The sequence below is a fragment of the Pecten maximus genome, chromosome 19 (genome assembly GCF_902652985.1).
Source record: "Pecten maximus chromosome 19, xPecMax1.1, whole genome shotgun sequence".
Lineage (NCBI taxonomy): Eukaryota > Metazoa > Mollusca > Bivalvia > Pectinida > Pectinidae > Pecten > Pecten maximus.
Genome location: NC_047033.1, coordinates 2,450,797 through 2,522,885, shown reverse-complemented (window position 1 = coordinate 2,522,885; position 72,089 = coordinate 2,450,797). Strand labels below are relative to the sequence as shown.

At 35.7% G+C, this 72,089-nt stretch overlaps 1 protein-coding gene, 2 long non-coding RNA genes and 1 other non-coding gene across 6 annotated transcripts; 3 read left to right on the top strand and 1 right to left on the bottom strand.

Moving 5' to 3' along the window:
- The first annotated feature begins 19,540 nt into the window (after window positions 1–19,540).
- LOC117318044 (deoxynucleoside triphosphate triphosphohydrolase SAMHD1-like) lies at window positions 19,541–36,593 on the top strand. Its single transcript, XM_033873046.1, has 10 exons — window positions 19,541–19,683; window positions 20,480–20,591; window positions 21,202–21,255; window positions 22,371–22,538; window positions 23,862–23,953; window positions 30,750–30,803; window positions 31,880–32,048; window positions 33,302–33,388; window positions 33,973–34,068; window positions 34,696–36,593. Exons 1-10 carry the CDS (start codon window positions 19,541–19,543, stop codon window positions 34,885–34,887), a joined length of 1,167 nt encoding a protein of 388 aa, XP_033728937.1. The 3' UTR covers window positions 34,888–36,593.
- Window positions 36,594–37,159: 566 nt separating this feature from the next.
- On the bottom strand, window positions 37,160–37,247 carry Trnam-cau. The gene is given in 2 exon segments: window positions 37,160–37,195; window positions 37,211–37,247. It is a non-coding gene; the product is annotated as a tRNA-Met (tRNA).
- A 1,244-nt stretch (window positions 37,248–38,491) lies between these two features.
- On the top strand, window positions 38,492–40,917 carry LOC117317669. 3 transcript variants are annotated; one of them, XR_004530224.1, is made up of 3 exons: window positions 38,492–38,729; window positions 40,337–40,452; window positions 40,755–40,917. It is a non-coding gene; the product is annotated as an uncharacterized LOC117317669 (long non-coding RNA). The 3 variants fall into 3 exon arrangements; XR_004530223.1 differs by having other exon boundaries at window positions 38,492–38,733; XR_004530222.1 differs by having other exon boundaries at window positions 38,492–38,738.
- An 18,729-nt stretch (window positions 40,918–59,646) lies between these two features.
- LOC117317671 lies at window positions 59,647–71,568 on the top strand. The gene is made up of 3 exons (XR_004530225.1): window positions 59,647–59,747; window positions 66,345–66,446; window positions 71,114–71,568. It is a non-coding gene; the product is annotated as an uncharacterized LOC117317671 (long non-coding RNA).
- The last annotated feature ends 521 nt before the right edge of the window (window positions 71,569–72,089 follow it).

Genomic DNA, 72,089 nt, shown 5'->3' with positions numbered 1-72,089 from the left:
TGACCGTGCCGTTTTCCCTAAATGTTCATATATGTTAACATGCTGTTAAACAATACAAACCAATCCTGTGAATAGACAAATAAAGTGCATGTCTAATATTATTTAGATATACATTAAATGTTAACTTTATTTATTCTACAACAATTGCGAAATAAGTTATATCAACTTGTATTAATCACGCTTGTTGGCCGGGATGGAAGCGCACGAGGGGTCTCAGTGTGGGAAGAAACCGGATTACCCGGGGAAAACCCACGTGGTCTGGCAGGTGACCCCATATATATTCACGTCCGATCGGGAATATACATACCATTGATATTTTAATCAATCACCATAAGTTCTAAATTAATCAGAGTTTTGCCAGTGTATTTTTGTTTTAATTTCCCTCCATAAGAATGGCTGCCGCTTCTGTCTTGAATTTATAATAAACACCGTAAACAATAGTTCGAGTTACATCCCTTCCACCTTAATTACAACGCTAACATGAATTGATTAAAGATAAGTTTTTTCCCCATATTATTTTGTATTGTACTTATTATATTTCTATTAAGTTGAGATAACATTGCTTATAAATACGTTAGTATAGACACCCTTGTATATTCACGTTATTACCCTGTAAGCTTTGTACATCGTTTTGTCATATTGACCTCTTGTTACACATTTATAGTGTGTCCTGAGTGAATAAAAACTTGAAATCTTGACTCGTGCACGGTGAGAACATAAAATATGAGTGTAATGCCTGGACATATCAATATTATATATGTAGAAATGAGAGACTCGCAGTCTATACCAACTTGTCTTCTATTGCATCTTGGGTCTTCTAAGGACAACACAACATGTATCACAACAAGATATCTGGCCATTGGCGTTATGTCCAGTCTCATTTGGCTACAATTGCGCTTTCCTTCAACAAAGTCTTGACCCTGTAAACACACGAGACCTATACCACCTCCCTGGGTATTTAGTTGGGCAGAACCTATAAGAGGAGATATTAATTCAGCGACCACACCGAGACTCGAACCAGAGGCCTCTGAACACTTCAGCGACCACACTGAGACTCAAACCATGGATATTTGAACACTACACCACACGCATGCATCTCGTATCTACAGGAGGGGAATATAATCATAGTTTCCACGGTAGAGCAGTCGGCAGTTTATTGAGAAATGACCTAAAAGGAGGATCAGGGTGATTGTTCGATTTCTGCTCGGGGTTATTTATTTCCTCTGCAGTTATGGTGGTCGCTTTCTCTTGAAGGAAGGGCAGCTCGCAAGCGGTGCTTCGTAAGAGGCGACTAACTCCAGGATATTCTCTTCTCTTCTTTCTTAAATTCCTTTATAAAACACTGCCTCACGTTTGTCCTTAAGTTTAACATTCGCCCCTATGCTGAAGGCGTTTGGTTCTTTCCCCTTGCCGAGACAAACTACTCCTGCTTATCGCTCAACATTGTTTTCTGAGACGACTTATTCTTTCGTTCTCAGTATAATATACAAGGTTATGGTGTCCTGCTTGGTGTCGTCGGCAGTATGTTTCAGTGAGGTAGCACTATAAAGGCATCAGTTGCGCGCTATCGGAAGGAAACAACCATTAACAAGTATACTGCAGCCTCCCAAAACAAACACGCATATACATTACACGCATACATCTCGCACGCAGGCCAATTCTTGTTCATCGTGTCAGTATCGATCACCCGGATATTCCAGTAAGCATTCATCGTCATACATCTTAGTTAAAAGGCTCCCTGACGTTTCTTAAGTACATACGGTAGGTTATATTTTAATATGTTTCTCGTTTTCCGATCTGCGTAAGTGGTTTACTATATAAAAAATTAAAGCGATGTGGATTAATTACCTATTCATAAAAGTTTGTGTCATTGTGGCAAGGAAATTCATTTATGTGAATTTTGGTCTATTCTGGGAACGAATGATTTGCCATTGTCAACCAACTAATTATAACCAATAGTGTATTTTTGAGTGTAAAAATACATTTTTCAAAGTTTTACTGAAAACATCACAGAATAGAATGAGTAAATATACCAGTTAAGATTGTAAACTGACGCCCTATTCATCATACCGATCAAAATTCACTTTTTTTAATCACTTCCTCGTTCAAATAATCATTACTTTAAGTTATGCAGTATCAATTAAATATGATAGAGAAGGATTTATTTCATCAAGTAGTCAGAAGCGACGGAAATTACTCTAATGATGACTTTAAAAATGTCAAAATGCTAATCTGGATATTGAGGTCATTGCATGTGGCCTCTTCATTAAACAAACTTTTATAATATCCATAAGTTGAACATTTCTTTCTGACACTGTTAATCGATACAACATTTTGAACTTTCTAAAAACTGTCAGTGTGTACCACAGGATATCAGAAACATGTCCAGCATTAACAATTTAAATTACATAAGTGAATGTACCAATACACTTTTTGTTTGTTTTTTGTTTTTGTTCGTTTTTTTTTTTTTTATTGTTTTTTGTCTGTTTTTAAATATTTTGTTTGTTTTGATGTTTTCTCCTTTTATTGATAACGGAACATCATATAATGATGTATTACCGCCCATTAATGAAGGGGTCTGCTTTCTTCAATATGACACTTCAGTGACAAAATTGCACTTACATGGCCTTAGGCTGTTAATGCCCCAGTGAGGTAGCACCATGATGTCGACATTAGTTTTGTGTAATTACAAGGTCACAAACACGAACAAAACTCAGCCTCCCAAAACAGGCTCACGTGCACTACACGCATTGATGTTGCACATAGATAAGACTGTCCTTTAGTGACTGTTCCCAAGATTTTAACAATCCAAATCTAACCAAACCAAGTTAGCCTGCCATTATTAGCTTTATTATGTTGATACTTGATAATGATATTTCAATTTGACATGTAGAAGATCATGCCCTCTACCTTACCTTTGCACACATTGTCTACTCTGTCTCTCTTTCTGTCTTGCAGAATCTTAGCCACAAAAACCTGGAGAGTATCTCTATACGAAAAATACTAATATCACTACATAATCTTACCTCAAACTGTAATGTTTTATTTTGCTGGGATCCTGAACAAAAAGAAATAACTGGAAATGAAAAAAACTAACAAAAACAAAAAACAAAAAAAACCAGATCGCGCCACAATAGCGGCATATCACTTCCGCAACCGATTTGGAGCCACCTCTTTTCCAAGAGTAAAATTACCCCACCATTTTACCCTTCAGCTAAAACAGAAGCCAGAAAATTCAGCTTTTCAGATAGTTTCTAAGTCCAACTACACCGAACTTGATGAAGAAATGAAAAATTATTTCCACCTGATGCAACAATATCTCTCCTTCCTCTTCATATATACCGATAACTCAGAGGAGAAATTAGCCTAAGCATATGTTGCTGTTGATTCATCCTCTTAGTGCCGTCTTCCTTATAATGTCCCAATTTTCACAGCTGAAAACGTTGCAATTAATTTGGCTTCATGTGAAATATAAAGACACCAATATTACTAAAGCAACGATCTGCACGGACTCTTTGTCGGTACTCCTCAGTATCAAAAAATCGACATTTTGAAGAATAATGCAAAATGCAGTTTTATATCATCTAACTTGTTTTAGATTCCAGATCATGTCGCCTAAACTGGAAACGTGAAAGCTGATATGGCTTCTAGGGCAGCACTTAACCTACATCAAAACAACATTATACAACATTAGACCGACATATTCCAATTTTAAACTATCCACAGCAAGCCTAACTTAGCTGAACTAGTAAGACTACTTTTCACAAACGAGAAAAAAACTGCGCGATGTTCAAAGTAAGTCGTGGAGATGGAATTATTCTCTCGCGTTTACACACTGACCATCGCCCGGTTACATTTAACGAGATGAAGACACCCCCCCCCCCCCCCCCCCCTCTACGGTCAGTACCAGGCCCCACGTGAGTTTCGAACTCCCAACCCTGAGGTGGAGGGCTAGTGATTAAGTGCCGTCAGCTTTTGGGGAAGAGGGACAAATACATGGAACCTACTTGGGGCCAGAATGGCAGGTCGAATAGGGAAATAGAGGCTTGTCCTTTGCATCACTACTTGTCATGAACGAGGGAATGGATCTTGACCAAATTAGGTCAGAAGCACCTATAGGTTAAAAAGGTAAAACAGTGGAACAAATTTTGCAGGGCGGAGTCCAATAGGGCAAAAGAGATAAGATCTTTAAATCGTGACTATTCATAAGTCATTAAATTTAATTAAATGGATTTGACCAGATTTAATCAAAAGCATCCTTTGGATGAAGGAGAACCATTATGCGTAACTATTCCTATCGTCCGTATTACGCAAAACTGGTTGTTCAGTCATCATCCTTAACACATTTCTACAAAACTCTTTTTTTTATCCGATACTACCATTCGTATGATATACTGATAAACACCGAATATCACTAGGTTTACTGATAGGATGGCGAAGGTTTACAAGAGGAAACGTGTTATCCATGATCCTGTGAGTAGTTTATTTCATTCAGGTATTGATGTGTCACTGCAATGATGTAATTTGATGAGGTAAATGTGTAGATTTATATTAGCAACGAATAATAAAACACCATTAAAGTACAAAAGTCGTCTGTGTAAGTATAGTAATCAATTTTGTATTTCAAAAAAGATACTGGAAATATATTAGAAGTGTATTTGATCAAAAACAGGAGTTTGTAGCATTAATCGTTGATACCAATCAAACAATTTCCTTAATCACTTCCACAAGTTTAAAAAAAAAATTCAATTACTTTAAGTTATGCAATATTGATTATATATGCAATGGAATTAATTTTGTTAACTAATCGAGCAAATGTAGAGTTATATTTCAAAATATACGCCACCCTAATATATCAATCGGCACACATACAAGGAAATGGTTTAATGTTGCCTATATTAGACATTTATTTCAAAATGTATCCCATATCTACTCAAACATTAGACCATACCATCAATTTAATGTTCTTAATCCATTTAAATTTGACATTAAAGACGATTCATTGTCGACAATATGCAAAGATTTTTTTAGAATTTCGCACTTTTTTAAAAAAATATTTAGGCGCAATCGCTCCCATTTTTTAAATGGGAGGTATTATTAACATACACTCCCACGACTTCATTTCAATAACCAAGATGCCCAGGGACTTGATATTTGGCCGGTAGCATACTGGGGTGAAGGGCTACCACGTTTGATCAAATAAATGTCTTTGACCGTAATTCAAGGTCACAGAGGTGAAATAGGCTATAATCTTCCAACTACTTCGCAATAAGCATGGGGCCCAGGGACTTAATATTGGCCTGTACCATGCTGGGGTGAAGGGCTACCATGCATATGTTTGTTCCAATAAATGACCTTGAACTTCATTCAAGGTCACATGGGAACTTCATTCAAGGTCACATGGGTCAAATAGGCTATAATCTTCAAACAGCTTCTTCTCAATAACAAGGAGCCCAGGGACGTGATATTGGGCCTGTAGCATGCTGGGTCGTAGGGCTACCAAATTTGTTAAAATAAATGACCTTGACCTTCATTCATGGTCACAGGGGTGAAATTGGCTTAAATCTGTACACAATAATTTTGCGATAGCCAAGAGTCTCTGAAGCCTGACATTAGGCAAATATTATGCTGGAATGAAGGACTAGAAAATTCTTTGATATGAAAAAAGAGGTAATCAGCATAGTATGTGTAGAAATTACCTCAATCAACGTCAAAGTTGGTGTAGAGCCAGGTGAGCGGTACAGGCCCATTGGGCCTCTTGTTTGAGAGGTACAGTATGTATGATGTGGACAAAATTGAGATATCTTCTTATTCTCTCATGCATGTAAAGACACATATATAAAGAAAGGATTTATTTTTTGGAAATTAGAAATATGTCTGCAAGACATGGAAGTCCTCCCTCCTCCTGAGGATTTCAGTTTGTCGAATTTGATTTTGTGATGGGACATTTAATCTCGATGTGTCCCTGCATTCTGTTGTGCTATTTTCGGCGAAGTCCTAATGCCTATATGACTGATCTGTTACCTTGCCTATGAGTTAAAAATGTTCTTGGCATTGATAGCAAATACTTGTTGCAAACAGAAATTAAAAACAAATCACCCGTGTCCGGCAGATATGTGTAGAATGTTGGAATTTGTAGCATAAACCATCTACTACTTGCACTATCAATATATTATTTTGGTATTAGTGTACCAAGGTATTGCCTAACAACAAATTCAGTAGGTTAATTCACCAGTACACTGTGTGGATACATATATTACATAATCATTATATCTATTATATATATATGATAGCAAAGATGTAATCAACACAACAAAAATTGTTTGCTTATGAGTGTATATATTGAAACAAATTTGTGCAAACCTTACAATCCATTTAGTATGGAGTTACTTCCCCTTTAAATATGCTAGAGGTGTAAATGCCATTTCTAGTTTTCAATATAAGCCAGTTACCATTTTATCATATAAAAAAACCATTTTGAATCAATGAAATAATGCAATTATTTTCATTATCATAGTCACGAAAATAGTATTTGGGTGAAGTAGAGTACTCGACTTTTCAAATTACATTACTACATCTTACAACACCCAGAATAAGCTCCGCCTACCTCTCTCATGACTGCAAAAAAAAAAAAAAAAAAAAAACATGTGCACCCCTGACCCCTGTGTCTTCAGTACTTACAGTACTTTGATTTAGTAACAAGTCTACCACCCAGTCCTTTCCTCTTTTGGCATAAATTGTGTAAAGTATGATATTTATTTTTTTTTCTTTTGTACTCTCTTTGAATAAAAATACTTTAAAATATTACAAAGTACTCCCTTCCTTTTCTTCTTCTCCTTCCTTTCTTTCTTCCACCTTTCATCCATCTTCTCTTCCTTCTCCTTCCTTTCTTCTTCTTCTTTATGTATGTTTGTATATGTCTATATGGATTTTTGTCGTTTTGTTCAAGATTAAATAATATAAATGTTATGATTTGTATCCTGTCCACGTGTATCTGTGTTTTTTATCTTATACCATTGATGTTAGGTGTGTATATTTGTTAGGGTGAGAGGGTGAAAACATATGACGTTAAATACGAAAGGTTTTGGAAGAATATATATTGTGAAAGCTGAACAATTGAGTGAATAGATGCAATATACATAAATTTGAATGTCAAAAGATAGAATGTAGAGTGAGTGAGTTGAGTGAGTAAACATGTTTTTCTCTCAAATAATGAATTTCGATCACCTCCAAATTTGGAAAAATTAACATTGGTAAACAGTGGTATATTTTTCGACCACCATCATCAGATCAAATCGCTTTTTGTCCGGCGTCCATTCGTCCACAATCAGTTATTTTCATCGCTATAAGATTTGCATGGATCTTACTCAGATTTCTCATGCAAGTTTCCCTTGATCCCTAGTTGTACCAAAACGTAAAGTTTATTATCTTTTTTTTTTTTTTTTTGCATAATACGTTCCTGTTGTTTTCTTCCGCTATATCTCAGAAAGTATTTAGTAAGTTAGAAGTAAGTGGCACTTTCTCATGTGTAATATCAAGGTTCCTTGACCTAGCTATTAAAAAGGATGCTAAACAGAACAGAACCAAACCAAAAATAATCTCCCTGACTCCATTGTAGGTTGGTCGAAAGTCGAAAGTCGAAAGAGGCGACTAAGTTTTCATTTTGTATCCCCAATCAAAAACTGGTCTTATACCTTGGACATCTTGTATCTCATTTTATCATTTAAGCATATATGTCATCCTTTTTAGTTTCATAGGGGTATGAAAACATTTTTGTTTGCAAACTGTATGAATCCGCGTAGCGGATTCTTGCAGAAGTTTGCAAACAATTTTTTTTCATACCCCTATGAAACTCAAAAATAATTGACATTAACGCATAGGATTAATTTTTGAAAATAATTTTCCTAGTCAAAACATGTTTTATGTGCAAGTTTACTGGTTTTATATGTGATTCCGCTACGCGGATTCTTGCAGAAGTTTGCAAACAATTTTTTTTTCATACCCCTATGAAACTCAAAAATAATTGACATTAACGCATATGATTAATTTTTGAAAATAATTTTCCTAGTCAAAACATGTTTTATGTGCAAGTTTACTGGTTTTATATGTGATTCTTACTCTCAAATCAATACACAACGTCAATTGTCGTATTGTGACGTCACATTTTTCGCGCCATTCTCGGATTTTTTTTCATAGTGGTATGAAAAAAAAATCTCAACCAATCGGAAAGCCGCATTCTGCGTACAAACAATGGAAAATTAATTATTATACTTTAAAAAAACATGGTCATTTTGTTCGCAATTTTCCCTACTTACTAATAGGACGGCGAAAGTTTACAAGGGGAATTATGTGAATACTTCATTTCATTCAGATATCCGTGTGTCATTGCAATGATGTAAGTGAATATGTGTTTTCTGTCTTTTTTATGCAACCTACGAATAATTCAACATCAAAGATATACCAAAGTCGTCTGTGTACTTAAAGTAATCAATTTTGGATTTCTTAATCACTTCCTCAAGTTTTAATTTTTTTTACTTAAGTTTAAATTGATTACTTTAAGTTATGCAATATTGATAGCATATGTAATTAATTTCGATAATTAATCGGACGAAGTTAGAGATAGGTTTCAAAATCTGCGCCATCCTAATATATCAACATGCATAGATACAAGGAAATGGTTTGATGTTGCATATATTAATACAATTTTTATTATCGCATATCCTCTCGAATTTTAGACCATTACCAATCTATCAATAAAATGTTATTTTTCACATAAATTTGACCTAAATGACAATTCGTTATCGACTTTTTTATTTTGAGAATTTCGCGCATATTACATCAAAATAAAATCCAAAAAGGATATTTGGGCACATTATATATAATAAGCCACTTGTTGAGTGAAAATTAACAAGTTACATGAGTAGAAGGTTTAATGTAGGTATTTCAGATTCATTACAACACATATTGAATGCTTTATATGTACAAATGAGATGCACGCAGACGGGAAAAATAAAGAAATTGTCAAATTTTACCAAATAAACAAAATTTTCTGATTTATCCACTTGACCTTTTTGCCTTTAAATGGCTTCCATTTTACTCTCGACTGTAACTGGTATACCTATTAATCCTGTGGTTTACATGTTATGGGCCTACAGATTTGATATAAGGTAGGGATAACCTTATTGCATGACTCTGGTATATCATACTTCAACGGATGCACTGGATATATACGGTAACTGATATTGACATATTCTTATCTATGTATTTTCTTCTTCCTTATGTCTCCCTTGACATTATCCTATTTCTGGCCTTCAGTTGAGCGTTCCTCCTCTGTGAGAACAGGTTTAAGTTTGCCGAATGGCCAAGACATATCAGAATCTATAGAAATGGTAGATGCTTCTCTTGCTGAGCATTCGGCAATTTTATAAGTTTGACGACTGGTTCGCTCCTTGTCAGTATAACGTGACTGGATGGATGTCTTGCTGGAAGTCTGGCGGTATGCTTCAGGCAGATGTCATAATACAAGCATACCGTAACCTCCAAAACCACGCATGCATTTCGCAACCATGGAAAGCCGTCCTTAAATGACCTTAACTGCTCGGCATTGAAGGAGTTCGCCCGTTGGAAGCATAACGGGACAGGGTGGCTTCAGCCGTATACTTCAGTAAGGTAAGTCACCTTTTACGACATGCAATGATATAGTGCAGACATATGGTTCCTCGCTCCTGTACGGACTGCCTGTGGTTAATGAGTGTTTTGGAGTCTGTGGTATGTTCTTGTTTGTCTGGTTGACATAGAATGGAACTAATGCTGGGGATTTTCTGTCTTCCGTATCTTTTATTTCTTTTTTCCTCATGCACAAATTGAGTAGACATTAAATAGACAAAATATAGATCTTCTGCCGCCGCATTACAACACTTGGGATCTTAAATTGTTCCTTTCTTTCCTCAAAGCTCTGTCTTTCTGTGCCTTTGTTTTCCATTATGGATGTCCACCCGTCCTCATAAGACCCTGGCTATTTCTTGGACGTTTAATCCCTAAAGCATTAAGTAAAACAAATACCGTTTGAATATTACATTTGCAGTAAAGTAAGATGTGGCACGAAAGACTTGATAGTAATGACTGCTTTGACAAATTTAGAAACATGCTCCACAGCTTACTAAGTTATTTATTAATAAGTGTAGTTAGACATGAATACATAAATATAAACGTCTATTTTCATTGCATATATAAACCATTATCAAAATTTTGTTAGTCTTAATCCATCACATTGTGAACTTAAGTTATTCAATTACAGAAATAGAGATAAGTATTCTAAACGTCGAGATGATTAAGAGGAAAGAGCGGTTTCCATATCTCAAATCATAAAATAATTAAAAGCCACCACGTTACGAAACGTTTCCTTGTCTTGAAGCGAACAATCTTTTTTCCATCTTTCCTTTGATTGATGTTATGTTTCGTTTCATACCAATACAAATCATCATTTTCCCACCAATTACACTACAGCTTACGTGGACTTTGCGGTTTCCACGCGCCCACGGTGGACTGCCCACGCAATGTCCACTAGTGGACATGCGTGGGCAAAGTGTCCACGTGATTCCGCGATTCGTGATGGATCGGCAGATACCGTGGGTGTCCACGCAACAGCGCGGCCCGTCGAGGAACACTGGATATCGTGGCCCGCCGGATGCCGTGTATGTCCACGGAACAGCGCGATCCGTCGTGGAACGCTAGATAGCGTGGCTAGCTTATGTTTTGAAGTTATGCTTACTTTACCGCGTCTTCTAATCAAGGCCGAAGGCAGGATGTCCTCCCGATATATAAGAGTTACTTCCCTTCCGTTTCACTGGTAATGTAATATTTGAATAATGCTCTATTATAACGGGCCGTATACAACATGTAACATCTCATTAATTTTCTTTAGTAACGGGCCGTATATAACATGTAATATTTGAATAATGCTCTATTATAATGGGCCGTATACAACATGTAATATCTCATTAATTTTCTTTAGTAACGGGCCGTATATAACATGTAATATTTGAATAATGCTCTATTATAACGGGCCGTATACAACATGTAACATCTCATTAATTTTCTTTAGTAACGGGCCGTATATAACATGTAATATTTCAATAATGCTCTATTATAACGGGCCGTATACAACATGTAACATCTCATTAATTTTCTTTAGTTACGGGCCGTATATAACATGTAATATTTCAATAATGCTCTATTATAACGGGTCGTATACAACATGTAACATCTCACTAATTTCCTTTAGTAACGGGCCGTATATAACATGTAGCATTTGAATAATGCTCTATTATAACGGGTCGTATACAACATGTAACATCTCACTAATTTCCTTTAGTAACGGGCCGTATATAACATGTAACATCTCATTAATTTTCTTTAGTAACGGGCCGTATATAACATGTAATATTTCAATAATGCTCTATTATAACGGGTCGTATACAACATGTAACATCTCACTAATTTCCTTTAGTAACGGGCCGTATATAACATAATAATTTTAATTGTAAATAATCTAATAATCTCAGACTAACACTAGTAAATATCTTTTATGTAATTTGCGTGTACACCATTGTATTAATGTATTTTATGTTACAGAAGTTAAAACGCAAAGTAAACGATGTGCGTATATTAGTTGATACTGTGATATATGATAAATTCTTTTAATGCGTCATCTTTACGAGCCCATGTCTGTGTGAAGCACCTTCTATTTAAAAAATATATTTATCTAAATTTCATTAAGTGTGAACTATATTACAGATATTCTTTCCGTATATTACTTATGATCTGATCAATAATAATCATATTTTGGTTACGTACATTATGTATGTTGGTTTATGGGTTCTCACGTACTAACTACGGAATAAAATTTGTTGATATCATAGTTATCATCTGCTTTAAGTTTGAAACAAAAGCAAGACCAGTCTATAATCATTAATTAATTCGCTGTATAGGAAAGCACAATACCGTTACAAAAACTGAGTTGAACGGGTAAATGCCTGGGGCTAAGGCCTCGCAGCGGTTGCTATGACGACTTGGTGTGACAAACGAGCTAGAGCTGTGAATCTGTCGACACGGGTGACTGACCCACAAGGTAAGAAAAATCGTCTGGATTACCGCGGCGGGGAGGGGGGGTGGGGGGGGGGGGGTGTCTTCTTTCTCCCACTTCTTACAAATAAGTTACGGGCAGGTATGTTGTGACAGTCATTATAGTCTTACCTTACCTGGATTTTACCTGTGTTCTCCAATGTTCTCCAAAATTACCTGTATCTTATCTGTATTCTCCGACATTACATGATCTTTACCTCTATTTTACACAAACTTTGAATTCATCTCATTTCATTCCTTATTAATAATTTTGCATACCATTTTCATCAACCAAATTTGCAGAAGACAGCTATAGTACAACAACGTAGATATTTTACTGTTTTCAATGATTGAAAATGCGAAACAAAATCACATCAAACCATTTACTACTATCCGATAACCTGATAACTTGATATTATTTAACTTAACTGATTACAAATCATATAGACATAAAAGTGTACTCGATTCTGAGTGGGTTAGTATACCATTTAACAATAATCAGGTGTGAAATTACGGTCGACAGGGTCGTCACGCCTGTCACAGCACCACAGGTATCTGTTCTGTCGGGTGTTCTAATCGGAACCCGCCTATAACTGCTGGTGAGTTGACACGTATGGTTTCCGTGCACGTCAAAAATGTTCCGAATATATGCTTTTACAGGTTGTACGTATATTTAGCTTGAGTTTTGTTAAAAATTTCTTTTTACTGTAGGGATTCATTTTTAAATTAAACACAGTATTTACATTTAAATTCCGTTGAGTTAAAACAATAAACATTCGTATCACAAATAAAATAATTAGCCTAAGTTTGAACATTCACATACCCACGGTGTTGAAACTTTACTTTAAGCATTTATTTCATGTACGAATTCCATTTTAAACTTATATCATTAGAAGTGTTGTAATCGAAATCGTTATTGGTATGCAACGAAACCCGTGTCCTCGTAATAAAGGCTATGAACAGGGTGATGTAAGTCGTTACACGTTATATATGTTGTATACGGCCCGTAATAAAAGAAAAGTAGTAAGTTACATGTTATATAGGCCCGTTGAAATAGAACATTATTCAAATGTTACATGTTGTATACGGCCCATTACGCCAGTATAGTAGAAAATTAGTAAGAAGTTAAATGTTATATGCGACTCGTTACAATAGAAAATCAGTGAGATGTATCATGGTGTATACGGCCCGTTACAATAGCAAATTAGCATGTTATAAACGGTCCGTTCAAGCAGAAAAATAGAGCATTATATAAATGTTACATTTATATATGGCCCGTTATAATAGATATTCAGTGAGATGTTACATGTTGTATACGGCCCGCTATAAAAGAAAATTACAGTGAAACCTCATTATTAAGAACACCTGGGGGTCCGGGTCAAAGTGCCGAGGTAGACCAGTTTGAGCTAGACCATCAGGAACCGTAACTCTTAATTGACTGAACTCAGGTGCAAGTTGTATAGATTTGGCTAAATACATGCCATAGTCTTAACTTTAAATAAAAACAAAGACAATTGTTTTTGTCTATCATTTCCTTTATTTTCTTCATAACCTTCTAAAATTTCTGTCTTTCTTTTCAAGATGCTCTGACCTGTGTTTTGCCGACCCCAAACTGTTCAGCAAGTTGTCGTTGGCTACGACCATTGCTACATTGAATCAGTTCAATTTTCTTTTTTAGTGATAACTCGTTACGTTTACGTGATGTGGCCATCATGAGCGAAAAAAGAAATGAAGTTAGAAAGAATAGCATAATTCTAGCGAAATATTTGAAACCAAACATGTTTTTTTTTCAAATTATAATAACACCTATCTACAGACCCTATTCGGCATTGATACAAAAACATCGAGATCGCTGAAAAAACTTGCGCTTGACCAGAAAAAAAATCAAACGTTACTATATTTATTTTACTCGCTTGTATGTAATCATGTCTTAAAACGACCAACAGCCACAAATCAATTATTTGAATACCATAATTAATAAGCAAATGTACGGTTATCACAATTTTCAAGGCAAGATAGATAATCTGATCACTTGTGTATTTAATCCGTCACAGCGCCACCAAGGAAGGGCGATCACCCGTAACGGTAAACAAAGGACTACAAACTAAAACCCGGCACATGTGGGCTTGTTACGAACAATGAAAGACTGGATGTTTATTTTACCTTCCGGTCAGTGCGAAAATTTCAAAGAGATTAATAGCCATTCTACTCACCTGTCGATACACTGGTCAGTAAACAAAAGATCGATAATTACGTATACACCCGTCAATGGCCAGTTTGACACGCATTGCCGTAAGCCGTTCACGGTTCGCTACACACCAGGTAATTTTTTTAGACACGACCAACTGGTCGTAATTGTGGGGGTAATAAGCGTTAATTAGTATTCGTTGGGACTGCCCAAGGTGGTCGTAATACGGAATAGCAAAGTGGTCGTAATAGTGAAGCGACCAATACAAATATATATAGAGAAAAAAATCGGGACTGAAAAAAAGTGCCCGTAATAGCGGGGTGGTCGTAATTTTGAGGTGGTCGTAAGGTGAGGTTCGTAGTAAGAAGTTACATGTTATAAACGGCCCGTTAAAATAGAACATTATATAATTGTGACATGTTATATAGGGCCCGTTTTAATAGAAAATTAGTGAGATGTTACATGTTGTATACGGCCCGTTATGATAGAACATTATTCAAATGTTACATGCTGTATACTGCCCGATATAATAGAAAATTAGTAAGAGGTTACATCAGCATCACATGTTATATACGGCCCGTTAAAACAGAACATTATATATTGTGACATGTTATATACGGCCCGTTATAATAGAAAATTAGTGAAATGTTACAAGTTGTTTACGGCCCGTTATATTAGAAATTTATTGAGATGATACATGTTGTATACGGCCCGTTATAATAGAATATTGCTCAAATTTTACATGTTATATACAGGCTGTTCAAACAGAACATAATATAATTGTGACATGTTGTTTATGGCCCGTTATAATAGAACATTATTCAAGTGTCATATGTCATATACGGCCCATTATGAAAGAAAATTAGTAAGAATATGTATGTTATATACGGCCCGTTAAAACAGAACATAATATAATTGTGACATGTTGTATACGGCCCGTATAATAGAAAATTAGTAAGAAGTTACATGTTATATATCGCCCGTTAAAATAGAACATTATTCAAATGCCATATGCGGTCCATTATAAAAGAAAATTAGTAAGAAGTTACATGTTATATACAGCCCGTTAACACAGAACATTATATAATTGTGACATGTTATATAGGTGCCGTTATAACACTAAATAGAACGTTATATAAATGTTACATGTTATATATGGTCCGTTTTAATAGACATTTAGTGAGATGTTACATGTTTTATACGGCCCGTTATAATACATATTTAGTGGGAAGTTACATGTTATATACGGTCCGTTAAATCAGAACATTATATATAATTGTGACATTTTATAAACGGCCCGTTAAAATAGAACATTATATAAATGTTCCATGTTATATAGGGCCCATTTTAATAGAAAATTAGTGAGATGTTACATGTTGTATACGGCCCGTTATGATAGAACATTATTCAAATGTTACATGTTGTATACTGCCCGTTATAATAGAAAATTAGTAAGAAGTTACATGTTATATATCGCCCGTTAAAATAGAACATTATTCAAGTGTCATATGTCATATACGGCCCATTATGAAAGAAAATTAGTAAGAATATGTATGTTATATACGGCCCGTTAAAACAGAACATAATATAATTGTGACATGCTGTATATGGCCCGTTATAATAGAAAATTAGTAAGAAGTTACTTGCTATCTATGGCCCGTTAAAATAGAACATTATTCAAGTGTCATATGTCATATACGGCCCATTATGAAAGAAAATTAGTAAGAATATGTATGTTATATACGGCCCGTTAAAACAGAACATAATATAATTGTGACATGTTGTATACGGCCCGTATAATAGAAAATTAGTAAGAAGTTACATGTTATATATCGCCCGTTAAAATAGAACATTATTCAAATGCCATATGCCATATGCGGTCCATTATAAAAGAAAATTAGTAAGAAGTTACATGTTATATATCGCCCGTTGAAATAGAACATTATTCAAATGCCATATGCGGTCCATTATAAAAGAAAATTAGTAAGAAGTTACATGTTATATGCAGCCCGTTAACACATAACATTATATAATTGTGACATGTTATATACGTGCCGTTATAACACTAAATAGAACGTTATATAAATGTTACATGTTATATATGGTCCGTTTTAATAGACATTTAGTGAGATGTTACATGTTTTATACGGCCCGTTATAATAGAATATTGCTCAAATGTTACATATGATTTACGGCCCGTTATAATACATATTTAGTGGGAAGTTACATGTAATATACGGTCCGTTAAAACAGAACATTATATAATTGTGACATGTTGTATACGGCCCGTTATAATAGAACATTATACCAAATGTTACATTTGCATTATCGTTGTCTTATTCGCATGAATTGCAGGCACGTGTTTACATTTGTTTATATATATTTCCTAAATAGCGGTCTGATCCCGTTGAACCTGTGATATCACGATCTTGTATTGCTAATATATATGTCTTTGTATATGTTGTAAAATCAGATTGGCTGAAACGCCAAAGGAATAAATGAATTAAATTTACCTACAATTAAGGATCCACTTCTTGGCATTGGGAGTCCTTTTATATAATCATTATCAAAACAAACTGCCCTACAGGTAAATTCAACATGTTAGAGTTTAGAGATACACCTGTTAATTAAGATGTGGTATTTACCGGGCTATTATCTTAACACGCCTCTGTGACCGCGGCTTGCCGGTTTCTGGCCTTTGTGGTGTTGGCCACTCGTCGGTTATAAAACGGATGTATCTCAGTTCGTGTTTCTACGTGTAGATATTCATATAACATTATCATGACCAGTCCTAGGACAGGACTTTTTTATTGTTTATTCCACAGATCAACCGATTCCCGTCTCTGATATCGAAGGTGCATTGAGACTTTCCTATCTCCAATAATTTAGCTCGAGCTCTCCAACAAATGAAATGTAACCGAAAACCGATGAGTGGATGAGTCGGAACAGAACATCACAAATCGTGCAACATCGTTGTCTAAAATATTAGCATCTCTAGAATAAACTTTTAATAGACTATTAATGCAATGACTCAAATACGGTCTCTGGGCGAACCTCACACGTGAGGTCACTGTGCGGAATATATCCCTATATAGGCTATTAGAACCGGTAGATAATCAGTTTTGACGGTATGTATCGATGCAGTTTTTGATAATGTTTCTCAATATTTATTTAACTGGTTTTACGTCTGCTATTACAGCTGACGACAAAACATGTGCACGTACGCTGACTTGTCGATCATTCTCACCAACCAATGGAATTAACGGACGCCTTTCTACAGTGTTTGATTGACAGAGTCAGAGATCACTGGAGTGTAACAAGCTTTAGTGTTTTGTCAATCATTCTCACTAACCAATGAAACTCACGGATGCCGTCAGATACCCCGTTTGATTGACAGACAGCTAAAATAGAATCATCTGCGCGTGACGAGCTGCCGAGAAAATCAGCGGTTATGGCTGCCATGTTTATGCAAAACACCGCATAAAAAGTGTTGCATTCAATGAGTAATTTATGACTTAAAATATGATTGAATACAAATCATTGAAATCACAGTGGTGATAGAAACAGAAACTATAATTGGACCTGAATGCAAAGCACTCAATATACATGATAAATATAAAGACATTAAATGGTTATCATAAATCGGTACATTTAGGGAATGTATATAAACATTGTACATGTAAATTATATTGCAGAAAGGGCCGTAGTAATGTTTTAGGTAGCAGTGTACAGTAAAAATGCCAAATTCTTTAAAATATGGCACATGTTTTAGATATGTAAACATTGCCAGTTAACCTTACATATAACCTCTAATAAAGTATATATATTTGAAATCTGTACAACATTTGCAATTTTAATAGAGCTCTGAAGGATAAGTAAACTGATATTTTCTGTGATTTTTAGAGCTGTGAATACCATGGTAACAGCTTAAAAAATTCTCAAAAATTGCAAAATATTATGATATTTGACCCAAAATGGCACAATTCTCTACACAATTTTTTTTCTGAAACCTATTTAAAATTAACTATCTCTATCCCAAAGACAGAATTAATCTTGTTTGGACATATGTTGTAAATTAAGTTTTTCCGCTATCTTACCTTTTCTGTGGGCTTCCATTTTGCGCTGTAGGCAAAACTAAATTTCCTGTGTAAACACACGTTCGGAAAATCCGGATATTTAAAATCCGGAACCAATTTATTGATTTTTGTTTTAATAAATGTGAAGCCTGTATGTACTACTTCATACTGAATATACCAATTATAGTGTACATTTATTTTTTCATTTTTTATGCATATCATAATACAGGAGTTATTTCCTTAACAAAAAAATTGCCCATGGCCAGGCTGTCTTACTGTGGTGTGCTACCTTAATTACATTCTGAATCCATTCTGCTTTTGATGCAATAATGTAATGTTTAATTCAGTTTTGTGTTTTCCGTTTAGATACCACATTAACGATATTACATGTATACAAGATACCCAGATAGGCAGTTATTTACAGCTCTTTTGTGAGACACTTTAGAATAGATATACGACTAGTTGTCACAACATTCGATATTCCGCATATTTTAATATGGTCGGAGTCTGATAACATGATAACACCGATGTTTAAAAGATAACGGAATAAGGATTCAAATGCCGAAGTTTAGATTTTTTGATGAGATTTGGTAAAGCTGTTCTTATGTCGCAGTGGTATTTTCTATTTTCCCAATTCAATGTCGTGTAATGAATGCAATATTTCTAAAATAAATGAATATTTTTTAAAAACGTGAATACGTCAATGGAGAATGCTGGATGGATGAAACAGCTTATGTTAAGTTACATTAAATATTAACGGTGCTTAATATATTGCGATTGTTTTTTTAATGTTTATAATATGGCCATACTAACGCTATTGATGGACCAAGGGTCTAAAGCTTTCAATAAAACTTGAAATGTTCTTCAATTTCATCCGAATCATAAAGGCTTATCTACACCGCCAACATGGAACCATGCATAATTCTGATAAACGATACCGATACCACTACCGCTACCGAAAGACGAAGGGATATAACTCGTGTAGATCAGAAATGAACAGCAAACAACTTGTACCCACTGTATATCGCGGATCGACATGGACCACGGGCTTTAAAATGAAATGCATGTCCACCACGTATCGTGGATCGTCGTGGAACACGGTGTCTCGAGTTGAACTATGCCCACCACTAATCGCGGATCGTCACATACCGTGATGCCGAGTGGATACCGTATCAGTCAGCTGATGTCCACGATATATGACGGAACGTCGCGGAATGCCATATCCGGTGGGCGAGTGGGGTCCGCGCTGCCCACGTCCGTGACGGACGCGTGGAAACCGCAAAGTCCACGTAAGCTGTAGTGTACCTATGCAGTTCCGATGGGTCGGTAAGAATGTAAAAAGTTTGATTACAGCTTAATACGTTAAAACCGTAAAACGCCCATTTCTTACAGTTCCTTTGATCATACGTTTTATTTTCTATTTCGAATTCTGTCTCTGGCCTCCTCCTATCATCAACACTATAGGCCCTTACAATTACACAATATTTTCGTATCTAAATATGATAAACGAAATGTTAAATGTCAATATTAAAACACGCAAGTCGTGCTTTCGCAGTATATATATTTTGGCATTTTCACGCACATACAGCCATAGAGCTGGTTTAAACATAGACTTGTTGTCACCACACAATTGGTAATAAGGACGCAATTGATAATAAAAGAAATCCAAGTCTGTTTTACCGGAGAAATTGTCATCAGATGGAAAGATAACATTCACTTGGTACACGTTTCGACCTAATTATATTGGGAAAGTACTTATCTATGACTTATAATGACATTCGAAAAGTTATTACAAATTGCGTCGAGTTGCATGTGCACATCAACGCAATTTGTAATAACTTTTCAAATGTCATTATAAGTAATCCCGTTAGACCCTTAGCATCATTGACAAGTCACAGAATGTTAAACAATCTGAAATGGGGCTAATATTAGATAGAAATATGATAATATTAAGTGTGGTTTTTGCCAAATCGTATGAATAATAAGAAATTCGACATTCTTCAGCTGTTTAGCAATGACAATATTTCATCAAAGTAGCATTTCTTTATGGATTATTACAATAAAAGAAAGAGTGTAAGAATCAATTCAACAGCAATTACTTATCATACTACACCGCATCTCTATCTAAGGAATTGGGAAACTTGGACGAAGGCGACGTTGCCTTTATAAAGGAGCTGATTCATCCACCGGAAGATAAATACGATGTAAGTAATTTTCTGCTTCAATCAACATTTCATCTTTTCTTTTGAAAATGGAATTTTGCTACAAATTTGTTTAAATTACCGGAAGGTACGATGAAGAAATTTGTATGGACTTTGACAAGCGACTGAGGGTGACCCATTACGCCTTAAGACAGCTGCGCATGTGTCCATTCCAGGGAGCTGTCCGGTACTGGATGCAACATCTGCTTAACAGTCAAGGGTAACGGGCTCCCTTTGCGTCGCCTGTACTTAGTCTATGTTTGCGATTATATGTATTAAACGTAAATCCTGTATTCAAAGTAACCGACCAGTTGATAAGTAGATATGTTCTGTAAGTCAAAAACAGAACACAATAAACACGCTTACATCTCACGTTTTAACTGTAATTGTGATGGGCTGGAAATTCAAATACCCAAATTTTGTTAAAATGGAGTAAAGATATAAAATCAATTAGTTGGAAGATAATGATTGACTTAAAAATGATAAAAACGTTTACCATGTCACCATTGTACATCACGTTTGCATAAATAATGATGATAATAAATTATCATTATGATAGTGTACCTAACCTTACTTACGTATATCTGAAATCAATTTTGACTTTTTATTACAGACGGTGAGGGATGGTGAAGACGAAGAAAAGAAGAAGAATTTTTTTCTTTACGAGGTTCGTATATAGCTCTAGCTTCAGTCCGCTAAACTGTTCAGGGATACATTCATGTTAAAGGGGAGCTAACTATAATTGAACATGGCTATAATTTACAACACTGTTGTAATATAGCAGAAGTCTGATTAAATGTTCGTATGAATCATGATTCTTGCTTTTCCCACGTAAAGTGCCTAATTGTTTGTTAACGTTGGCAAACGTGCAAAAACAAACCTGTACAGCCCGTCCGGATTACATATATTGCACATGTTATTATGTTCACAATTGCACGCGATTTGTTTGACAGGATATGAGTGTACATATACGTATTTATTCTCTTTGACATCAATTGCAAAATGGAGGTTATTAATGAAAATATCACACACATATAGCTCATTAAGAGGTATTTCATTTATTTAAAATGCTCTAACAATACACTCGTAAGAAGAATATGAACATCGCAAGACGAAAGTTTTAGGAAGTATAGTCCGATTGTATCAAATTGAAACACCTTATATAACTGGAATGATTATGATAATAACTTTGTTGAAACGTCTATGACGAAAGCATAATTGATCAAACGAACCATCCCCCATGTGGTCGACACAGATGACAACAGGATCTGCAGGACGATTAAGAAACAAATCTAGCAATACATGCATATATCCGAAGTCATATATATATAAATGAAAAAACCAATAAAACGAAAACAAAAACTACGTCTGAGCTTAACAAGGAAATACAAACTAATTTACTAGAATCTAAAATGATGTATAGAAATATGGCTAATTAAGGGCAACGAGTAGTAAAAACATTAACAATACCGTTTTAAAAAAAATCACATTTATCAATCGAAAGCTACCTACAAAATGTAATGGAGATGTAAGATAGAATTTCGTAAGATGTGATTCATAAACTATTTATTAACTTTAAAATTGAAATATATTGAGATTATCAAAAACGGAAAATGGTCATAGCAAAAAAGTAATTTTGTTTTCAATCCATCAATACACTTAACCGGCATATTGCCATAAACAATTAATTATCCTCAGGTAAAATGTTTGAATGTGTATGTAAAATTAAAAATATATCAAACAATTTATTGTACGATTACTTTTTTGTAACATTTTTGACAGATTGTTGCCAATGAAACCTACGGTGTTGACGTTGATAAGTGGGATTACTTTGCTCGAGATTCCCTGTACCTGGGTGTTAAGAATAGCTTTGATCACGACAGGCTGATAGCGTCTGCCCGAGCATGCTTGGATAAAAATGGTGTGAGTCACGTGACCTACAGAGACAAGGTAATGTTCTCAATAAGAAATACATTTGTATGTTAAAGGTCACTTAGATCTGTCGTTTATTTGATGATATAATGTTATAATATGTTAACGTAGTACATTTGTCGTACACTGGAAGGCATAATGCATGCTGTGTTTCATACACCCAAATATTAGATCGATGAGAATGGAATTTCCGCGTTCTGACCTACGCATTTCGCAGGAATTATACTCCCCGATTTAGCCCGTGTTTGTTGGGGAGGTAGCACGCCAACATGGGAGGTCGGGTTGGAATAGAAAGGCAAGCTGTTGTCTCATTACTCTCATGATATTGGCACATTTCTGCTACGCCAGGCTACAATGCATCAACGAGAAATATTGATAAATTCGTCAAATATCCATGGAATGAAAAAGTTGACCTCACTGACTGTTACTGGTCCCCGAACAAAATTTGACAAATTGTTCTTGTCATTTTATGAACGGGAAACCCACCGAGATATTGCATCGATCATGGCGAAACAAAACTGACATCCCCATCTCCCTCGTAAGTGATTATCGATATGTAAGGGACTCCGATAGTTCTGATTATGACCTAAGCCTCGAATTTGGCTTTCCCATCCTTAGTACAGTGGTATCTAGGTCGGTGTCATCAGGTACGAATATAGTAACAACAGAAAAAATAAAAACAAATAAACATTTTTTTATCATTCCACTTACTTTTGTTAAAATTCATATCCGAAACACGAAAATATATATATAAAAAAAAAATGAAAAATGAAAAATGAAAAACGAAAAGAAAAGCAATTAATTTTGGAACAGTTGTCTCGGCCTGGTTAATTGATAGGAATTCCGTGTATGCACAAAATCGTGAAATACACATATTGCTCTGCACTCCAGCTCGGTTCAAAATAATATTGTTGTACCGCATTTTGTTTTGAATGATTATATCTCAGGATGAACACTTAGCATTACTATAAACAATAAAAGCATACTTACTAAACCCTGACAGTATACTAAGTCTGCTTATCAGCTGTGACGATCGACATCGCGGTGCCGTCTTTGAATATTTAAGTGGAGTCAATTCAGCAAGTGTTTTCATCTAGAATATATAGGTATATATGATTCTATTTGTACAAATCATTATCAGTTTTTCACATGGAAAGGATAATATTCTCTCCTTCATTACAAAGTATATTTTGTTTCGTTGTGATTTGGTCCACAGAATTTAGCTGATACGTTAGGAGGATTTGAACTCGACATTTTGAAGTAAAGACGTATTGAGACAATCATGACTGTTGTTTATCATTGATATATTTTGATATGTTTGTGTTTATTAATGTTTAAAAGGATGTCGACACTCTTTACGAGATGTTTCACATCCGGTTCACGCTCTACCGGAAGGCGTATCTACACAGAGTGAGCAAGGCGATCGAGATGATGTAAGCATAGATACAAAATAATAAGGATATAAGTCATAGCTGTCCCTGATGTTTTTGTCTGTTATATCGTCTTTTCGTAATACAGAGTTATCTGCTCTTAAGAGCATGTTTTCATTGTTACTTTATTAGTTTGTGTGGGGAAATCACGTCCTGAACTCACAAACTCATAATGTAACAGCCAATGTCTGTCCTTAAGAACAGATTAATGTGCAAATTAGAACATACGCAAAATACTGGATAAACCTACTCGAGGTATCTTTATTATTTTGTTGGTTCATTTAAGTAGGTTAACTTATAATGCTTCTAATATAATTGATTTTTTATTAGTGTTAATGATTTTTTTATTCGAAAACCCTTTATAAAATAACTGAATAGATCTGGCACTTCATTGAAAAATGTATGATAGCATTCCTTTGATTTGAAGAGTTTTAACATGCCACGTAAATAAATAGAAATTGGGAATAAACAAAAAATGTATTTGGCAAGTTGTTTGTGGCCTCTCAAAATGTAGTCTGAATGTGTACTGGAACTATCTTGTATTCGAAGTACTACTGTTTTTAATATTTCAAATACTTTACTTCCAACAGTTTATATTTGTCTTAAACATACAATACAAAAGAAAATTGTTGTTTTTGTCACATTGATAGCATATTCCGGATTCAATGTCTAGTTTTGATTTACAGTTTAACTTCATACTTCCATTTGTTAAACCAACTTTTTGTTCTTTCGTTATACCTTTCTCATTAAATAAAGGTCATACATGGAGTTCTTTTAACAGTAATATAAGATACAACCCCCCCCCCCCCCCCCTACTTCCAGGTTAATATCTACCTGTATATCAAGCGTGATTACAGGGGTGTGGAGAAAAGACAGACTTACACTGACCCCAATAATTACCCCTTCCTCCAAGTTTACCTCGTAAGGTGTGAAGATCTGGACAGGTGTACATGGTCATCTTACTAAATAAAAAAAAACCTTAATTGTTAGACGGAAACTGGTCACCTTACCTTTACCTAGCCCCAGTTTCCTCTGGTCCTGACACTATATGTCTGGTGTAATATGGTGTCAGAGCCAGAGGGAACTCGGGCTAACCTTTATCAAGGTCATATAGATTATAGGTAATTTTCATAAAAAAATATATATATTTGACAAAAGATATTTTATATCAAACTGGATTAAACCATGTGTGGATTTATCAAACAACATGTTCTTTTTTACAGTACCATTTCAAAAACAGTTTTAAGTAATAATATATATTAATTATAAAGAAACGTTTTTTACAAAAGATATTTTATCTCAAACTTGTTTAAAATTAAACAGTATTTTTAAAGAACCAGATCTTAATTAATATGTAAGTATCAGTACTTTGACAAATAGTATAAAAGCATGTTACAACACTAAAAAATCTACAGTGAATGGTAAAAATAATATTCTTAAAACAAAATTTAATATTTGGAGTAGAAAACATTTAGTCAACTTCATATTTGAAATTGCTAATTGATACTCAGATATACCTTTATGAGTTAATTATTTGCCCGAGATTCCCTATTCCCTGTTAATTATTCTTAATAATCACATTATTACTATTACTTTATGTCTCTGATATTATTATGAAAGTATTTATAGAGTATTAAAAGTCAATATGTAAATCACCATAGGCTAATATAATTGTCAGTGTGAGTTTAATAAATACTTATCAAACGTTCCATACACTAATTGTAGCTAGCCTTGTAATTTTTTTTAAGTTTGAACATATAAATTTTTGATTTTATAATTGGCTTGAACAACCATTGACCTGTATCTGTTGCATAAAATGTATGAGTGACACATACTATGATAGATATTGACTGAATGGGAATTTTCAAAACAAATTATGAAATCTGATGATGATTTGTTTTCCTGGGATGTGTGTATATACCTTCTGAAAATACTAGGTATGCATCACCTGAAGCGTTTATAGAAATATAAAGTGAAATGATAGCATTGTCTAAGAATAGTAAGAAGATCGTATTAGTAGGTGATTTTAACTCTAAAACTCAAAACAGAAATTATTACGTAGAACCGGATGATAATTTTATTCACTCGCTCAATCTAGATGAGAGTGAAGAACTATACTCATATCTGTATGATTTTGAAAAGTTGAAATTATTTAATGTTACTTTACAAAGAACAAGTCAATGTAAAGCCAAATTCAATGATTATGGTAATAAGTTGCTTGAGTTTTGCGAGCAAAATAACATTATATTGCCAATGGTCGAATTGATAACGATGCACAAATTGGTAAAACTACATGTAGTGATGCCAGCGTTATTGATTATTTAATGCTGACGTCTGATATGTTTCAATATACGACCGATTTCGAAATACTAGAATTTGATCCGTTGATATCTGATGTACATTGCAGAAAAGCTTTTAGCTTTTCTATTTGTGATAAAGCAAAAATATATCATACAAAATGTAACACGGATGAAGTTGTATACACTAAATGAAAATCTTCCAAAAAGCAGGAATTTGTAGATCATATTGTTAATGATGAATCGGGAAATCTACGAAATATTAATGATAAATTAGATATACTTTTAAATAAACAAAGTATTGTAACGAAGATTGAAATTAATGATACTGTAGAATTGATCTGTGAATTATTAAAAGGCTCCGCGGAGCATGTTTTTGGGAAAAAATCTCTACGCAATAACACAAGTTTGAAGTGTAGTAACAAGTCTTGATTCAACAGGGAATGTGAAATAAATAGAGCGGAATTAAATAAGGCCAGGGCCAGATATCATAAAGTTAAAAATTCTCTTAACAAAAATAATCTCAACAGAACCAGTAAATAATATAGGAAAACTTTGAATAAAAATTACCGAAAATATCATGAGAATATGTCTGAGCTGAGGCACACCGCTAAAAATGATTCAAAAAGTTCTGGAATATTTTAAATAAATGTTATGGGTTAGTGAAGAAAGGAAATGCTGATATATGATGACTTTGAATTGGAAAATCCTAATGATAAGTGTTTTGATGAGTTTTTGAATGGGGAAATAACGGCTGATGAAATTAAGTTCACATTAGCTAACTTGAAAAATAACAAAGCTTCTGGTGTAGATCAAATTTTAAATGAATACCTTAAGAGTACTATGGATGTTTTTATACCAACTTACCAAAAGGTGTTTAATCTTATATTAAATACAGCATATATACAAAATGTTTGAAAACCGGTATTATAAAACTAGTGTATAAAAATAAAGGTGATCCCAAAGATCCGGATAATTATAGAGCGATCACCTTAGTATCTTGTCTCGGAAAGGTGTTCACCTCAGTCATAAATAATCGACTGAACAAATTTTTGATGAATTTAACCTGATGAGCTGTGCCCAAGCTGGTTTCCGAAAAGGATATTCAACAACAGATAATATATGTGTATAGTACTCTTTAATTTCCATGTATTTCTCATTAGGAAAGAAGCTATATTGTACTTTCATTGATTTTAAAAAGGCATTCGATACAGTGTGGAGAGTTGGTCTCTGGAAAAAGCTCCTAAAGAGCGATGTCACTGGCATTTGTAATGGTTTTTTTTATGTTATATGAAGATGCCAAATCATGTGTTAAAAATGGATGTGAACAGTCAGATGTATTCAATTGTCAGATCGGTTTAAAACAATGGGAAAATTTATCGCATTTTTTGTTTTCAGTTTATCTTAATGATTTAGAAACTTATCTTGTTGGAAAAAAACTGTCTTAAAACTTTAGACAAATTATGTATCGACAATATCGGGACGTATCTAAAACCTTTTATCATTTTATACGCTGATGACACAGTTTTGTTATCAGAAACACCAGATGGTTTACAACAATTATTAAATGAATTTGAACAATATTGTCAGAAATGGAAACTTGAACTAAATATAAGAAAAACAAAAGTTGAAATCTTTTCGAAACGGAAATGTCTACAAATTCACAATTTTACACTGTGTAATACAGAGTTCGACAAAGTTGAAGGGTATACATATCTAGGTTTATTGTTTAACTTACCAATCAATATTTTCCTTTTCAAGAGAGGAAATAAAGAGTCTAGTTAAAAGTAGATTGCAGGATCAGTTTATTCAGAAATGGTTTCATGATATTGATAATTCTTCAAAAGGACAAACATATTCTATATTTAAGACACAATTTGGCATAGAAAAGTATCTGTTACAGCTAAATGAAAAAGAAGAAAAATTATGTGTAAATTTCGATCCTCTAATATTAAACTACCAATAGAATCAGGACGATGGCTTGGTATCCCTCGTCACGAGAGAATTTGTAATTCGTGTATATCAGATATTGGTGATGAATTTCATTATATATTTAAATGTGAGCATGAATCTGTAATATGTTTGAGAAAGAAATATATTCCAAAATACTACTATACTTATCCGAGTCGAGAAAAAATGCAAGGGATGTTCACTATATTTAATCGTAAAGTTTACATAAGAATGTGTAAATTTATAGAAAAACTAAGTAAATTGATTATAAAGTGATTTTTGTACGAAGCAGTGCTCCTCCATTCTTTAAAATTCTGTAGTGTTTCTTGTAATTATCACAAATTTATATTGTATAGAATATAGTAAGATTGTATAACTGTACGCCATGTATCATTGTTATTTTGTATATGTGACCTCTTGTTACACACGTTAGTGTGTCAGAGTGATATCAATAAAACCTTGAAACCTTGGAATAGAAAACGATGTAGTTCAAACAGGTCAGTTTTACAGGTAAATGGTACATAGGTTGCTGGTGTCCAACTGCCTAGAGGCAAATTGTACCTCAGGCTCTATAATCCTATTTCCTGGACGAGAACAATGTGTACTAATTACAGGTATAAGGCTATAGGTTGGTTTTGGGAAGTGGTGAATTACACTGAAATTATTTTTTTTACTTTATCTCTTTCTTTACAATTTGTTTTAAAGCAATGTCTTTATATTTTGGAAAATAACAAGATAAGAACTGCTTCATTTTTTAATTTGATTTGCATTTTTTTTCTCTGATTTTAATCATTCAACATTGTTCCTCTACATTATGAACACCTGCATAAACTGGCCAATACGTTTAGTCTCAATGACTTACGGTATAGCCAGGTTACAATGTAATAAGAAACAGCTTATTTTTACTTTCTTATTTCAGTATAGAATGATTTCATTTCAATAGAGTTGGTCTTCTTAAACCTGTTAACCAATTTGTTAATGGTTTGACGGCTTATTTTGACATTTCCATCTTAATTAGATCGGTATTTCGTTTATAATTTTGGTCTGATTAAGGCCCCCCAGATGGAGAGCTACAATCATTTCCTTCAAGTCAGAAGACAATCTTACTGTTCTGTTGGCTTGAACACTCATCACTTGAAGCCATACAACGACAAATATGGACATAGGTATTTCTGTGAACCCAGGACAGTGCCTGTAGATGGCTACTAAAACTCACCTGGCACAGTTCTCAAGTGTGTCAGGCCAGAGTCAGTCATGCATGGCCAATGATAATAGCAATTATAACAGATACAGATTCAGATTTTTTAGATACTGTCATTCATTACGGGTAGTACAGAACTACATACTTGTGTGAACATTATGTCAGAACATTAATTAAACCAGCTAAGGCTCGTAAATATGTATAGTTGTAAATATTTGTTTTAATGATATATTTAAATATATAAATTGATTATGTTGATTTTATAATTACTTGCCTGAATTGAGTACATATATGTAGTTATATTTTCCTTTCGTGTAGAGAATGTATTATTAAAAAACAAATAATGCATTGAATACTGTAAAATTTCAATATTAATAATCAATAGCATAATATATATATGTATAGATACATTATCTAAACCTCCTTAAAGTCATGATATGTGTACATAAATAGATATTGAAATAATAATTTTATTTTCAATTCCTTATTAAAATGAAATACAATTTAATTACATTTTAATAAAATATGAAAAAAAATAAGCAATAAACTTTCACAGAAACCAGATTATAGCGTAAATTGTATAATTGTCTTTTATGGCTCTTAATAAATGTACATTTAACATGTCGGCATCATAACACCATGTATTAACATTGAAACAAATATTCCTAATAAACTAAACAAATGTTAATAGTAATATTAACAGAACTAAAGTCATTTGTACAAATCTATTTATATATATATAAATTATATCAAAAGCATCAATGTGTTGATATATATGATATAGTCTGGTCATAGACCCGGGGCAGACTTGGTGTCTTTTAGGACTCCAGGTAGACTCGGAGTCCACTCGGAGTCCACTCCAAGTTTAACTGGAGTCCGAACGGAGTGCACTCCAAGTCCAAATGGAGTGCACTCGGAGTTCACACTTGGGTGTAACCTTTAGTCTACACTCAACTGTATATGGCTCTTTCTTCTTATCGGATTAATCCCTATTGCTTCATATAACGTAATTTCCTGTGTTTTGCCCGAACCTGTGTATAGCAAACGAGATGCAATTAATCTTTGCGTACGTCAACCAAACGACCGTTGTATTTTCGAATGATTTTCATGACTGCGACCATTTAACGGAAAACTGGGTGTTTTTTTTTTTTTTTTTTTTGGGGGGGGGGGGGGGGGGGGGGTATATCTTTCTGTCTAAAGGCATATGCGGGAAAATATCATCATTTACGAAGGTATTTAAAACTCGATATAACCTCCTTCTTTGGATGAATAACACATACCACATTGTCGTCAGGGTAACAATAAAAGCTGTATATGATTATTAAAAAATATTTTGTTTTGATGAAAACAGGATTGGCGATGCGATGGATTTCGCAGAGGATATCAAGGTAAAGGGCGATGATGGGTAACTATCTTTTGTTTGTTTTGCTTTTTGTTGTTTGGTTGCCAATAAGTCGCATATTTTGATATTGATATTTCGTTTTTTTGTGATTGTCATAATTGCCTTTGATATTTACTGTACTTTTACAGTTATGTGATCGCACAACGTTCCAAGATGTGCGATGTGCGCACGATGTCTGAACGATGAGCGCACAAAGTCTGCACGATGTGCGATATGTGCGCACGATGGGCAATTGGAACGGTACATGTGCGATAGGTATCGTAGTAGATATAAAATCAGGAGCCTCATCTAATTATTTAAACGTGCAGAACGATTGTAAAAGATATACAACGATTAACATTTTACGAGGCAGCTAATTGCCATATTTTTGCTTAAATATATGCAATAATTATTAAGAAAGAAACTAAATACCGATGTATAATTAAATAAGTTATCTAAATTATGTTTAAAAAAAACTTTATATACTTAACTCGAACGTCCCCGAGGACACCTCTATGCCTAGGAAAGTCGAAGAAATGAACTAAAACACAGATAAAACGACTTATTTTGAATAAAAACATTTCTTTTTTGTTAAAAAATACATAATATATGTAATTTATGAATTAAGTAAGATCAATAATTGTAGTGGAGTCCGTCTACCATTCTGGTGCATGTAGATGTATCACCAGACCGTCGAAAACATCACGAATACTTGCGAGACAAAATGACGGTACTTAAATGGCAAAAACTAACAGGTCATACATAATTCATGAATGAAAACAATTATTATGAAGCACGACCATCTTGTATCATAATTTTAATTTTGTTTTTGTATATGATTTCGTATAACTAGTTATTGCGTAATATCTATAAACCTCTCGTTAGCTGTGCGGTTTACATCGCACAGTTGTGCGGTTTGTATCGCACATCGCACATTTGTCCGCACGATGCTTTTGGAACATTGTGCGACCACACATCTGTATGATATATGTGGTATCTTCAAACACATATAGCATGCTCATGCTTTGTTAATATCTAGCTTTGCCTTAATAATCATCTGTGTTAATTTCTATTGTCTTGATTTACATGTGGATTCAAAGGAGACCAAAAAGGATACACGAAGCTGTAGATGACATGAGCGCCTATATCAAACTCAATGATGATATCCTGCATAAAATAGCCGAGTCCTCATCCAAAGCTGCCAGGACCCTCGTGTCAAGAATTTTCACCAGGGATATATATACACATCTCGGCGAGAAGACCATTACGGTAAGACACAGACTTATTTCTTGATTGTCTTGATCAATTATTCCGTGTAAATTGAAATATATACATACACATATATATGTCAAGTAATGTCAAGTCGAATTTTCGAGGCAATCTGCCCCTTTATCAAGACACAGGTAAATTATATACGATGGAACATGGAACAATTATACAAATATAGTAGGAATAAACAACGAAAAATATCGTAATGTTGTAAAAACGATCCCCCTCGGCCGATACTTCATTCGCCGAGGGCCTATTATGAGTAATTACGAAACATCTTAGTTGGTGTACAGATGGGCAGATTGTCTCGAAAAGTCGACAATTTACTTGTCTGTACTGTCGTTATTACTACTTGACATACACCTATTTCTAGTAATACGCATCCAACATTTGTTTGTTAGGATCCAGTACCTATATTGGTTTATACCGTCGTTATTAATTACTAGAACGTTTCAATAGTGCAGTGATGGTCGGTCCGATACCCTGACATGATCATTGTGGAAGTCGTCTATAAGATGATATGAATACCTTGCTCGCAATGTATTTATTAATAGTTTCAATCACAGGCAGAATATTCTTATTTTGACCGGGCCTCGAACTTAAGATCTACGGCACCCAATCGCCTAGCCAGAAATACCCGCAGCTTATACCTGGTATTCCTATCATCATATCAACGACTTGCACAATGATCATGCCAGGGTATCGGGCGGACCATCACTGCGCCATTGAAACGATATTTTTTTAAGAACGCTGATGTGGCGCAACGGTTTAAGCTGCGGGTATTTCTCTCATTTGTCATTGCATGGCTGCCATGTAAATCTTTGTCAAACCTAGACTATGATTTTCAAAAACCAAACATCTTCTTACGCTTAATTAAAAAATGAAATTGATATTAAAATGTCTGCATTCTGTATGTTAACAGAACGTAGGAAAATAATTCCAATTAATACATCTGTATGGTACTTCCTCCCTTGTACAATGTACACTTAATATAACAACACATCACGATCTACTACACACGTTAGATTACGACGTCAATATAACAGAATTGTCTTAACGAGGAGTTATTTTCTCTTGTGAGGAAGTATTGATTGCTACCCCTTTAGCTTATATGAGAAAAATACGTAGGTTTCTGATAAATTGATGACGCTACCCTCACAAACAAACGACCAAACATCCAAGAACAGATAACTCTTGCATTTAATATAATTTACCACAATGAAGAATACATGCTTATCGATCTCTATAAACAGAATGACATGAAGGAGCAGGACGTGGTGAAGGAAATTCTCGGGACGGAGAATGAGGAAAAGGAACTGCAGAAGAACTTGGGAGTTGATGTAAGTCATTTGGTTCGCATTAGTCGACTGTTATATGCAAAACAGATTCCCTTCGACATTGTTATGAATGACGAGTGAAATATTTCCCATTTAATTTCTGTAAACAAACTTATTTTCATGTGCGATTAATTTTCGCATATTTCGCGTGCTATCAAAATTCGCGAAAATAAATTGCCGTGATATAGTTTTCATCACAGGCAGAATATGCCTATATTTAGGAATGAAGACGGGAAATCAAGTAGCCGGGAAAATGAGTTAGTTTACAAAATTTTAGGATGATACTCTAAAATGTGTGTAATACTGGTAAGTAAAGGCATGGTGATTGTAATGGTATTTGTAATAACACTGTTTATTTTTAAAGTGCTTCCGAAATACAATACGCCTTAAGGGAAAGAGGAATCGGTTACATTCCTAAATACGATGATAGCAGCTCATCTCTATGTAAAATATAAAGAAAAAAGACTAAATATGGTTCAAATTTTCTATTTCCACAACAAAGATCCAGTTACACTTAAAATTATTACAGTGACAGACTAACTGGTATCCATTTGGTTAAGAATGTGACTTATGTTTTTTTTTTTTAGATTGCCTCGTACGATTATGGCAATAAGGATAAAAACCCTGTACTCAATGCCTACTTCTACACCAAAAATGACAAGACTGCCAAAAAGCTGGAAGAGGTAAGATATTTGACTACAATCCAATGATATTTCCCCCCGAAATGATAATGATGATCTTATATTAGAGATCATAATTACTGCATGTGCCAGCAAGCATAGGGACTCGACAACGTCTTGCTTAGGATCCGGTGTTTGTTTATAATGAATTCCAATCTAGCTCCCTAAAGAGCCCTGCTAACACATTAGGACAGTCCAAATGCATATAGAATATAACGAATCATCCTATCATCAATAAACCGATTGTCAGGCCCCGACGATGAAGATAGTTCCTTTACCTAGGATATAAATTATATTCAGGCGTCTGTGACTAGGAAGGTCTGAGTGTGGTAATTCTTATCTTGCGTTAGAATAACGATTTTGTTTCCATGGTTGTATTTCCTCCCCTTTTCATATTAAAACATATCCACCATAGTAATGTCATCTCAGGAAATCGGGCCAGCCATCTCTCCGACATTGAAATGTTTTTTAAGAACACCGATGTGGGGTAGCGGTATAAACTGCGGGTATTCTTGGCTAGGCGATTAGGTGCCGTAGATCGTGAGTTCGAGGCCCGGTCAGGGCACGAGTCAAAAAGTTGTTTTCCATCGTTATTTGATTTCATTATCATGATTTTTTATTGTTTTACAGAGAGCTTTAGGTCGCCGAATGATGGTTCCAATGCAGTTTAATGAAAAAGTCGCAAGGATGTTTTGCAAAGATCCTAAATACGAGGAAACTCTGAAAGAAAAGACCAAAGTGTGGTGTAATATAAAAAAACTTGCCGAGCAACAAAGCAACAAATGCGTAGAGGACAACTCCGCGTTCCTGATAATACAGTAAACGCAATGTGAATTTCAAATTGTTTATAAGAAACAATTCATATTTATATAGAAGGTAACTTGTGTAATCTATTCATGACTAAGTGGTCATTGATAAATTTACTATTTTTGTGCTATTTATGTTTTGATTATTCTTTAATTTCTTTGAGTCTGTGATATTTAGATATGAGTTTAAAGTTTGTGTGTTGTATGTCTATCACCTTTGCCTGTCATGGTGTGATTAATTACAATCGTGTAATTTACTTATAAACTCCAGATATATTTGTATAATCTAACATTAGCCACTTTTATATAATATTAATATTTTTAATCTTCCGTATAAATAATTGGATGCTTGATTATGTGTATACTTATGATTTTTTAAATGTAATGTCAAATACTTTTATACTAACTGCTATATATTAACGGTATTCGATATTTTGTTTACAATTTTGTACGTACGACTTATCTATCATGTAATAGGAGTAGGATAATTCTGTAGGTATGTTTCCAATGCATTCGTTCCATACTGTCTTGTTGATGATGCGAAAATAAGGCCAAAAGTATGGCAAATTTAAAGAAATCCAGCTACAACGTATATCTGATTATTTAAACGGAGTACAAAGCATTTTAAAGTAATCCTCTACAAAATTTCATTTTATGAGCTGTTCAAAATTTAATTTTTGTTATTTTGCGAATACTTCAAAAAGGTATGCTATAAATTTAATTTGAACTACTTAAATACCTATGATATAGACTTAAATGGTCTTTTATTTGAAAAGTGTTATGTCTACTTCTAACACAATACGTTGTTTTTCACTTTAAGCCATTGTAAAATTGTGCCTAATATTGGATAAATAAATATATAACCTCTATAACCTTCCGGTCTTTTGAGTGGTTAAGAATTCGAACTTTAACCCCAACTGCAATTGTTATTGACGTCATCAATAATCGAATGACGCCACATCAGCGGGTCCCGGCCATCACATGTATAATTGCCTAAGTGAAATAAGACATAGCCACGTTTCCCTTTTATTCAAGCCGATATTATTGTGGTAGAAACAGGTAACACGACTCGTGATTTTCGGATATGGAATTTATTTTCACACTCATAAGTTATTTATTAAAGGTTACAAAAGGCACTAGCTAAATTCTGTGTCTTTTGAAACTTCAAAAAAATAATTTACTGGAGTGAAATAAATTCCATATCCAACAACCACTCGTTATGTAACCTCTGTATATTCCAGTTCTATAAATCCATCATATATATACATGTATATTGATTTGCTAACAAATATATATCTACAGTTAAAAATATTTGTATGAGAAGGCATTACATTGGAGGCAGATGTGATAATATCATCGGGTATGTCACAGAAAAAAGTCTTTAATCGGGTAATAGTGATCTCAATTTATTGTTTAAGAAGGTGTTGGAATCAGTTATATTATTAATTAATAATAATAATAATAATATCTTTTATTTATCCAGGGTTACATATTTAGACAATGTCTAGTTTACAACATGGCCCTGCATCCTATATATGTACAAACATAATACAATTTAAGATAACAATATACTAATGTAAGCAAATATATTATTCAGATGTATTGATTGATTTACATGTTTGGAATATTTCGCTATGAGGTAAACCCAACAGTGGCATTGAATGAATTTGACAATCATACACCTGTATCATCTACCAATAAATTAACTCAATGGAAACAACACATGCTTGTTTAATATCTTATTAATCGTATGAAATACTTTTGACGACTACTAATGAGGATTTCATTTACAAGTAGCTTTGAGAATACAAGTCACATTAAAAGAACCGAAGTCGAGTCCACCGTCTCTTTCTCTGGTCAGTATAACACCATATTCACTGAATCGAAAGACGTTCATTGTCAGTAATGAAGTATATTTAAACTTTATACGAAAACTATGTAAATATTGACGAATTAACCCTAGTGTGTTCGGGGGTAAGTGTGTTCCACTTCATAGACGTTATTCATGGGTACCTAAATGTGGTAGTGACGTCAGTGTGACGTCACAAGGATCAACATTACGTCATCGTCTAAACAATATAAGCCAATCAATTCCTAGCACATATCATCAAGGTAAAACACTACAAAAAACATTTGGGATTAAGTTTGAAAAAAAAACAGCTTAAAATGTATAAGGTTAAATTTTAATTTTAGGAAAAGAATGAGAAATGTTTCTACAATGTTCATATCCTGATAATATAAAACACTATCATATACGATTATTCCAATTATAGCTTTTAAAAAACAAATGCCCCGGGTGAGGATCGAACTCACGACCTTCAGATCGCTCTGTCTATGATTATGAGACTGACGCGCTACCTACTGCGCTACCGAGGCATATGGTATACTACATAAATGCATTATTGTTTCCGTTATCATAATATATGCTTTCCCGCTCTAGAATGATCATATGTTAGAGAAAGTATATTTTAAAATAAGCATGTTTAAAACACTTTCATTCTTGTTTTATTTTGTAAAATGCTTGCATAACAAAAATATATTATAGATAAGTTTCCCCAGAATGCTCTTCGGTGCGTCCTTTCCATTACACGATCAAAGACAAACTCTTGTCTGAAAGGTTATTTGACAACTAACACATTTCCGTGGACACTACGCCCTATAATGTTGACAGGCCTGAGTTGACAACCAAACATTATTTTTATGGTTTAACTGGCCTCTTGCACATGTATTACTTTCCAGGTGATTCAGGCTTGTATGTTAACCCCTTAACTCCCAACTACGCCAAACTACGCCAATAGCACGTCGGTGTTAGGGAAATGGTCGTATCTCCCTTATTTGTTTACCTATTGAGATACCGAATATACCTAGTAAAACTGGAGAAAATATCCAACCACATTTGTTCTTAGTAAATTTTCATTTGACAATTTTTTCTGATACATTTTATGAGTTGAAAAAACAAGCCAACTTTTTTTTCGACTATTTTGAATTGTTGACGTCGTGTTTCAGCCGGCGTAATCGTGCAAGCGCGGATTCGATTTTGTATCTCACATTACTTAAAATATAGCGAGAAATAATGCCTGTAATTCACAATAGTGGTAGTCAATACTCTCAATATTATGTATATTCCACTATTTTACATGAATCCTCCAAAAAGTGATGTTTTTTGTCAATAAAGTACATGTGATGTATGGTTCTATACCGTACGCAGCACAAATCGACAAATTTTAATGATCTTTTGCATAAAAATAGTAATCATTACATATACATTTGAAGCCAAGAAAAAACTGACCAAAATACACAATTCTATCAGTCATAACGTACCAAATAAATGATTAAAAGTTTCCATAAATCCGTATTATTTTGACGAAACACCGAGGTATAACTTGACGTCGTGCAAGAGCGAGTCGATAACGCAAGCACCTGCGCGAATACGATCGACAACTTTTTAGTTTCTGTTGTTTTCATAACGCAATAAATGGTCTTGGTTTCATCAGGAAACATCACTTTTGTGGCACTTTTGTGATAGCACATATTTTGAATACAAATAATAATAAAAAATGAATAAATAAAAATAAAGCCGACGACAGCAAAATCTATTTATAGTAATCGGGTATTTCCTAGATGATCACTTTCGGTATCTAAATGGTGGGATAGACATGTGCCTGGTGCCGATTGTTTTCGCGGACCGAACATATTACCGATACAAGTCGTCACCAAAACAATATGCAGTGACCATGCACTGTCAAATCAACTAACAAACTGTGAGGTGACACTGGACATTATGAAGAGCTGCGGACGTACCCTGTATATGGACACAAACAGACAAACAATCATGTTCAGATAGGCCTAGAACATAACGTAGGTAAGGTAAGTACATAAAGTGAAGTTCTATAGACAGGAGAATACAAAAAGTACAAGCAATATCTTATATGTATTTTTTACAAATATATATGCATGTCATATGTTTACATGAGTATCTGCATGTAATATTGCTTTAATTTCATTTATTGTGTTACAAGATAGGCCTACATTTGTATATTGGCTCCAAATGAAATATGACCAGTTAAAACAATATTCACATTAAAAACAACGATTTAGTTCTTGTTTCATTTATCTTTTATTTTATTTTCTTCTTCTTTTTTCTTTGTTTGTTGGGTGTGTGTGTGGGGTGGGGGGGGGGGGGGGGGGGGGGGGATGTTACAATAAATTTCATCATTACAGTATTTTGTATCAGAATTATCAATATTTATCTCTATGAATTTAATTTCTAATTTTTACTTTACATCAGTATTTTAAGTATGTTTGTATGTACAAATAGTAAAACGTTCTTGATGTTTTTGCCAAATTTCTGTACATGCATGTATCAACTAAAATTGGATGAATTTGCTTTAATTGCATTTTACATAATGAAAAATACATGAGAGATTAAAAAGTGAAACCTATTCATAGAATTTCAGTTTTGCAACAGTGGTATATAAATTCAGAAAAAAGTCACATGGTATGGTTGATAAAAGAGGTGATAGAGGATTACTGAAAATACCAAATAGCTGTTCTTGAGTTTAGCTGGTTATGAATTCTACAATGTTTGGGTCATGGTGTGCTGATATAGGTTGGAATAATATTCTTATATATATATATTCATGTTAGGGCTCATATCCCTACCCCCATATATATAAAGTGTTTATATTGTTACTGTGCTTACTACAAATGGATGAGGATCAACATGTGACACACCCAAGCTTTTGTCCGAATTCAAGCATTATATGTTGTGTCAGACTTTTTTTTATGTGAAATAGACTGATACATGTATACATGTATACAGGTGTAGAGATATGTGTAGTTGTACATGTTTCAGTAAGTATTCTATGCCAATAAAGGCTGGGAACATTGTTGAAAGCAAATAATTTGAATAAATCAAAGATAGACAGATACTTGTGTTGGCAGATATAATGCTGGTTAGCTAGTAATTATCATTTTATGCTTTAATTATTATGATTAATCCTCTAAGGATGCACACAAGACAGAAAAAATAAGTAATTACAAGTTTTCACAGTTATTATTAGTGAGGAGTGGGACACTGAAGCAGGGTTATAACGTGTATTTCTCTGTTTGAGAGTAACCCAAGTTTCCTCTGACCTAAACGCCAAACATAAGACACTTAGATAGAGAGAATGATATTACCATCAAAATGTCTAATGTCTGGCAATAGGACAAGAAGAAACTCATTGGTGTGCCTATTTGGATTTTCAAAACAATGTTATGAGTATTTGAAATGCAGATTTGGTTGGTGGAATGGGCATGTTTGTTTAACTTTCTAAAAGTTCATTTCAAGGCGTTTTAAAATACATGTACTCCACATTAATGATATCTCAAGTTTTTTTGTTGTTTTTTTTTGTATTTTTTAAACAGGACCATGTGAAACAAGCAATCAACAACATTTGAATAAAGTTTACTTTGTGTTTCAGGTATTCCCTTACTTGTAAGGTCTGGAGCTGTCTCAATTTTACTAGCAAGCTTGGTGTACAAAATTTAATGTGAACATTGGCTTATGGATGATTCTGCCTAATATATGACATCAAAGGTAAACTAATAGATTTATCTAATTACAAATTCACTACAATTAAAATGTTTATTATCTTATAGCTTCTGAGGATATTTGGTTTTGTTTAAATTGATCATTATTTTCTGCTTTTCAATATGTATGTGAGCTCATTTCCTATACTTCATTATTGACTATTTCATTTGAAATTTTGAAGTGAGCATTACATATTACCATATTCTTTAGAATAAATCTGTAATGCCTTGCAAATAAGATATTTTATTAGTGTATATACATGTATCTGGATGCTTATGATATTGATTTTCTCCCATTTCAAATTTCAGGTACATCAGCTTTAGGACTTTATTTATGTGGATATTTGTGGTGTGACCAATACTAGAGGATAAATGCCATCCCCTGCCACCAGAGACAGCAGATTTAGGCATAGTTTCCCTTAGCTACCATCTCCCACTGTTCTATGTCTTTGATTAAACTTACATAACTTAATATTTGTGTTGGTGTTGTTTTTCAACTGCTTCCAAGTTGAATCATGTAATTTTGATCTTAAGTAAATTATTATTTTCAAAAACATGGTACATAATAACATCAATATATCATTTATACCAAATATGGCTTGCCTGGCCATGTAATAAATATAGTTCAGAATTCTTTATAATCCATAATAAACATGTAACCAACCAAGTTCAAGTGTTTATATCAATCAACTTGTTTGTCTGCCAAACTGGATTATTCAAACTGAAATATTTCATCAATAACTATGTTCCTTTGGGGAACTTGGACTTTCTTCACTTGTCTATATTACTTCATGTCTATTGTCTATGAATTGAGTCTAGGATTTCTCAACCAGGAAGACATACACACACAGAATGATGAGCAAAGATGGTTATAACCATTTGATTTGCATGCCTTCAATAATTTTAATTTTTATCAGTAAATCTGTTTTTAGTATAATAGTAGTACCAGATGCTAGTTATTATGACCTTTTTGTTAATCATCCTATATCTGTGATCAAATGGCTAATTACGATAAGTATTGAGAAACTAAAACAAATACAACAAGTGAAGAAGACCTGAAACATCAAAATGGTCACCTAGCTACTAAATTGGTACCCATGGCAACCAAAAATGGATACAGAATGTACATAGATTCTACATGTTGAAGAGAGGAATTGCAATTCTACATTTTCTGCAGTGTACATAATGGTAAAATTCACATTGATAAAATCAGCTTCAATATCATTATTTGGAGGCACATGTTAGCTGTTGACTAAAACCATAAAATAGGAAAGGAATAAATATAACTGAATATAACTTCCGAAAGATTGATTATTAATGTTAAAACCATGAAAACAACAACCTACTTATGAATATGATTTATAATTTATAATCATATACAGCAAAAGCTGCAAACTGTTTTATATTTTACATTTTTATTCAGATGGGAGCACATGCGCATGTTTTTCCCAAGTAAAATATCGCATTTTTACGTATTTTCACTTCTGGTTGCTATGGTAACGTTTTAAATAAAAAAAATTAGAAATTTGCCATAAAACCTGGATAGGTCCTCTTTACAAGATTCACTATATAGATAGACTGCTGACTAAACCATTATACCTGTAATACAAAATCAAATTTCTTACAATGAAGTCTAGGCAGATCAAATGGAAATAAAAACTTTTTAACAATAATCACTGCTTTTAATTTCATTCAGTAACTATGACAACAACTGCAAATAAAAAGAAAATACTACTTTTATTTGTGTTTATCCTCCTTCCTGAAGAGTCTGATATAAAATGTATAAACATAAGAAATAAGTAATTTTTTTCATAAAATCATACATTTTGATTACCATGGTAACGTCAATAATGCAAAAACACCACTTTTGTTACTAAATTTGAAAAGGTTATATTCTCAAGTTTCTAAATATATATGGGTTGTTTACCAAAACTGTTGACGCAAAAGGGTGAAAAATCATGATGAACCAAAATGTCGGATTTTTTTCAGTTCCATTAAAAAATCCTGGGAGTTAAGGGGTTGAAGGAACACTTGACCAAAAAGGTTGATTAATTAAACACAAAAACGTTATTATATTTGAAAACTTATTTCCTTTTTTCCGCATCTTTGTTGATTTACAATATGTATTTTTCATATATTTTTTAATATGGAGAAACGTCTTGTCTCACCTGGCATGACGTTATCATCCGAGACGACATCCTACACATTAAAGGCCAAGAACGACCTAGTTTAATATCCCACCGGACAGCAATTAAAGAGGGGGAGGAGGGAGGCGGGGCTTATCTGTAGCCTGGGTTGCTAGGCTGTTACTCACCCACCACATGGTCTAGAGCCGAGATGTAAACAAATCCAAATATCACTATACAAATAACTCTGAAGTCACTTTTATGCGTATTGATTTGTCAATTATGTTCTCAATTATATGTATATACACTAATACATATATCACTTGGCTAGTTAGTATAAAGTTAATAGTTGAACAATGCACCCACAAACCGTCTCCAAATGTTAGTTCTATAGTGATACACTGGTTCTGTATATACTTTTTTTCCCCTAGATGATCTCCATGCATTGGGTACACGTGGGTGAGAAATTGAGGTTAAAATTCTGATCTTCACATTTTCATCCCCAGGTATTTCTATCCTGAAATTTGGGGGCTTTTTTCTTCCTCTTTCCATTCTAACACTTTTATTTGTATGTCCAATGCTACAATGACTATGGAGTATAATATGATGCATAAGTAAATTGGTATTCCCCAGGAATTTTCTTCAGCATTCCATCATCTAACATTCTCTTGACCACATGAGGATCTGTTGGGGTTGCATTTTAATAGTATTTCATTTGTCATGATACTATTAGAAAACATGTAATGTGAAACTGAAACATTTTCTAAGCCTTATAATAATATATCTTTAAAATAAATTTTAAAATCAAAGGCCTTAAATGATATTAATTTTGTTTTATTTCCCCATGCATTGCCCCTTCTAGTCAATGGAATCTTGATAAATTGCGCAATTTCACTATCTGCCCAGAGGGCAATATGACTCTCCCACAGGTTCATGTTACTCTCTTACCCCCCCCCCCCCCCCCCCCCCCCCCCTACCCAACACCACATACCCCCACCCATCATCTGATTTTAGCCAGCATGGCCACGAAGGACACACATACACTTACCTTGGTTGTGAATGTGGACCAAAGAAATGCTATAAGGCAACTGTTTCAAGAGCAAAATTGGGAATACTCAGAAGAAATTAATCAGGACAGCACAGTGATAATTTATAAGTAATAGTATAGAAAGTTCAGGTTTTCTATTCCCCAGGATGACGAGTTGGATGAATGTCGGTATTGTTTATGTAGACCTTGTATTACAAATGAGAAAAACAAACAACAATGGTGGGAATTAACAGCAAATCCAAAACACAAGAAAAATAATGTTCGCAGGAAAGAAATTTACAAACGATTTTGGACAATGTGATATCACAGAGGAGCCTGGGGAGATCCCCGATATCAGGAAAAGAAGAGGCAGGCATTGGGGATTAATGCAAGGGAAGGGGAACCTGTGTGGCATAGGTGGGATTTAATGCCAGATTGTGTTATCAAACTGGTCATATTCTGGTTTCTAAATCCTGATGATATGGAATATTTGGGTCATTGTTGGGAGTAAGTTATCTTTTACTTGTGTAAAAGGGAAGTGCCATGTCTTGTTATATATGACTCTGCTAATTGGATTAATGTAAATTCCTGTATGTGTGCATATGGGATCTTATTTCTGGACCTTGCCGCCAAAATGTTGATAAGGTAGGAAAATGTGTTTACTCAGCATGCGTAGCTAGGGCCTTAGCAACAACACAACTTCCGGTAATAACATCCGGTAGGCAAACTGGCAAATTCAAATTTGATTGACAGTTTGCAAATTGAATCAGAAAAACAAATTTAATCAGAAAACAAACAAATTAGATTTTCTTGCATAACATGGAATACATATTCAGATTCCTCAAAAAAAAATATATTATCATAACAAAATCTATGTCAGATAAGTTTTTGTTAAACATGATTTTGAGGAAATTCTCTCTCTGAAGTGAAGGCTGCCAAAAATTTGTATAACCCTCCATTTTCCCAAGTTGTCTCCCTTTTATACCCCGTCCCCGGCCTTTAACACACGTTCGGTATGTAGTTAAAAGGGATAAAGACACGTTTTGGGACACCATTATCATTATCTTAACATTCTGAACGGCATAGAATGTGACTTAGGACATACAGAGATTCTCTATATTATGAGCTTAAATCTGCAATGTTGTGACTTATGTCAGTATCTTATATTTTAGCAAGATTAAACAAATTTTGATCGAAGGCCCAGTTGAAATCGACAAACGACTAAACCTTAATTTCTGGTCGAGGACGTTTTTGCTAGGTTTGTTGTCAAAATGTTCAAATAAACTATTAGCATATTGAATAAACACCACTTCTCGGAGGTTTGCTTTTCGTTTTGATAAGAGTCTGATTGCATAGGGAGAGTTTAACACGGACATTCAATTACACAATACCTATAGAAACATACACGTTATTTAGCTTAAAATTAGCCAAAAACCTATTTTAATATAAGAAACAGGTTCCATAACAATATATTGTATTAAACTTCTATTCGAAACTGTTGACAATCATGTTAAGCATGTCGGTCTTTACCTTTTGATATAATTAAACATAGTCACATAAGTTACTAAACATGATGTGATTCGGGAAATATTGAAATTTCTCACCTGCTTTTTGTTTACCTGAATGCCCTAATGACGTCTTAAATGCTAATGGAATGTAATAAATGACTGTATTAATTTTAGCATAAATTTTAATAGTACTATATCAGTTACTGAATATTTAGTTTGAAAATATATATATATGTGGAATACATTTAGTATATTACACCATTTTGATTGATGACAATTAAAACTGTATCATGAAATGGCTGTATGATGCAAATATCATATATCTATGCATAATCAGTATAAACTGCACCACATATATAATTATTATCCAAATGTGGTTTCCTATAATGTGGTATTCTTAGTTACTGTTGTTATAGATATAAATACAGAATAACATTCCTAATGAACCACGAAAGGATATTCATGGTGGGTATTTTTGATAAGGGATATAGGCCGGACGCTCGGTTGAGTTACGTTAGCATTGTGTATATATTCAGTCATCATGTTTTCACCTTCTCATCACTACTACATTCTGAATATAATAAAATATTGAACTTTATCAGCTGTATTATCATTCCACTGATTTGTAGCCAGCCATAAAAGTCGAGACAGAACCACAGAGTTGACGAACTTAAATCACTATACGAGGACACGCCGGTGTCTGACGCCAGAATATTTACATTGGTGTCGTGACCAGGATCCGTGTAATATGTTTTTGATCTTTTGTTCGCCTCACATGTTGATATTGCAATGGCTACAGGTCAGTGTGGTCGAGACGTAAGAGTAGTTATCGAACATGAGGAGCCTGCTAACGTTAGTCGTGATGGTAGGGTTTCTGCACATGGAACAGTGGGAGGTCCTGTTAAACCAACTGAAATTTCAAATTCGCCCCCGAGGTGAATAAACCTGTAAGGCGCACAAAATCGCCAATTCGACAGGGTGTGGGTTTTGAACATCAATATAATCGGTACAATGCTTGTACGCCAGACGCTAGACAATTGTCTGACCAGCACGTGTGTGCAAGTAGCGTACTCAGCGGTTGGGGGCGTCTCAAAGCAATTTATACTCAGCTGTTGACGGGCCATCTCCAAACAATTCTTTCTCAGCTATTGGCGGTCCATCTCAAAACCATTCTTACTCACACACAGCAGATATTGAGTCATGTAGGGAACATGAAGGGCATTTTAGAACTAGTAACCCTTACCTTTATGGCACCCACGAGCATTTCTCTTGCTGTGGGCCATCATTTCCCAGCTTAAATTTCTCAAACATAGTAGGTACAGATTCAAATAGACCACCCATGAGCTCAGGGTATAGAAAACAAAAGAACCCCAGTGGCCGAGCGGAATATTTGGACTGATTAGAAAAAGGCTTTGCAGCTAGTCATGTCTTTACGGGGTCCAGCCTAAAGAATATTATCTGATTTGACATTGGGACAGACAAGGGATTATGTTCATGTGAGATCCTTTTTGAGGGAGATGTCAGTTCAAATGTAGAAATCGGCGAGATACAGAGACCCTGGTTGACTATGGGCAGGAACTCCGTCCATTAGCTAGTTTAGCTTTCCCCAATTTGGGTGTTGGTGCCAATGAAACCAATGAAATCGATCAATTTACAATGGGACATGGTAGCTTTGAATTAAGAAAGGCATGTCCAATTTAAATATCCAACTTCACTAGAGGCTGCAATTACAGAAGCAACATAGTTTAAAGCATTTAAGAGGGAGCAAGTCAATTCGTAAATCTACGCCATGTGTAGAGACAGAGCAAGCACATGCATGTAGAGCCACAGAGGCCTAGACATCTCAGGATTATGAAAGAGATTAGGCATCTCTGTTGCTTAATAATTTTGAAATGTAGGAAAGCTATTGGCAGGAATAAGGAAAGGGAATAACAGATACAAAGGGTGTTATCAGTGTGGGCAAATGGGACACTTTAAGAGGAATTGTTCGCAGGAAACAGATTAAGAACTAAAATCAGCATAAACTCCATAGTTTCTGGTCGTCTTTTCCTAGATGGTTTCTGTCTTGGGAACGAACTTCAGACATTTGATAGTCTCTGGGTCTTCAGTTGCCATATATACTGACGAGTAGTATTTCTCACTCACTGAAAACAGGCATCAAAAATTAAATCCTGTTAGTGTAATGTCGTTTTTAGCAACTGGGAATGAACTACAGGTGAAGGGAAAAGCAAAAACAAAACAAAAACAATATTCAAGATCAAGATAGATCGCTTGGTTTATGAGCAAGAAGCTACTTCTAAATGGCATACTAGGTATAGACTTCTTTACAAAACACGATGGGGAGATAAATTTCTTAGAAACAATTATAAAGCTAGCAGGACAGAAAGTGGATTTAGTCACTAATGGATACACTGGTTGTGCTCGCATAGGGGCTAGTGATTCTGGTAGAATACCTCCTAATTTCGAATTTTTCCTTAATGCGTATATAGTTGGAGTCCTGCTGGGATCAGGGCTGAGGGAAAACACAGGGACTTGTAGAGCCAACATCTTATGTAATCAACCAGGGTTTGTTGATGTCTAGAACTCTAGTAGACCCTATAAACCATGAGATAACCGTCTCATGTACTCAATCTTGGTCGAAAAGGGGTCAGTCTGAGTGAGAATACTGTAGTGGGAAAATAAACTCTGTTGGTATAATACACCATATAGAATGTGAGCCAGACACAGCACAGAGGCTCCAAGAACAAGAAGTTAGGTCGTTGAGCACAAGATAGATACAGGCAGTATCATCTGCTCAAAAGGAAACTGTTGAGATAGAAATAGACAAAATGTTAAGGGACAATATCATTCAACTTAACTCTAGCCCTTGGGCTGCCCTGTTGTGCTAGATAAATAAAAGAAATATGGGTCAGTAAGATTTTGTATTGACTATAGACAGTTAGATTAGATCACAAAGAAAGATGCTTACCCGCTCCCCAGAATAGACGATGTACACCTTAACAGAGGGACAGTTCTTCTCTACCCTTGACCTTGCTAGTGGTTAAAATGGCAGATAAAAATCGGGAGAAAGCAGCATTCAATGCACATAAAGGGTTATTTGAGTGTAACGTTATGCCATTTGGTCTGTGCAATGCCCCAGCTACATTTTTCAGATTGATGCATCTCCCACTAGGTCAACTTGACTGGACCAAATGTCTTTGTTATTTAGATGGCGTGCTAGTTTTGAGTAGTATAATTGAGATAGCTATGAACAATCTGAAATAAGTATTCCATTGTCTCAGAAATGCCAATCTGAAGCTTAAACCTAAAACGTGTTCACTATTCTATTTTCTATGTTGTCTCAGATTCGGGAATAACCTGCGACCCAAACAAGATCAAAGCTGTATGTGAATGGCCTGTACTTAGCAATATAAGTGAGGTCAGAAGTTTCCTCGGTATAGCAGGTTACTACCGTAGGTTCATCCCTGACTTTTCCTCGGTTGCATCGCCATTGACAAAGTTAACTATGAAAAACAAGCATTCTTCTTGGGGTTCTGAATGTGAGAAATCATGTCCAAGCTAAAAGAGCTGCTTACCAGTGCCCCAGTATTGAGCTACTCCACAAATACAGACCCTATCATTCTAGACACAGATGCAAGTCTGACTGGGTAAGGGGCTGTTCTCTCCCAAGTTCAGGATGGCTAGGAAGTAGTCATAGCCTATGCTAGCAGAACTCTGAGCCGTTCTCAGCAGAATTATTGTGCAACATACAGGGAATTACTGGCAGTTGTGACATTTGTTAAGTTTTTTGAAACACTTTCTCTAGGGGAGAGCTTTCTTGGTACGAAATGACCATGCCTCATTAGTGTGGCTTAATATTTCAAAGACGTTGACGGGATGTTAGCCCGCAGGCTAAGTGTTCTGGATATGTTTGATATGAAAATAGAACATAGACCTGGTAGTCAGCATATGAATGCAGATAGTTTATCTCGTGTTACAAGTCACAAGTGCAAACGTGAAACATGCCCATCCTGCTATCCTCAAGATCAGAATCCTCACCAAGACTTGAGCAAGTCTGAAGAGGGCACAGTTCACCAAGTCTTTGATGAGACTGATGAGGATTCACTTAACTCTTGGTTACAAACATGGGGAAAAACACAACTTGTAGAGTGGCAAATGGAAGATCCTGTGATAGGTCCATTCCTAAAACTTAAGACTAAGAATTCTCAAAAACTACATAAATCTGAGGTACCAGCATTTCCCCCAGAAGTTGTCTCCCCCCTTTATCATATGTGGGAACTCCTTCATATTGGAGAAGATGATATTTTGTACAGAATTAAACCCTCCGCACATCCCGGGAAAGGAAATAAACAAATTATAGCCCCAGCCTGTGTAAGAGATGAAATTTTACAACACCTTCATAATTCAATTACATCTGGTCACTTAGGGAGGGATAAGACCCTAGATGCAGTACAGAGAAGATTTTACTGGCCAGGACTTACAGGGGACATTGAAAACTGGTGTAGGGCGTGTGATATGTGTGCTAGGAGAAAATCAAATCCCCATGCAGGTAGAACCCCTTTACACCCACCAAAGGCAGTATCAGGTCCCTTAGACAGAATTGCTATAGATATCATGGGCGGGTTACCCACAACAGCAAATGGCAACAACTATATCATAGTTGTAAGTGACTACTTTTCAAAATGGACAGAAGCCTATGCAGTGCCAAACCACACAGCCTTAACAGTAGCAGACAAATTGGTCACTGAGTTTATTTGTCGGTTTGGGACCCCTCGCTATATCCATTCAGATCAAGGGAGAGAATTTGAATCAGAATTATTTCAAACTATTTGTTCAAAGTTGGGTGTGAAGAAAACTAGAACAACTCCTTATAGACCTGAATCAGATGGGCAGGTGGAGCGATTTAATCGCACATTAATACAGATGCTTTCCTCCTTTGTGAATACACAGATGGATGATTGGGATGACCATTTACCCTATGTTATGATGGCTTATAGGTCCAGCAGGAATAGCAGTACAGAGTGTACCCCTAATTTAGTCATGCTAGGGCGGGAAACATCGTGTCCCTTAGATATGATGGTTGGCCTACCCCCAGGGTCTCGAGGGATATGTACAGTTCAGTATGTATACTGGGTACAGGAAACAATGAGGTCTGCTCATAAGTTTGTGTTTGGGAAACTGGGTGAGGCCGCTAGGCGACAGAAATTCTACTATGATAGGGATGTAAAGGAGAGGGAATTCTCGGTAGACAGTTTTGTCTGGAGATGGTACCCCCCAGCTATCAGTAACAAATTAGGGCAGGGATGGACAGGACCTTACCAAGTGGTTAGGAGGTTATCAGATGTTAACTATGAAATAAAGAAAAGTCCTCAGGCAAATCCTATAGTCGTCCATGCAGATCATCTTAAACAATATCGGGGTATTCATACTCCAGATCCATGGGTGGGGTTAGACTCTGATATCAGTGACAGTTCCTCAGAGATGTGCTCTGATGGGGAATCTCAGCCACCAGCTACAGACAACAGTCCAGGGGAGATAACTCCACGGTTCACCAGGACGGGTAGAAGAATAGTACCCCCACAAAAATTCAGTCCTTAAAAAGAAGGGAAATAAATTAGGTGTCAGAATTGTTTTAGTTTTGTCACCTTCTGGTGAAAGCATTTTACAATGCTGGCCATATAGGTTTAAAATGTAAATTAAAAAAAAAAAAAGAAAAAGAAAGAAAGCATCATGGTCATGCTGACTCTGAATTTGTGCATGTTTTAGAACCACAGTGATGTCAGAATATTTAGACCTTGAGGTAGAAGAGGAGGATTTGGCGATACTAGATGGGGACCTGGAGGACCGACCAGTTTGGAACCCTGATGGGATGGTTTGTCCTGTAGCAGCCTGTGGGGACAGGATGTACCCCCGGTATAATCTACTGGCCAGGCACTGGGCATTGACCCATTTGGAGTTCACGGATAAGTTCCAGTGTCCTCTGTGTTCATTCAAGAACACCAGAAGAAACCAGATACGGAGACACCTGGTCGGGAAACATAGGAAAACCCTAGGCGGAGGCCATGACGATGTTCGGGTATCATCAGCCGGGCACTACCCAGGTCAACGTAAGATTCATCAGTCCGGGAGGACAGAGGATGCCCCGGCGCGGAGTCACCCCAAGGGCACAGGAACTCCGGATTGAGGCACAGTCCGTAAGGGAGCAGGTAGCCCCGGAGAGCACCGCTGCACTCCTGGGGCGGGAGAACACCGTGTCGCGGGACCAGGAGGTCACCCCGGCTGGAATTTTACGTGACAGTGCGCGGTGGTACCGCAAGGTGAACGCGGGATCGTGCTACATCCCTGTGGATGAGGACTTCTCCAGTTTTCCAGAGGATGTGGAGTGAACAGTTATTTTTTTATTTTTATTTTTGTGTGATAAATATATCATATATATGACGTTTGGATAGGTTTCTTGGGGGGGGGGGGGGGGGGGGGGGGGTGGACGAAAATTTCTACATGTGTTGTACATACTCATTGTTATATATCATCATATGGTTTTTCTAGTTTATTTTTGTGTAAGTTTTGATTATTAATTTTTCTGTATGATTGTGTAGCTGTAAGACAGGAAGTGCTGTCCACTGGTTTCAGTGGAGGGGTTATGTATATTTCTGGTATGGAATAGAGGTATATCGGAATTGATTTTTATTTTCATGTGTTGTTACTTTAGCGTAAGCAGCCTAATACTTAAGTATTTGGGGCTGATCACAGTTTACCTGCTGTGTATAACATCACATGTAAGGTAAATTTCAGGGTCTTATATCGAAGACAAGGTCCGAGGGATTATTCCATTATCAGAAAGTATGCATGCAGGTCTTTGGATCTGGGATATTTTAAAGCATTTATGTCTTATGGGCTATATATCTGGTTATGCATGTTGTCATGGTACAGCTGTATGCTATATGTGGGTTGATGAATTGGTATTTAGTTATGTTTTTTGTACAAGATGGTTAAAATGTCTATTTTTTTATACTTAAACATCTTGTTGCTGTTGTCTTGGTACAACTGCGGTCATAATTGTCAACTTTGAATTGTTTTTATGTAGAAGGCCTTGTTTTTTTCCCAAAACCATGGACGCATGGTCTATCATGTTTATTGGGTAACGCTGTTATGATGGTTGATATAGTGTTACAAAACCATTGGATTATTGATTATACCAAATGAGGGCATTTGTCTCTTTTAAGGGAGGGCGAATGTAAAAGATTTGGGTTTTGAACACTTACCTGTTGTATATAGTACCATATTTACATCCTGTATATTAGAGTGTGTGTTGTTGTGTTTATACGGGGTATTCCCGTTGGGGAATCCCTTCCGGTTGTATTTGTCGACGTTTCTGACTGGCTAATGTTCGGGGTATGTGTTTATTTATAATCACCTTACCTGTACATTACTCTACGCTCAGGTATCGGTCTATCTATAGTCTTGGGACAAACTGCACGTGTATTTCGAGGCATACAATTAAATTTAGCTATATAGCTGGGAATTTTAGTATTATACGACAGTCTGGCAGAGGCTTACATGTAGCTGGCCGGCTCGTCTTTCTCCTTCGTAGAGTCAGGTATGCAGTAGATTTCGGACTTTTAAACCTCTAAATTATCCAGGGTTGGGCGGTATTTTTCTCTCAATTATAGGCATGATATAGTCAGTAATTCCGTTGTTATTTCGGGTGGTCTTTTCCCGTTGTAGGCATGTTATAGTCGTGGTATTTTTGGGTACATTTATCCCCAGGGAGGGACAGGGGTGGATATTTTTCATACGAGATATGGACCGGACGCACGGCTAGGTTACGTGTGCATTATGTATATATTCAGTCATCATATGTTTCATCACTTCTAATCTTCATATAATAAAATGTTGAACTTTATAAACTGTGTTGTCATTCCATTGATCTGTAGCCAGCTGTAAATGTCGAGACAGAACCACAGAGTTGACGAACTTGAAAATCACTATACGAGGATACACTGGTCTCAGGAGTCGGAACTATTACAGTAGTGCCGTAACTCCTCAGAACTTTTACACAAGTGTTAATGATGTTAACTACCGATCATAAATTTATTACATGTATTTGAGATTGATTAATTATCGTGTCACGAACTGTATGTTTGTGCATAAATTCTGGTATAAAACTCCTCTATCTACTCCATTATAAACAGAGATAAAAACATGTTTTTCTCAATAGTATGTTTCAGAATAAATCGTTATTTTTTAAATATGTATATAAAAAACTCTGGAAAACCTTGGACTGATCCGGGATGGACAAAAATATTGAAACAAATGTTTTACCCCTAATCACCAACATGTACAGCACATATAAAAAATATTCGGAAATTATACTATAACACAATAAAATTTATATATACATTTGTATATATATAAACGAATACAAGTGCATTGCAAAACTTGTCAAGTTTTGGTGTTAACCGTACTGTGGGCAGCTAGATAATGATATTTCAACTTACTACAATACCCTATTTCACCTGTATCACGTGATCTATTACACGTACGGAGCGAGTAGCACGAGCCGTTTATACAACATTTTCCCGGCTTATACTAGCGAAACGCGGGAAAATTTAAGTATAAAACTCCTCTATCTACTCCATTATAAACAACACCGACACAAATACTACATTTTGCCGACTAGCCTGCCGCGTAGAGTAGAAACGCAACAATTGGGGGTTCCGGACATGTGAAGCTGGGACCAAATGGTAAACTCTACAGCTCTAAAGACCTGGACACAGCTAACCATTTTTTCTACCGTGTCCACCACATAACCATCCATACTACCCTCGCTCTTCCAGCGTCCGTGTCTCTTCCAGCATCTCTCGTTCACGGTAGAGTTAGCCGCCGCGCTAGCGCCGCCTGATCTCAGAGAGTGTAAACCAAGATTAAGGTTTGGTCCGACCAAACGTAGTCTGGTAATAATCGTTTCCCTGGCTCTCGTGTAACTTAATCGCTTGTTTTTATAAACCAAATTGCAAATGTCTTTTGATCTGAAAATTGGACGGAAAATATAAAACTCACTATCGAGAGTAATGCCGGATAGCTCCGTATATTTCTGAAACGTCTGGTAAGGACAGGCTAAAGTATGTCCTTTACTTATGAGAACTTCGTTACCGTTCCTATATTGATCGGTTTTGCTTTTTTCAATATACAACAATAAATGACTATCGCGAACTTTTATATCGACACCGCGCAATGCACTTACTTCGTCATATCTCAAAAAACCTGCAAAACTCAGCAGTATCATACACAAATCTCTGATAACGACGAGATCGTCTGAATCTTTGAACATCTCACACAATCTAACAAGCATTTCTACGTTAACTGGATCTTTTTTACACACTTTGGCAATTCTGCGGGCCGCCTCCTGAAGATTTGATATAAATGCATTCTTTGTGGGATCAATAAAATTATTAAGTTCGTGAGCCTATTTGATCCCGTAAATAGCAGAGTTAATGGAATGATACGAAAAATTATTATCTAATAAATGCGTGATATATAACGCTACGTGTATGGGTTGTGCTGGTAAATGATTAAAGCCATGTCCTTTGATAAAAGATTCCCACCTCTTGAAACTGTAGTAATATGCCTTGGTCGTATTGTCACTTTTGGATTGTAGCAAAAAATGTGCCATCTTCCTGGATAATTTGCCCAAACCGCTGTCACCCATTACTCCACTTCCGATTGCGGCTGCAGTCACATTAGTATGTAGGTCTAGGCCTGAAGGATGGAAACAAAAACCTAATTAATTACAAATTAGAGCTATGAATCTAAATTTTTGTGAAACCTTGCCAAATATACCGTTATTACCCCTCCCTTTGTGGGTGAAACTTTCTCCTTTGAAATACATTTTGTGCTTAAAAATTCCACTACTAACACACTGTTCTACTTTAGGCCAATATGCCGCAGATTTCCATTCCAGAATTATCAATACCGCTTTTGCTTTTTCGTATTCTATTTTCTGAATAGTCTTAGCTATCAAACTTGGTGGTGGAACTAACCAGCTGAATTCTGAATTCCATTTAAAGTCAAATGCGTTTATTCCTGAGGTCCCTGCACACCAAAATCTTGAATAAAATTTTTCGCACTTTCTGTTGTAATCGCATGCGAAACAATCAACTGTGAATTCACCAAACAGACATGACAACTTTCTAAAAACCCATGTCTGAACACCCCAATCATCGTAATCACTCTGCCGACTCAGCTCGTCGGCAGTACCGTTTTCCGCTCTAGGAATCCACTTAGGGCGCATGTGTATAGCTGCCAAATGGCATGTACTTACGATATCGCTGGCGATTTCGTGTAGCTGCTCTTTTCGACTGCCTATTGAGAGAATGATCTGTACATTTTTGTTATCAGTGTTCAGTTCTACCGACTTACCTGTCAATAAGGGTAAATTGTGTTTGACAACTCTATTAACTGCCTCTAATTCTCTCCAAGTGGAACTAGCGTGTTTTTCAATGTAACTCCATGACCCAAACATATCCTGGGTACCAATATGGACATTATCACTGGTAGCTAAATAGCCGCCGTAACCTTGCAAATGAAGCATCAGTAAACAACGCAACATCGAACGTCGTGCCTGTCAAATGACCAATGTTTGAACCTCCTTCGTTCATTTTTTGAATGTTTTCCCGCCAAAAATCGATCTCATTTTCAGCCTGCTTAGTTACTACTACCGCTGAATTCCAAGACGCTCTTTCCAAAACACACCTATACATACTGCGCGTATGAAATCGCACGTTGTCCCCTAATACCGCATGGGTGGAAATTAACTGTCCAACGATGGAAGCCAGAAAACGAACGCTGACTACGCGTTTACCTACGCTCAACTGAGCCTTAATGTTCTCCAAGTACTGGGTGACCTTTTGGATACGCTCAGTAGATACATGTAACCTGTTTTCCTTTGTATCCCATATGAAACATAACCACTACAATCTCTGTACGGGTATCCAAGTACATTTTTCCTCAGCTAATAGAAATCCGAGACTTATCAGGTCAGACCTAACTTGTTTACTAATTCTTTGTACCGGCTCGACAGACTTACCTCCCCCTATTCCGTCGTCCAAATACATCAGAATATTAAATCCTTTCGTTCGCCAGAATTTAACCACCTCTTTGGTAACTTTTGTGAAAATATGTCCTGCTGTACTGATACCAAATGGTAGCACGTTGAATACGTAAAACTTACCTTGCCAACCGAATCCTAGGAATGTGCGATGTGGCGGATAAATCATGATGTGATGATAAGCAGATTTGAGGTCGAAACTGAATAAAAAATCCCCCTTGTCAAATGTGCTTCTGGCTACTTGAGCGTCCTCATACTTAAATCGAAATTGAAACAAATGTGGATTGACATGTCTGCAGTCTAGTACTAACCTAAGCTTGTCCTTTTTGTTACAGGCCACTGTCAAAGGATTGACTACCTCTGGTTTTTTTGTTACCATGGAAACGCATCCTTTTTTAACCAAATTTTGTATTTCTTGTGTAACGAACTCAGCATTATTCTTAGCAGATTTATTGTTGTCTAAAACAGTACTTACCGGGGTGGTTTTCAATGGTATCTTGTACCCTTCTTTTATAATGTCGAGAATATGACCATTTTGTGTAATTTTCTCCCACTGGTGTACCTGAGCTAATAGCCTGCCTACTGGCGTCGTCACAGCGTCGCCTCCGACCAAAACATTTAGATTACTGGATACAGTATTACTCACCGTATTCAAATGAATTAAAGAAAAACTACTTATCTTGTCATTGGTGAGTCTTGCTCCCTTGGGACACTCCCCTTTCCAATGACCCTGGTCCCTACAATTGAAACATCTCCCAGGCTTCTTTAGCGGTGTGGCTCTCGTGCACGTGCTGTGGTCCATTTCACCGTTCCCAGCCCTGTGTACAGTGTGGTTGTTTTGTCGAAACGCTGGATTATAAGGTCGCCTGTCGTTCTGACGTTTTTGACGTTCTGCCTTGATTTTCCTATCGGCTCGTGACTGTGCCTTGATAATCCTCCTTTCGTCGTCGCTGTCGTCGGCCAAAGGATTTGTTTCGTACTCGCTGACGGCGAGCCAACCTGCCTCGGACGAGTCTGCTAATTTAATTAGCTTTTGGCGGTGGGAAACTAACTGCATACCTTGTTCGACTTTTTCTTCCATGAGGCTTGGTGTGTGTTCGTTGTTCATGGAGGAAACAACTGCCTCAACTTCCTTAAATTTGTTTAAAACTCTGACGTTGTGTTTGTGTTGCTCCTCATTTCCACGTTTTTTGAATTTATAATCACCACTAATATTGTCCGCAAGCCGCGCGTTCTCTGACGACATGGATTGGAATAAGTTTCTCATGTCGCTCATTATGTTGTTTTGTGATTGAGATATGGCTGCTGTAATCTGGGCCTGTATGCGGACGTCTGAATTCGACTCCATGGTGTTAACCGTACTGTGGGCAGCTAGATAATGATATTTCACCTTACTACAATACCCTATTTCACCTGTATCACGTGATCTATTACACGTACGGAGCGAGTAGCACGAGCCGTTTATACAACATTTTCCCGGCTTATACTAGCGAAACGCGGGGAAATTTAATAACATTTAGGTCGTAGAGAAAAAGCAATGTACCGTTATAAAAACAAAAGCTACACATTGTAACACAGGTAAACAGCCGGGGCTATGACCTGGCAGCGGTCGCTATGACTACGCACAGTGTCAAGCGATAGTCTGTCTGTACAGCTGTCGACACGGGTGACTTGCCCCGACATTTTTTTCTCCTCGTGGTGAAAAAATCGTCCGGATTATTGAGGGAAATTTACTAATGAAAAGTACGTTCCGTTCCCAAAATGAGCTTCCGGAATCGGAATCCGAATTTCCGGACTGGTGATTACAAATAACGTTACGGAAATCCGTTCCCGTGCATTTCCGTCCGGACTGTGAGTTTTCCGGACTATCGGCGTCCGGATTATCGCGGGTCCACTGTAATACCTATATAAGTCCTCTCTCTAAGGTAGAATAATGGACTGTATACATAGATAGTATAATATCATTAATACCTATATAAGTCCCCTCCCTAGGGTGGAATGATGGACTGTATACATAGATAGTATAATATAATTAATACCTATATACATTTGTAAGTCCCCTCCCTAGGGTGGAATAACGGACTGTATACATAGATAGTATAATATAATTAATACCTCTATAATTCCTTTCCCTAGCGATGGACTATATACATTTAGGTAGCACGTGGATGTTGTAGGGTAAATAATGCTGCTTACCTCCCTTACATCATGTTTTCGTAAAAAGAGCAAACCTTAGCTGTTCCTATCAGATGTTCACAAACCTGTTAAAATTAGCATTTAAAGAATCATAATCTTGACGTATTATCAGCCCACCATCCGATCCGTGGTCCGCCGTTTTTCCGTCATCCGTGTGTGGTCCGTTGCCGTCCGTCCGGCCATAAACAATCCTTGTTATTACCATTTCTCAAACTTCTGGCCTCTTTTTCCCTTGGTCCCTATTTGTGTCATTTCAATAAGATAATTGGACAGAAAAACAAAAGGGTGGACATGCGGCCTTCTTGGATTTTGATAATTGAAGGTTTTTTTTGTTTTTTTTTGTTTTTTTTTATATACTAAAGGGACATTCTTCAAACTTCTTGTGTAGGTTTCCCGTGGTCCTAGAGTTGTGCCAAATTAATTAAGCATTTTTTTTTCTTCAGAAAATAAGATGGCCGACAGGGGGCCATCATGGATTGTTAAAATTGAAGTTTGTTATCGCTATTTCTTGAAAAGTACTGGAGAGGGTATCATATATCAGGACCCTGTCGTTTAAAAGGTGATTAGGCTTATGACATTTTAACAGCATTTTTCAAATCCTGATAAAATAATTTCTGGTAGAACTAACTTGACAAAACTTCATGAAATTCTGAAATTTTCACTTATCTTCCATCAGATGATATACCCACAGGTTTTGCAACAAATAAGAAATGAAATTTTCTATAATTAAGTGATTAAGCTAATCACCTTTTGAACACCACGGCCCTTATGATTAAGATGAAGAGTGGAAAGAAGAGGAAAATAGAGAAAAGATCAGTCTGACATAGAACCAACAAAAAACATTCAATGATGGGCGCCAAGATCTCTGTCTGATCTCTTGTTAGACTGATATCAGCTAGCTCCATGTAAGTGGTATAGAAGTCGGACTACAGACAAAACGTACCGACAGGTTTGGTGTACCTATATCATAAACACATTTTAACTATTTTAATAAGAAATGACCGTTTAATGAGTATGAAAAATGAGAAATATACAGATATAGTCGCTTAAACAAATACCGACTGGCCTTTTTGCCAATGATGGCGTCATACTGTTTTGACGCATTCAACTGAATAATTATTATGTTTTAAATTATGATGGCTGTGTTCTCCGCCATCTCGCATATTAAATAAAAACAGTTAATTTCCAGTGTTTACCTAGAATGATACAAACACATCTATTGTTTACGTCACTTCAGAATGTGACACCGATATAGTATAGCCAGTTATAACCGGATCTGTTATCGGTCAGACCGTGTTGTCCTGGTGGAGATCACAGCTTATCTACCGTCATATCAAAGTGAGTATAACATCGGCACTTTTACTTAAAACGCAATAAGAACGGACGAAAAATCTGTTAATTGAATGAATTGGAATGCTATGATTAATTTGTGATACATGAAGAAATTAATTTTTACAATTTTGCTCTAGCCTGCACGGAGACAAATGATCCAATTATGGTGAAGTCTTCATCATTACTGCATCGCTACATTGTACCTTACCTGTTAATATTACCTACGAAATTGCCTCCCTTACCCAAATTAAATTTGACATGAGGATTTGACCAAGAGACATATGAAAGGCGTTGTCAATCAAACTGAAGGTTACATGCTGTAATGTTATGTCGTGTGTTTGGGACCAGATGGCCCGGATAGAATCAGCCAACACATGTGCTCAGCCATGATACTGTATATATCTTTATTTCCCGTTCCGGTTACATATATATTACGGATTGTACATTATATATAGGAATTACAATCGTACGGAACGATACTACACATGCCGAGAACTTTATGACGGACGCCGTGTATTCTCTTACTTCCCAAAGCGGACTGCGCGAACTGTCAAATTTTCCAAGTTTGTGAAAAATTACGTGCAAATGTTTAAAGTGGTCATTTCATTACCTCTTTTCCACGAACCCATCATTAAATCCACTTAAAAAAACAATAAAAGATAAACAATCAGGATCATTTACATTCCCAGGCTTCATTTCGTTAACATCTCGGTTGAAAAAGGCCGATAAAAACGAAAATCTATCCTCTTCGTACCTTAGATTTGTTCCGCGTGCTACACACCCTGTATTTTAACAACCAATACGGCCATGTTCAAAATTAGTTTCTTGATGTTGTGGAATGATGTAACTAAGTAATTTATGACAAATTATTATTAATTTGGTGTGAATTATTGATTGGACTGTTTAAATGGGATATACAGTTAAACAGTAAATAAACCCCGTTGTCATTAAGTTTAGACTTATAAATACTGATTTTATTGTATCTCGGGGAATGGAACTCCGGTAGACTACGAGAAAGGCAGATTTTGCCACCCGATCACCTTGTACCTTGATATCATACATGTATATAATGACCGTATAACAGCGATACTTGCTGACTTCGTGATAAACTATGACACGACATACATTTGTACGGTTCGATAGTGACAAAGTGCATGTACTGTCGGCCTCATGTGATATGGTTTCGGGGTTTGCTACCATTCCTATAGATAACTTATATGATATGATTTCGGGGTTTGCTATCATTCCTATAGATAATTTCGTATTTGTATTTGACGATTGGACGGTGATATCGGTGGTTGACGGCACCATTCCTATAGATAACTTATATGATATGATTTCGGAGTTTGCTCTCATTCCTATAGATAACTTATATGATATGATTTCGGAGCTTGCTATCATTCCAATAGATAATTTCGTATTTGTATTTGACGGTGATCTCGGTGGTTGGTGCACGGTGGTAACACACTTGTCCTTTTAAAACACGAATTCTTATCATGTGTAAAGAATGCAATGTAGATAATATCTAATATTTGTCATCGACTTATTCTAACTGGATTACTAACACGTCATTGAGGGTCACGCTGTCTGTCTCCATACCTGAACTTAACCTGAGTGATAAACTGCAAATATACAAATTACGGTATGACCTTGACCTAAACATAATCAACTTTTTTTAAGTTCCTCGTGCCTGTCTGTATATCACAGAGTATCACCATGACTGTGATATCTCAGAATATTTTGCCTTCTGTAAGGGCCTTATATGATGTACTTTATACTTTATGGCTGTGTCTGATTCCGAGTTCCGTTTATGTTAAACGAAACTCGGAACTCGGAACCAATTTCAGGCTCCCATAGTTTATTCCTTGTTATATTTTTAGTAACAGCGACCTTGATCCTGACCTTAAGGAAGTTTTAAAACACATGCATTATCGTCTGAGATTACAGAAGGTTTTAATGTCTAAATAGGGCCTTCGATAACAATTTTGACGGACTATTTTGGGTTGTATTTTAGTAATCTTTGACCTTGTCCCAACAACGCTGAAAATCAAACTTGCCCGATATATCTTGATCCTTTACCATTTTTTGAAGATTAATCAAAATCTCTCTTTGACTGAAGCCGCTAGAGCGCCGAAACAAAGGATTTTCTTTTAACAAATAGTAACTGTGTCCTTTACCTTGACCGAACACATCTAAACTGAAATTATCCCCCTGTGATATTTGTGACCGTAACAAATTTGACACCGTCGGTCTCAAAAGTATGTCTATTGAACAAACTTATTAGTTATATATCACAGCATACCACATACAAAATATCACGAACTTGGAACTCTTCGTTAATGAAGAAAAAAACGATTTCTCTATATTTGTTACCGCTGACCTTTAAAGTACAGGTCAATAGTTTTCTTATAAACAAACGTGGAAATCAATTAGTACGGAATACCACTGATCAAATATCCTGATCATTTAACCTTCAATCAACGAGAAGAAGACATTTTAAAGTAATTTATTTTTGATACATTTAATTCTGGCAACCATGATGACACTACAAAGTCGACCATAGAAACATAGGCATCAATTTCGCAGAATACAGCTGCTACTTATTTAGTTTAACATTTTTACCTATTGCGATTGCCTTTTGTCCGGCGTCATAAACAATTTACATTTTCAACACTTCTTCTCGATTACCAACAGGCCGAGAGACCTGGTAATGAGTCTATAGCATGAGGGGATAAATGGCTTCCAAGTTTGTTCAAATGGATGACCTTGACCTTTATTTAAGGTCACAGGGGTCAAATAAGCTAAAATCTTTGAACAACTTCTTCTTGATAACCAAAAGGCCCAGATACCCAATATTATATATGTAGTACGCTGGGCTGATTGGCTAGAAAGTTTGCCCAAATGGATGGCCTTTACCTTCATTCAAGGTGACATAGGACAAGTATGATGACATCTTTAAATGACATCTTCTTGATAACAAAAAGGTGCAGAGACCCAATATTATGTTTGTAGCATTCTGGGATGAAAGACTACCAATATTGTTCAAAAGGATGACCTTGACCTTCATTCAAGGTCAGAGGGGTCAAATATGCTAAAATTTTTAAAAGACTTCTTCTTGATAACCAAAAGGCCCAGTGACCTAATATTGGTCCTTTAGCATGCTGGGATGAATGGCTAACAAGTTTTCTACAACTGGATGACATTGACCTTCATTCAAGGTCACAAGGTAAAATATGCTAAAATCTTTGAACGACTTCTTCTTGATAACCAAAAGGCACAGAGGCCCAACATCATATCTTTAGCATGCTGGTACAAGGGCTTCAAAGTTTGCCAAATAGATGACCTTGACATTCAATCAAGATCACAGGGTTCAAATATGCTACAATCTTTGAACGACGTCTTGTTATCCAAAAGATCAAGAGACCTATTATTCGTCCTGTAGCATGCTAAGATGAAGTGCTACCAAGTTTATTCAAATGGATGACCTTGACCTTCATTTCAAATAAGCTAAAATCTTTGAACACTTCTTGATAACCAAAAGGCCCAGATACCCAATATTATATCTCAAGTATACCGGGCTGATTGGCTAGCAAGTTTGCCCAAAATGGATGACCTTGACCTTCATTAAAGGTCACATGGGACAAATATGCTCAAATCTTTAAATGACATCTTATTGATAACAAAAAGGCGCAGATACCCAGTATTAGGTTGGTAGCAGGCTGGGTTGAAAGGCTACCAAGTTTGTTCAAAAGGATGACCTTGAGTTTCATTCAATGTCAGAGGGGTAAAATATGCCAAAATCTTTAAACGACTTCTTGATAACCAAATGGCACAGACACCTCATATTATATCTGTAGCAGGCTGGTATAAAGTCTACTAAGTTGGTTCAAATGAATGATCTTGACCTTCATTCAAGGTCACAGGGCTCACATATACTAAAATCTTTGAACGACTTCATCTTGATAACCAAAAGGCCCAGAGGCCTATATTGGTCCTGTAGTATGCTTGGATGAGGGGCTACCGTGTTTGCCCAAATTGATGATCTTGTCCTTCATTCAAGTTCACAGGGTTTAAATATGCTAAAATCTTTGAACGACTTCTTCTTTATAACCAAAAGGCCCAGAGACCTGTTATTCGTCCTGTAGCATGCTAAAATAAAGGGCTACTAAGTTTGTTCAAATGGATGACCTTGGCTTTCATTCACGGTCACATGGGTCAAATAAGCTAAGGTCCTTCGAACAACTTCTTCTTGATCACCGAAAGGCACAGAGACCCAATATCATATATGTAGTATGCTGGGACGAAGGGCTACCACGTTTGCCCAAATAGATGACATTGACCTTCATTCGAGGTCACATGGGACAAATACGCTGAGATCTTTATATAACATCTTCTTGATAACCAAAAGGCGCAGAGACTCAATATTAGGTTTGTAGCATGCTTGGATGAAAGGCTACCAAGATTGTTCAAATGTATGACCTTGACCTTCGTTCAAGGTCACAGGGAGCCAAATATATCAAAACTCAGGTGAGCGTTAAGGCCCATAGGCTTCTTGTCCAACACCTACTGTTCCAGGTCGCTAAATATGTATAACAGGATATTCAGGTTATTAAATATAATGACCATATATACCAATACTATTATGTAAGACAATGTTTTAATTGTAATAATTGGACAAGAAGTCTGTTAATCATTATGTATGTAAGTGCGATTTTAGAAAGTTTGGTAGGTAGGGACTGTCACGATCACTTGTTCTCTGGATTGGAAATTGTGATTTTGTTATTGGTTTTATTTATCTAAAAGTATGTTATTATATCAGTTCTTTTAGAATATCAATATTCTATATTTTATTATTGTTAATATGACTTATCCCTGAACTTAAATCATGCTTTATACTTTGTAACTATATGCTTCTACAATGTAATTGTGATATATGTCACAAACCTATTGACTGATATAGATATATTTTAATGTGAAAAATTTCCATATTTTTAAGGTTACTGTTATATATCGCAGAATAAAAATATTTAATGTTATAAGATTAGTAACCGGAAATCATTTAAGCATTGAACTGTTACCAAATGGTAGTATACAGTCGATATGAATACAATTTGGGTGGCAGATAAATAGAATGTCGCCCGTTAGGGCGACGTGAAATATTTATCTGTCTCCCAAATTGTATTCATATCGACTTTATACTACCATTTGGTAACAGTTCAATGCTTATATTTACATTTATAAAGATTTTATTTACTGTAGGTTATGACGCGTTTAAATCTGCCGCTTACCCTATCACTGACGTCATCAAGTTCAAATACCGGAACAGCCGAATTTTCCAGAAGGAATAATATAGTCCCTGATGACGTTATTAATAGCAAGCACATAAGATCGTTTTTGTACAAATTTGGCTTTATTTTTTATTTCATATACGCTTGTAGGTATCGTCAAATTGTTCACAATTGCATAATTTCTGATTGTTCAAAATCGGAGTTTTTTTTCTGCGCAATGATATAAAGTTAACATTTAGAAGTGATGCGGCTTTGAACGGGCATTGCCCAGGACAGACTCGATTCCTCGGAAACACTTATGTTTCTATCGACTGGATTTACGTTATTTTAAGAAGAATACCAGCGTTTAGATTCTAAATGAAAGTCGTCTTGACAGTAGGGGAAAGCGATTCCAAGGATATTTCGTTCGAAACAGATTCCAGTCTAACCGGTCAACTCAGTGTCGCTAGGCTAACTTAGCAGACGATTTTCAACTTCACAGGGGCTCGATTTTGTAAGGTAGGCCTTTGACATCAGTTAATAACCACAAAACTAAAATCCAGTAGGCCTACACACACACACAACCGGAAACCATGTCGATACTCCCGATATTTATACAAGATTGATTTTATAAATTAAATACATTACTTTTATTGTTGTATCTTGCATTTCTGAAAATTCGGAACGAGCCCCTGTGAGTGTGACGACATTGACAATTTGATCATATTTCGTATAGATCAAGAATGGCACTTATAGTAATTTCGTATTGACTACATTTTTCTAATTATAAAATGATACTGTCATAACTTGTGATGTTGCTTTATTTTTCGTTGTGGTTTCTGTAAATAAGTGCTAGCATTCCTAAGCTCTCTAGGCCGAAAGTAACTGGCGGCCATTGTTTAACCTACAACAATTGGAGCTGTATTCCTACACTGACCGAATCACTGTAAATTGTAGTATACAGTCTCATGAATACAATTTGGTTTACTAACGACATATAGACAAATGCAACACAATGTAAATATTGTAGTGTAAAACATGGTATATTAATAGTTACTTGTTTAAGATCACTGTTTGTCCTCACCATAGTGATATATTTGTAGGTACCAAATGCAATCAATACAAACATCACTTAAACCCTGTTGTGTTTATATCGACAATGCTAACTGTGAATGTCTGTACAACGGACAGTTCCGTAAACTTTAAATTATACTCATTATTACATTAAACGAGGAATCTCTAAAATTGTATTACATATGTATGCAATGTTGTCTCTTAAATCATGTTTTAGACTATATTCTGAAAGAGATGACATAATATTGTTTCTTTTTTATAGGGAGCAATCATGACGATTCGACGAATATTCCCGATAATCCTCTTGTGTGTTTACTTTGTCGTCAGTCAGCAAGCCATCCCAGAGGGTTGTCAAACCATCACTGTAAGTAAACGTCAGTCAACAAGCCATCCCAGAGGGTTGTCAAAACGTCACTGTAAGTAAACGTCAGTCAACAAGCCATCCCAGAGGGTTGTCAAAACGTCACTGTAAGTAAACGTCAGTCAATAAGCCATCCCAGAGGGTTGTCAAAACGTCACTGTAAGTAAACGTCAGTCAACAAGTCATCCCAGAGGGTTGTCAAACGTCACTGTAAGTAAACGTCAGTCAACAAGCCATCCCAGAGGGTTGTCAAAACGTCACTGTAAGTAAACATCAGTCAACAAGCCATCCCAGAGGGTTGTCAAAACGTCACAGTAAGTAAATGTCAGTCAACAAGCCATCCCAGAGGGTTGTCAAAACGTCACTGTAAGTAAACGTCAGTCAACAAGCCATACCAGAGGGTTTTAAAAACGTCAATGTAAGTAAACGTCAGTCAACAAGTCATCCCAGAGGGTTGTCAAAACGTCACTGTAAGTAAATGTCAGTCAACAAGCCATCCCAGAGGGTTGTCAAAACGTCACTGTAAGAAAACGTCAGTCAACAAGCCATCACAGAGGGTTGTCAAAACGTCACTGTAAGTAAATGTCAGTCAACAAGCCATCCCAGAGGGTTGTCAAAACGTCACTGTAAGTAAATGTCAGTCAACAAGCCATCCCAGAGGGTTGTCAAAACGTCACTGTAAGTAAATGTCTGTCAACAAGCCATCCCAGAGGGTTGTTAAAACGTCACTGTAAGTAAATGTCAGTCAACAAGCCATCCCAGAGGGTTGTCAAAACGTCACTGTAAGTAAACGTCAGTCAACAAGCCATCCCAGAGGGTTGTCAAAGCATCACTGTAAGTAAACGTCAGTCAACAAGCCATCCCAGAGGGTTGTCAAAACGTCACTGTAAGTAAACGTCAGTCAACAAGCTATCCCAGAGGGTTGTCAAAACGTCACTGTAAGTAAACGTCAGTCAACAAGCCATCCCAGAGGGTTGTCAAAGCATCACTGTAAGTAAACGTCAGTCAACAAGCCATCCCAGAGGGTTGTCAAAACGTCACTGTAAGAAAACGTCAGTCAACAAGCCATCCCAGAGGGTTGTCAAAACGTCACTGTAAGTAAACATCAGTCAACAAGCCACCCCAGGGGTTGTCAAAACGTCACTGTAAGTAAACGTCAGTCAACAAAACTAACCAAGCGTGATGATATCACTATTTATAATCCTCAACATCAGCAACCACAGCAATAAATGGTTATGGTACCGTATATCGGGTTTTTTTTAGCGAGTGTCTAATTTTCGCTATTTTCGCGACCAGACTCGGTCACGAATTATAAGATATCGCTAAAATTGATCACATTTGACAGTAAGAGTTAGCTCCCTTGTAGGGGTGTTTTCATGAACCGCGATCACCTGTTTACACATGCCGTATACAGGTGTGCTTAATTGGCCGTGACTCGACTGAACTGTATTATTCAATAAAAATGTACTCACAGTTGACCATATGTTTTGTCCTTTTATAGATCTATTTGAAATCATAACGAGAGTCGCATTGCCAAGTGAAACATGGCCATGCTACGATTTGTAATCGTTACACGGAAGGACAAAGAAAATCCGGTCAGGGACAGACCTGAGTTTGCTGAAGCAAACAAACGTGTAGATGAATTATTTTTACTGTACTTCTTCGTTTTTGTTGTATATGAAACATATGTACGCTAAAATTTGAATTACACGTTGTGAAAACGCTAAAAATGAAATACGCTAAAAATTAAACTTGTCATTTTGTACAGAAAACGCAAAATTTGGCATAGGCTAAAAAAAAACCCGATATACGGTATATTATATGGATAAAGATCCAAATCAAGACAACCTCAGTTTACACTTTCTATCCCTTACTTTTTCACGTCAGGCGGAGTCATGTCGTTGTTAAACCGATTACTTAAAAAGTTCATAGAGTCTGATCAAGGAGCCCCTTTTGCAGAAATCTAAACATTTATCAATCTTTAGTTTTTTAAGGTTAACATTGCATATGTAATAAATACGATATTATCCTCCGATTTACTTAGACTTATTGTGATAACGCTCCTTCTCCTCCTCCTCCTCCTCCTCCTCCTCCACAGTAGATCAATTTGGTCAATTGCCCCTAAGAATTAATGCCTGATTATGGTCAAGCAAAGTTTATGAAAGTTAAGCAGTTTTGATATGATATCAACATGTTTTATTGTCCAAAATAATAAAAGGATGAAAGTTTTTGTTTTAATTTACGAGCTCCTCTCAATCTTTAAATAGTTCTCAAATACATATCTTGTTGTGTAAAAATTGAAGTGTTTTGAACTGTTCTGATCGAAGATAACCGACTTTGCTATCGACAGGTAGATACATGTAAGGCATTTTATCTGATAACGCAAACACGATGGCTAAAATATTATATACAGTGTATACATATTGTGATTGTAGACGCAATGCACTATCATAAGATTAATATAATATAGTTGTGTACATGTACATTTGTTTAGGTTGAAATACCCAGACATTATTTAAAAAGAACGTTAACGTCTACAGCCTATCCTATAAGAACAACGTTCTTCTTTAATAATGTGAAAACATAAGATAACAAAAGGAATATATTAACTCTTGTCTCTGTATACTTTGTTGTAAGGACCACTTTTTAATACAGTTACTACCTATTGTCTCTGTATACTTTGTTGTAGACACCATTGTGTTACGTGTACTAACTATTGTCTCTGTATACTTTGTTGTAGACACCATTGTGTTACGTGTACTATCTATTGTCTCTGTATACTTTGTTGTAGACACCATTGTGTTATGTACTATCTATTGTCTCTGTATACTTTGTTGTAGACACCATTGTCTTATGTGTACTATCTATTGTCTCTGTATACTTTGTTGTAGACAACATTGTGTTATATGTACTATCTATTGTCTCTGTATACTTTGTTGTAGACACCATTGTGTTATGTGTACTATCTATTGTCTCTGTATACTTTGTTGTAGACACCATTGTGTTATGTGTACTATCTATTGTCTCTGTATACTTTGTTGTAGACACCTTTGTGTTATGTACTACCTATTGTCTCTGTATACTTTGTTGTAGACAACATTGTGTTATGTTTACTATCTATTGTCTCTGTATACTTTGTTGTAGACACCATTGTGTTATGTTTACTATCTATTGTCTCTGTATACTTTGTTGTAGACACCATTGTGTTATGTGTACTATCTATTGTCTCTGTATACTTTGTTGTAGACACCATTGTGTTATGTACTATATATTGTCTCTGTAAACTTTGTTGCAGACACCATTGTGTTATGTACCATCTATTGTCTCTGTATACTTTGTTGTAGACACCATTGTGTTATGTTTACTATCTATTGTCTCTGTATACTTTGTTATAGACACCATTGTGTTATGTTTACTATCTATTGTCTCTGTATACTTTGTTGTAGACACCACTGTGTTATGTTTACTATATATTGTCTCTGTATACTTTGTTGTAGACACCAGTGTGTTATGTGTACTATCTATTGTTTCTGTATACTTTGTTATAGACACCACTGTGTTATGTTTACTACCTATTGTCTCTGTATTCTTTGTTGTTGACATTATTGTGTTATGTGTACTATCTATTGTCTCTGTATACCCTGTTATAGACTCCATTGTGTTATGTTAACTATCTATTGTCTCTGTATACTTTGTTATAGACACCATTGTGTTATGTTTACTATCTATTGTCTCTGTATACTTTGTTGTAGACACCATTGTTTTATGTGTACTATCTATTGTCTCTGTATACTTTCTTGTAGACACCATTGTGTTATGTACTATCTATTGTCTCTGTATACCCTGTTATAAACACCATTGTGTTATGTTTACTATCTAGTGTCTCTGTATACTTTGTTGTGGACACCATTGTGTTATGTTTACTACCTATTGTCTCTGTATACTTTGTTGTAGACACCATTGTGTTATGTTTACTATCTATTGTCTCTGTATACCCTGTTATAGACTCCATTGTGTTATATGTACTATCTATTGTCTTTGTATACTTTGTTGTAGACACCATTGTGTTATGTTTACTATCTATTGTCTGTGTATACAATGTTATAGACACCATTTTGTTATGTTTACTATCTATTGTCTCTGTATACTTTGTTGTAGACACCATTGTGTTATGTGTACTATCTATTGTTTCTGTATACTTTGTTATAGACACCACTGTGTTATGTTTACTACCTATTGTCTCTGTATACTTTGTTGTAGACACCATTTTGTTATGTTTACTATCTATTGTCTCTGTATACTTTGTTGTGGACACCATTGTGTTATGTTTACTACCTATTGTCTCTGTATACTTTGTTGTAGACACCATTGTGTTATGTGTACTATCTATTGTCTCTGCATACCCTGTTATAGACTCCATTGTCTTATATGTACTATTTATAGTCTCTGTATACTTTGTTGTAGACACCATTGTGTTATGTTTACTATCTATTGTCTCTGTATACTTTGTTATAGACACCACTGTGTTATGTTTACTATCTATTGTCTCTGTATATTTTGTTATAGACACCATTGTGTTATATGTACTATCTATTGTCTCTGTATACTTTGTTGTAGACACCATTGTGTTATGTTTACTATCTATAATTTTTGTATTTTTTGTTTTTTAGGTTCCATTGTGTATTGGAATGAATTACAGTATGGCGTTCATGCCGAACAGGTTTGGACATCTACATGTTGATTCGGCTGGCCTGGGAATTCACCAATTCCTTCCTTTGGTTAAAATAGAATGTAGTTCATTTTTACGGACATTCCTTTGTAATACTTATTTTCCCCAGTGCAGTCCAAGAGGAGGTGGAATCGAACCATGTGCCTGGCTCTGTAGACATGCGAGGGAAGGCTGCGAACCACTCATGAATGAGTTCGGATTCGAGTGGCCATCGTCACTAGATTGTTCTACATATTCTGAAGATTATAGATGCTTGACATAAATAACACGTGTCTCTTGTTTTCAGATCATATTCCTATCGTAATTCCATTGTATGCCTATCATATTCCGATTGTAATCCTATGATTAAGATTCACATATATTACCCTGAACAATAAAGGCCATTTGAAATTGGAATACAAGTGCGCATGTCTTTTATACCTAATATATATACCTTTTCACCCGAAATGGTGATACACAAAACCCTATGCTTATAAATTAATGAATAAATGTTCTAAAATATTTTTTGTCAGACATCTCAAATGAATTTCGAAAATAATCAAAAACAGCATTCATGACGTTACTTTCACAAGCAATCGACGCTACTTCAATATCAAAGAGCAGATAACTCTGTAATACGAAAAGACGATATGGTTCTGTTATGATTCGCGACGCTAAGAAACTCAGTCAATACGTCATAAATAACTTAAGAAAAATCCTTTCTGTAGATATAGACCTCATAAAAAGACACAGACACCAATAGTACTTTAAGTCGACGAAGGCAACAAGTGCGGTTAATTTAAGTTAAATTAAACTAGGTTGGTTCACCATGCATCTGTTTTGTATTATGTTAAGCATGGTACAATAACACCTGTCGACCGGTAACTTTTGGTACGTTCCGTAAACGATACAATCTCCGACCCAAGTATTTGACACCT

Excerpts from the sequence above, each read along its gene's own strand:
- LOC117318044 (XM_033873046.1), top strand. The coding sequence starts at position 19,541 with ATGCCGAGTGGATACCGTATCAGTCAGCTGATGTCCACGATATATGAC. Across the intron at positions 19,684-20,479 it reads CCGCAAAGTCCACGTAAGCT|CAATTACTTATCATACTACA; the intron begins GTAGTGTACCTA and ends TCAATTCAACAG. Across the intron at positions 34,069-34,695 it reads CTGCCAAAAAGCTGGAAGAG|AGAGCTTTAGGTCGCCGAAT; the intron begins GTAAGATATTTG and ends ATTGTTTTACAG.